Source organism: Myotis yumanensis, unplaced genomic scaffold, assembly GCF_028538775.1.
Source record: "Myotis yumanensis isolate MYYU_CA2020_CCGP unplaced genomic scaffold, mMyoYum1.0.hap1 SCAF_7, whole genome shotgun sequence".
Taxonomy (NCBI): domain Eukaryota; kingdom Metazoa; phylum Chordata; class Mammalia; order Chiroptera; family Vespertilionidae; genus Myotis; species Myotis yumanensis.
Window position 1 is genome coordinate 7982769 of NW_027223758.1, and position 72089 is coordinate 8054857.

Consider the following 72089-nt stretch of genomic DNA (forward strand, 5'->3'; position numbering starts at 1 on the left):
TCTGACTGCCGGTTTAGGCCCAATTGGGCCTAAACCGGCAGTCAGACATCCCCTGAAGGGTCCTGGATTTGAGAGGGTGCAGGCTGGGCTGAGGGGATACCCCCCACCCCCCGTGCATAAATTTCGTGCACTGGGCCTCTAGTATTCAATAATGTCAGTAATCTTTTAAATACTTTTTCAATCTTTTCAAATAATCTACAGCTTATTTTGTGGTTCTTGTGGCTATAACATCTTCACCACTGATAATTATCCTTTTTTAACAAAAAGAGGGCTAAATTCAAGTTCAGCTTATTTTATACCTATATCTTTAAATATTTAAGAACTTGCAATGGATAGCTACCATTTTTTCCCCATTTACTAGTAAGGGAAGGACCTAATTCTTGGGAAACACATTTGAGTCTCCAAAAGGAAGTTTGGGTGTGTGGTTTAGATGGCAAATTATGGCTAAAGAACTCTGCACAATGTCCTTGGCTGAAGACAGGACTCAAGATGATGAAATGAGGAAAATTATAGTTAAGCTTTTATTCAACTGATTCAGATATTGGTCCATTGGCAAGAAAGGTGGGGCCATTGTATTTTCCTGACTTTAGTTGGCCATATGAAGAACTTCGATTGCCAGAGAGACTCATGTCTACACTAGAGGTATGATTCTGGTTGAGTTCTTTGAGAGGCGATTCTTTTTTTTTTTTTTTAATATATTTTATTGATTTTCCACAGAGAGGAAGGGAGAGGGACAGAGAGTCAGAAACATCGATGAGAGAGAAACATTGGCCAGCTGCCTCCTGCACAGTCCCTACTGGGGATGTGCCCGCAACCAAGGTACATGCCCTTGACCGGAATCGAACCTGGGACCTTTCAGTCCACAGGCCGACGCTCTAGCCACTGAGCCAAACCGGTTAGGGCAAGAGGTGATTCTTATTCATATAAACTCTAAGGGGAAAAGTCCTCCCAAAGTCTAAACACAAAACTTTCACTTCTTTTAAACTTCCAGCTTAAGTAATAATTACTCAAGTCAGTCTCTACTTTTCCTGAGTTACTCACTTCTCAGCTAAGATTATTAGACCTAGCCAATAAAAATATAGGATGCTCAATGGAATCTGAATGCTAGATAAGTAGAGAGTAGTTTTGTAATATAAGAATGTTGCATGCAATATTTGTTCTATGTATAGGACATGCTTATTCTAAAAATTTATTTGTGTTGATCTGAAATTAGAATCTAATTGTGCATCTTATATTTTACCTGGCAACCCCAACCACACTGCAATAGATAAAATCACATGTAACTAAAAAATGAGCTAAATCTTATTCTGAAATGGAGTTGGGGATGTCAAAAGGAAGAAACATAAATTTCTTATTGCTTCTTGTAGCTAAGAGAGTTATAGAGACTTAGCCAGTGGCTCCTAAAACTAGTCTGCATCTCTAACAAAATTTATGCTGCTTCGTAGCAGGATGAGAAGAAAAAAGAGACCATGTGGTAAGTTACTTATGAAACTTAAGTATGCTTAATTTTCAATAATGATTGTTTACTTTGAGTTTTTTTCTTTATAATTAAAAACATTTTTCTTTCATAAAATGATAATAATAGTCTATGGTAGGATGCCATTGCTTTGGTGAATGGTTTCATGTCCTTATTGGGTCAAACATAAAGTTGGCAATATCATATCAGTCCCAATCTATTTTGTTTAAATTCATCTGAGAATCCTAAAAATCAGGAACCGCTGGATTAAATATTTTTGTTTGTTTTGTTAATTCTCACCCGAGGATATTTTTTCCATTGATTTTTGGAGACAATGGGAGGGAGGGAGGAGAGAGGGAGAGAGAGAGAGAGAGAGAGAGAGAGAGAGAGAGAGAGAGAGAGAGAGAGAAACATTGATGTGAGATAGAAACATCAATTGGTTGCTTCCCACACCCACCCTGACTGGGACAGGATTGAACCTGCAAACCAGGGATGTGCCCTGATCCGGAATCGAGCCTGAGACGCTTTGATGTGAGCCAACACTCTAACCACTGAGAACACTGGCCAGGGCCACTGGATTAAAAAAATATTACTAAAATAAGCAACATGGTTTTAGTAAATAGACCCAAATCAGGATGTCGCATATTCAGTATCTGTGAGCTGCCGGGCGAGGCAAGGCTGCCTTGAGAAGACCAGGCTCTGCTACCACATCCTGTTGAGAGATGGAAGAAAAATAAAGGTCATGTGAGAAGAGCAAAATACCATTTGACTGTGTTCCTTTCTATTCATAGTATTTTTATTCCTCTCACCCATATACCATCCTCTCAAGTTCTTACAGATTCCATTTGTCTTTGACCCACATAGAGCCCTCTCTCCTTCATGACAGAGGAAGTAGCAATGTACTGGGTTCAGCCCATGGCGTGGTCTTTTTTCCTGGGATGTTTTTGTTGTTTGGCTTTAGTAAACAAGGCTATGTTTTTCAAGGGTCTTTTAAAGGTCACTTTCTGGCTCCTTATCCATTACTGTTTAACAAATGGCCTCCATACTTAGCAGTTTAAAACAACACACACCACCTCACAGTGTTTGTGGTTCTCTGATTCAGGGTCTCTCACGAAGCTTCAATCAAGGGGTCATCCAGGCTGGGGTTTCACCTGGAGTCTCACCCGGGAAAGGATCCACTGCCAAGCTCACTCAGGGGTGGCTGGCAGAATTCACTTCCTCATGGGTTGTTGGGCGGAGCTCATCACGTCTCATCATGGCTGGTGGTCACCCTCAAAATGGTAATTCCATGAGAGGTCAAAGCCAATATATTTTTAAAAGAAGTGCCATTATAATAATGTCACTGTCTTGTGGACTTCTCCATTATGGCAGCTGGCATTGTGAGAGCCAGCAGTACACAGTCTGTTAGCAACATGAAAGTGACTGTCTTTTCTAACCTAATCACAGAAGTGATTTCCCATCACCTATGCTGTATCCTATTAAGGGAAAGTCCTGGCTCCCACGTACACTCAGGGGAAGGTGATTATACTACAGTGTCAGTACCAGAATGTGGGTGTCATTGTGGCCATTTTAGACCAAATTCCCACTCTCAATCTTATTTTTCTTACAACATCACTACTGCTCCCTTCATGATAGGTGGGTATGGAGACCACCTCATGTCAAAACGAATCCCATCTGTAAGAGATTTACCATGTCTGCTATCAACAGTGTTGTGAAAGCTTCACAACATCCAGTCAATCAGAAAATATTTTAAGACGATTAAATTTTAAAAATATATGCTGAATTGAAGTATTAGTGGAACAGTTATAAACTATCAGTCATACCTTTCACAATTGCATCCTTTCTACCATCACAGATTTAGCAGGGACTTGCTATCCAGTCATAGATGATTCTTTGGGTCTTTTATCTATTAAATCCTTTTAAAATTTTTCATTTCAAAATATGATCTTGATCTCTCCATAGTGACAGGCTAAGTAAGGGGCCATCAAGCAAGTTCCACACCAATTTGTTATAAATCATTAGGACACGATGTCAACTCTTGGGATCATAGACCTTTTAACATGGATGCCTTAATTGTATGCACATTGCTTGTGTTAGAAAGATACAGAATTTTAATGCAAGTGGTGAGCATAATCTTCCAAAGAGAACACTGTCACTGAGAGATAATTAATTAAACTTTTATATAAGGGAAAGTTTAGTAAAAGATGTTAAACAGCACTATGAGATATAATTTGTGAATTCTGGTCTCCGATAATTACATAATTAGAATGCAGGTCTCCCTGTCATAAGAGCATTTTCTTTCATTTTGCTTTGTACTTCAAATTTTTTCCTAGAGATTAATTTAGGAATGTACACATTGCAAACATTGAAAATAGAGAAAAATGTTAAATAGCCAGATACTTCATTTACCATTTCTTTGGTGGCAAAATATGTGTAGTTTAGTTTATTTTGCCCATGCATGGAAATCATTTTATTTAACAGCACAATAAACATTTACAGTAAACATTCATATTGTATTAAAGTCAAATTATTATTATTATATCACTTCTTTTAAAAATATATTGGCTTTGACCTCTCATGGAATTATCATTTTGAGAACAAAAGGAAGACTAAATCCTCAGTATATGCCTTAATCTAGAAGCAGATATCAGTCTTACTTAGAGTTTTAGGGGTAAAGCTAAAAATATAAAAAGAGGTTATTTAGAGTTTTAGAACAATTAACATACTTTTATAATGAAAGAAAATGTGCATCGATTCTGTTGATTATTTATTTCAGTCATTCAACTCAACTCACCCAAACCAGTTGCTTGAGTGAATTAAAAATGATTTTAACTGAACTGATGAATAAAGTCTACCAAATTCTGCATTGTAGCTTTTATAAATTTGGGGATAAAAAGTTTAAAATAAAAGACTCTTATGTTAGATTTTTATTAATTATTTATAATATATTTGCTCTGTACCATGATTTATCAATGTCTTATGTAGAAGGATAAACCAAAATTAATCAGAATTATTTGGAAAGTTGTCCTTGTTAACTGAAACAGTTATCTATCTCAAGACTCACCAGCAAAGACTTTTTGTTTCAAATTCTGTTATGAAAAACATGACTGCAATTAATTTATTCAAGATGTCCATGTTAAGCATCTAGCATATTCTACACACTTGTCCAGGCACTAAGGATACATGGGAAAACAAACTAGGCAAGAGTCCCTATCTTCAGTGAGCTGACACCCTGGAGAGAAGGACAGACAATAATATAACCAATTAGTCAGTTATTTTATTTTATTCTTTTTAAGATGATGATAGGTCATGGTAAAGAGAACCTTCTCTGGGCAAGCACTGGATTGCTGTATTAAATATCATGGTCAGGGTAGCAGCCTCATTGAGGAGCTGTCCTTTCACCAAAGTACTTCCTTATGGAGGTGCTAGAGGAAGCTAGGCAGATGGATATTGAGGGCAAGAACATTCTAGCAACAGAAGAAGCAAGGCCAAGACCTTCAAGTGGAAGTGTGCAAAGGGTCAGTGTGGGAGCTTATTTTTATTATATTGCATAGGATGGCCACCATGGGACTGTAACTTAATGACCAAGGGTTTTAGAGAACTTCAAGTTAATTCAAACGAATGTTTCCGATTCAGGCCTGTGCATTGGAAAGGTCGCAATGTTGGGGTTGAATTTATACCAACATCCTATACTTCCCACATGCTGGTAATTTTAAAGAATCCAAAAAAAAAATGTGGTGTTAAATATTGCCCTCCAAGTGACTAGAGTCACCTTTATGAAATAAAAACCAAGTAAATGGCATTGCTAAGGCAGTGGGGCATGAACAGATACTGTCACCATTCATAAAAGGAGGTGATTGAAAAAATACATTGGGTCATATGGGAGCTTCTTGGATAAGGAAGACATTGAGCTGGATATTAAATTAATGGTGAGACTGTGAATTCAAATGGAGGTGGTATTGTTCTTGCTCTGCACATATCACACTCATCTACTTTAGTATGAATTACTGGGTCAGGGAATGGGGTAGCCCTGATCACTCACAATGGTTCTGCTTCCTGGTATTTATACCCTTAGTGAAGTCCCTGTCCATATTATACCAGTTGCCCTGTATGACCAATAGAATTCCAGGAAAATGATGGTATGTCACATCTGAGATTAGGTTACAGAAAGCATCATGGTCTCTTTCTCTCTCTCTCTCTCTCTCTCTCTCCCTCCCTCTCATAATGTCTTTCCCTGATTGCTCCTTCAAGCCAACAGCCATGTGAGTGAACCACCTTGGTTGGAAGCTGAGTCCCCAGCCTTAGTCAAGCCTTTGGATGACTGCATCCCCAGCTAACAACTTGGCTGAAATCTCATGAGAAACCCCAACCCAGAGCCACCCAGCTATGCTGCTCCTGACACCTGACCCCCAGACATTGTGTGACTTAAGTGTTTTTTTGTTTGAAGCCACTAAGTTGGGGATAATTTTTTAATACAGTGATAAACAACCAATACCCGACCACATGCATGTTTTGACTGTAATAGATGTATCTGGCTATAAAATAACTGATCAGAAAAGTCAGAATCTCCTCTATCTAAACTTCTTAGGGCATGAGAAGAATTTGAGTAGTAACTAGAGAGACACTTCCTTTCGCTGATAAGATTTGCAGTGGAGCTAATATGATTGCTCTCCACCTAAGCCAGAATACAAAGAACACCTGTGGGAAATTGTTTTTAAACAGCGCAGATAACTGAGTAAAACTGAAGACCATTAGCAACACTTCAGGTCCCCATACTTCCCTAGACGAACAACACCAATAAAACAACTCAATAATAACTCCCATTTATTTAGAACCTAGTATGTTCTAGGCACTTCATGAATGATGCACAAATAATGCACTGTCTTATTTCATCCTCAAATCATTCCATGAAGTAAGTGCTATTGCTCTCATTATTCATAAGAGTGAGGCAAGTGAGATTTAGTGCAGTGCCTCCAAACTACACGCATCTTCCAAGCCTCCCTGAAAAGGCAAATATTACAGCCTCCATTTTGCAAGTAAAAAACCCACAGAGAATCACAAAGAATAAGTGATTTTAAATACATCTAAAATAATTTCCTCAAGGGTGCGCGGTTATTGAGTGAGCCGCTGAGCTGAGGTTGGAATCTTACTCTGTATAACTGCGACCCTCACATTCTTTCTCCCAGGTCACATAGAGCAAAAGCTACTTACCACCCATCAATAACAATGTTTGCTGAAAAAACATCCATAACCTAAAAAATAACAGTAATAATAATAATGGTGTCACGGTGACACCTGGCCTGGGCCCAGTTGGGTTTCTATGCAGGTGTGCACGATGGAGCCCCAAAGACTTGCTGTGATGAAAATATTTTGTCAATTCCTTTCCCTGCTCTCCTGTGTGGGTATTTTGGCCCCTAGAACAGGATGGGGGATGGGGATCAAGAATTTCTCTCAAAATGACAGAAAAAGGATCATTTGCATGGGAAATGCCAGCTGGGGAGAAGGGAGCATAAGCTGCATTCGCTGCATTCATTCCGGAGAAGGTCACAGGATGTAACAAGAAACCATCTGCTTTTCCTTTTTGTTCTCCTTTAAGAACAGCTTGTATTTGCAACTCACAATTTAAAACAAGGTAATAACCTGCAGGACTTTGTGAAGCATGGATCGCACTGCCTTTTTTTCCTCATTCTCATTTTTCCCCCACTTATTTTTTTCACTCTGTGTTTGCAGAAAGCAGAATGCAAAGAAGATATTTGCATGTTGCACCTTGGATAATAAAATGCTTCTGACCGTGGCCTGAGTTGCCTTTTTGTGTGTTTTCTGGGCATTCCAGGATCCTGCTGATAAATCCAGGCAATAGGAATCAAAGTAATACTCACTTCGCTGTAAGAAGCACCCTGGGCTGACGCCATGGCGTGGCCCACCTCCTGCTCACGCGAGGCAGGGGAGCATTCCTGCCACCCTGCTTTATCTGCCACAGCACCTGGTAGGGACATGGAAATAGCTTTTTTGAGGGAGGAAGATGGGAGCTGTTTTATATGTTTACTCTTCTCATTAGCATTCATCTCCAGCACTTTAATGTGTGTGCCTTCCTCCCTTGCCCAAGTTTTCTTAATGATTCAGACTCCCCTACTACCGAACTGCAAACCAGCGAGATCTTACTGCCTGTAGAAAGATGGAGGGGCTCCTGGGGTTCCCAGGGGAAAGGGCCTTAAAGATCTTTGGCAGTTGGCAATCAAATGATATTCCAGTGGTTCCGATCGCTTAGACCTGTGGTCGGCAAACTGTGGCTCGCGAGCCACATGCAGCTCTTTGGCCCCTTGAGTGTGGCTCTTCCTAAGCCTTAGGAGTACCCTAATTAAGTTAATAACAATGTACCTACCTATATAGTTTAAGTTTAAAAAATTTGGCTCTCAAAAGAAATTTCAATCATTGTACTGTTGATATTTGGCTCTGTTGACTAATGAGTTTGCCGACCACTGTCTTAGACTGTCAGGGTGAGAATCCTGAATCCTCCACTTACAAGCTCTGTGACCTTAGACCTGTTGCTAAACTTCTCTGAGCCTTAGTTCTCTTGCCTACAACATGGGTACAGAGATGTTTTATGGTATGTAAACTCAAAGATAACTACAGAAATGGTGTCTGTAAAGAAAAAACTATAAGAATAAGAAATAAGAAACATGGAAGTCAAGTAGAAATCTTAGAAATGACTTTAGTTGGCATTTTGAAAAGGACTGAATTCTAGAATGGACATTGTCAAAAAAAAGAATTTGTGTTACCAGCATAATACTGAGAATTTATCATGATCAAGAGCAAAGAGGTGTCAGCTATAAAGGACCAGTTTGAAGTCATGAAGACTGAGAGTTTCCAACTTAGGAATGTTGAAGGATAATTTAAAAAATGACAAAATCATGATTCTCATACAGATATAAAATGAACACATGTTAAAGGTTGATTTAACTTGTTATTAATTAAGAAATCTGTAAGATATTACAATTGGTTTGAAGAAACATCAAAGAAAGGAAAATTTATATTTAAGGAATGTTGAAATTAACTTACCAATAAACAATGCTGTGACAAGCTTTTTCCATGCAGACTTGGAACCTCCATGAATTGAACCTCCCATGAGTCAGCATTTTCATGACTACGGAAAGCGTTCCTTGCATTGCTGTCAGTCATTTATAGTTTGTAGAGTTTGTAAAATTGCTCAAAAACAATGAAAGACTAGAATCTCACAACCCAGAAGAATATGCTCAAAGCCAGGGGTTGACAAATGATGGTCTTGGCCAGCCTCCAGTTTCACTGGAAGCAGCCACGCCCATTGTTTGCATCGTGTCTGTGGCTGCTTTCACAGGACAGTGATAGCGTCCAGTGGTTGTCACAGAAACCAAGTGGCCCACGAAGCCTGAAACATTTACTATCAGATAAAGTTTGCCAAGTCCTATTTGAAACCGTGCAATTTTTCATGAAGCACGTTCTCTCAATATGAACAATAGAGTTCTGAAAGCAAAGGATGGGAGAATAGAACAGAAGCAATATTCAAAAAGAATGAGTGAATTGTCTTTCTAGAATTGAAGCAAGACATGAGTCTTTAAATCAATATCTTACTCTGAGAATGGATACAAAAATTAGATTCAACCTAATACATAAAAGAAAAACTGCAAATATTATCAGAGGCAGGGAAAAAAATGAAGGTAAGAAAGAGTGATAAAGGAAAACAACTATTAAATGATAGAGTTAAATTCTGAATTAGAAATATCATGGAGGAATATTTTACTTGCATTATTGGATCTAACCTTTATAATTATTTCAGGAGCAGGTACTAATATTACCATGAGTTTTTAGCAATGAAGAAATTGAAATCAAAGTCACACAGCTAATAATTGATAGAGCAAAGGTTTGAACTCAGGTCTTCTGGGTCAAGAAACACTGAGATTTGCCCATTCTGCTCCGCTACCTTGTTATTGTAATGGAATAGATTTTTTTAAGGGTGAGTAACACACCATCAATCCTCAGTTAGGATACACAGAATGAAGTCAACAGCATTTGCAAAAACTCTGGCTGGAGAGAGGCTGCCAAGACTCAAGAATTGCAAAGAGAGTGACAGCTGGAGAATGGATAGAGGGAGGATAGTGGAAGATGCAGCTGTAGGCCAGGTGAGGTCTGCAGGCTTTGTGGACTGTGCTGAGGACCTCACATTATACTAACAGCAACTAGAAGAGATTAAAGTTTTAAAAATAATGAGAGGGTGGAATTCTTGATCTGCTTTGCATTTTGAAAGAGTCTTTGGATGGCAATGTGAAGAATGGATTGAATTTGAGCCAGAATGGATGTGGGGAGACCAATTATAAAGCTGCTGATTTATAATAGCCAAGAATACCCAAAGGAAGCAGCTAAATAATGGTAAGAACTTGTCCTATTCAGACAGGAAGTGGCGCCATTATTTCTGCGTGGAATCTTGGTCCCTTTCTCTGGCTTGTCCTTTCATTTATATTCTTCAGTATTTGGCCTTATTAGCAGGAGGAATAAACTTCTATTATTGTTCTGAGTGCCTGAATCCCCAAGGTGTTGGAACATGATGCTGTAATGGAGTGTCTTTGTTCTTCTTTGATTGAGCTTTGTGCTTCTTATCTCCAGTCTAATGCTTTTCACCTTGAATCATAACGTCCAAATCACTCCCTCCTCCCACTAAAGCATGCCCTTTGAGAAGGAAGTCTTTGTCTTACATTTGCACCCCCACTGCCTTCCAAAAATAGTCATTCAATATAAGTAGGTGCCTACATGAATGGGATTCAATTATGTGAAACAGATCAGTTTCTCCTGCCAATTTTAGCAACCCTTTTTATTTACATGTTTCTAGACTAACGCTAATTCCCAGGCTCCTTAGGAATTAAAACCCTACCATAATAACCCTATTATACATTTAGATAAATAGTGTTTCTTATATAGAATAAAGAGGCATTTATAAGTGCTTTGAGTAGCACTTACAAATGCACTTAAAGCCTGCTATTGATATCACCTCAATACCTTTTGATACAGTAATAATAGCACTTATCCAGTGTCCCAACCCATGGACTCTAGAAATATGTGTTATTTATATATTTCCTCCACAACTTTCTCTTTCTGTGGCCTGGTCAACACCTCTCTGGGTCTCAATAGCCTCATCTCTAAAACAGAATTTTTATCCACTTTGACCAGTTTTACAAGGAAAAGTGAGAAAATATAAGGAATGTCCAGCACCTAATAGGTACAAGGTATTAAACCCCTTTCTATTATTTGTGTGTTTTCACCTATTTTTAAATAAAATCTTTTTGGCATAAAATATTAGTTTTTAGGTGTATATCATAGTGACTCAGCATTTATAGACCTTATGATGTAATCACCACTTTTTTTTGTCTGCATGTCCCCATCATGCCATGAATTATCTAACTGGATGGGTCTCCTTTTTAATTCCCTGAACTCGAATTATTGAATCTCTTATATTTGCTCATATTTTGCTTGTTATGGGTCTAGATTTCATTGTCTGAAAGTCTGCAGATGGTATAGAACGTCTTCCTTCCCCTTCTCTGTTGTATCAGATGCTGTGTTGTCCAGGGAATCTGGGCAGTGCCAACTTGGTGAAGAGCTGCAAACAATAAAGCCTGTTATTCTTTTATTCCAGGCTTTGCTTTGTAGGGCTGGCATGTGTGAATTTAGGATGGGCAGATGCGTTTATTATTCCCTCATCCCCTCTCCCCCACTCTGGGTTTTTTTTAATTGTCCACTTTGCCTGAGAATCCACTCTCCCCATACAATTTTATTTTGAGTCCGAGGTGAGAATTTCTCACATTCAAATTTCCAGTAGCAATTTTGTGCACCTTTGCAGCTTTCAATTGTCCCATGAACACCTTTTATGGTAAACACACATTCCAGCAGAAATTGGAACAAAAAGATGCGGAAATTCTAAGGTAGAGGGTGTGGGTCCTTCCAACTCCTTATCAGGACAGTCTGGGACCAAAATGGGCTGCCAGAGACCTGCGCACCGAGGCAAGGGCTGCTGGTGCACCGATTTCAACTTAGCATCGCCACCTGGGCAGAAAGAGTCTATTAAAATGTTTCTGATAACATTTTCTCACAGGCTCGGGCCAGACAGAGGAGCAGGAGTGTTCTACTTCCGGTTAAACACCAACGCAAGATCCAGGAGACACTCTGCCAGGGCTGCTCACTGAAATTGCCTGGGAAGGTTTCTCAAACTGGAACCTGTACGTCAGCCTCTTAGAGGCCTGTGGAAATGCCATTTCTGATTCAGTGGTCTGGGCCTCAGAGGCTCATGTCCAACATTTGTAAGAAGCCGCCTGCTGACATCCGTGCTGCTGACCTGCAGCTGTGAAGACGTCCCCTCCCTGTCCTGTCTGCCTCCCGTGACCCACCAGGTGATGCCCATGCACAGCCAGATTTGGAAAACTGTATTACAGTGAAATCTGGATATAATGGATTAATGTCAACAAGGAGGTGTCCATTAAAGCCGACAGTCTTTTATATAGTAAAGTAGGTTTTCCGACTGAATATGTTAAAAATTTGACAAGTTAGTTTACCTGTTTTTACTTATGTAGACATGTTTGTGTGATTAAACTTTAGTATGTATGAAAAGTTTAATGTCACAGAAAAGTTTTCTACATGTATTACTGTAACTTTAAATGTATGCTGAACAGTCACTGCGGGTAAACAAATGAGCATGGCTGGGGCGGGGCTTAGTGCACAGGGCAACATGCCGGCACCTTAAAACTGCTGTAGAAAGTCACCCCCATCCCACAACAGAACCAATTACCACACGTGATGCAGTGTGATCACCTGCTAATCATTCACCAAACATTCTTTATGACTCTTGGATTTAAGTATATAGACTATATATATAATATTTATTTATCTTGGTGAAATTACTACAGTGTTTTTTTTCAAACATATGGTCTATTTGATAAAATTTGTTAAAAATAACAGTGGTTTAATAACAAAAATATAACCTTTTAATTTAATTATAAACAAATCTTGGTTAAAAGTATTTTAAAATTAACAGGATTTTAATTTTCACATATGGGACTGGAAATTTTATCAGTTAAATCTGAAGTCCCTTAAATTGAGGTCTGCAAAATGGAGGGTTTGCTGTAGAGTCCTAGGGCTGCCATAATGAATTGCCACAAACTAGGTGTCCTGGAACAACAGATATGTGTTCTCTAAAAGTTTTAGAGGTCAGAGTTCAAACTTCAGAGGTCAGTAGGGCAGGGCTCCCTCCAGCGGCTCTAGGGCAGTGGTTCTCAACCTGTGGGTCGAGACACCTTGGGGGTCGAACGGCCCTTTCACAGGGGTCGCCTAAGACTATCGGAAAACACATATATAATTACATATTGTTTTTGTGATTAATCACTATGCTTTAATTATGTTCTATTTGTAACAATGAAATTGGGGGTCACCACAACATGAGGAACTGTATTAAAGGGTCGCGGCATTAGGAAGGTTGAGAACCACTGCTCTAGGGAGATTCCATTCTTTGCCTCTTCCAGCTTCCAGGGTTGTCAGCATTCCCTGGCTGTGGCTGCTCACACTCCTCTCTGCCTCTGTCTTCTCCTCTCCATGTCTTTCCCGGGCATGTTTATTTTACGGACACTTGTCATTGTGAAGGACTTAAAGCAGAATTAGGTAGACAGGGTAAGGGGTGGAAGAAGGAGGAATCATGGAGCTAGCTGAAACCCCAAAATGCTTAACAGAAAAACAGGGCTGCAGAAAAAATAGGGTATTTTGAAACAAGGATGCTTTTCTTGCAAGTGGAAAATAAAATGTTGCAAAAAGGCCAGGAACCAATCAGCGAGCAGCATAGATAGACAAAGAGTGGGCTTAGCAGATATAAGGGGAAGAGCAGAATGCTTCCGGGGCAACCAATTTGGGTTCCCTCCCTGAGCAGGGAGCCCGTGTTTGCTTGCAATAAACTTCTGCCTTGTTTGAACTCCTCTGGTCCACGGCTTCATTCTTCGATTCTGTGAGACATGACCCCAGGAAGAATTCCTGCTCACCGGTTCAGGTATCAATTGGATATAGGGCTGTAGTAGGATTCTCTAAAGAGACATAACCAATAGGGGATCTCTATCTCTATCTCTATCTCTATCTCTATCTCTATCTCTATCTCTATCTCTCTCTATCTCTAATCTCTATACTATCTATATCTATATCATCTATATCTATATCTATATCTGTATCTGTATCTATCTATCTATCTATCTATCTATCTATCTATATATCTTGGTTAAATCTTTTAACAAAGATTTGCTTATAATTATATATGCTAATGACATCAGCAAAGATACTTTTTCCATTTAAGGTCACATTCACAGGTTTTGGGAGGTTAGTATATGTACATATATTTTGGGGGCACCATTTAGCCCTCCCGTGACCTGATAACCTTCACAATGTCCCATTCAAGCTAGAAATCCTACAATTCTAAATAAGAAAACTGTGCATTTTAATATCACCCTTAATGTAGAAATGAGGATGTTTTGCCCTCTTAGAATATCTGTTATAAGGATGTCTTTAGGGGACAAGGGGAGACTGGAAAGAACTAGAACATATCAGTGCAAGTGTTAAATCAAAGAATGAAGTAAGCAAAGGAGGAAGGTGGAGATGGGGCTGAAAGCCAAAGACAGCAGAAGCCAAGGCAACCCTAAAGAAACTGAGTATGCATATGGCTTCCATCCCAAGTCAACTTGAGTCTCTACCAAAACTTCTCTTAAAGGCACATGGATCTCTGAGCATTTTGTCAAAGAGCAGTAGGTCTGGGAGAGGGTCTGAGATTCTGCATGACTGATAAGTTCCCCGGTGCTTATCCTGGGACCACGGTGTGAGTAACAAGGGCTTAGGCTGGAAGTTGGTAACGGGAAGATAGGAAAGCCCTTAGTTGCATTGGGTACATGCTGGTGGGAGCAGAGCCCTCGTGTCTGTGAAGAACTGGAGAGAATGCACTTCTTTTCAGCCTCTTTACAAAATTCCAGTTGAATATTGCCAAACATCTAATTTTTCAAAACAAATATGTATTTTTAAAGAAGAAGTCAATATCCATGTTGGCAATGCTTTTCAAAGTTCAAAAACAACAAGCAGGATAAAAACATTATATATATATATATTTAAAATGATCGCTACTGTGTAAGCTCTAACAGGTTGGTCTTTTATGCCCCATTTGTACATCAAACAGACCTACTATTTTGTATAAAATAGTAATTATTAAAAACGTTGTAATGGATAAATTGAAGGAGAAAAGATGACCGGCAGTTTACCATTGAATATCAAACTTGCCCGTAGTCTGTTCTGCACAGCACTCCAATGGGGCGCTGTTCAGAACACACCATGTCAGGGAGGAAATGAGACATTCCAAGGGCCATTAACTTCCCCACCAGAGATCTTGGAGGATCACTGCGGTGTTATTTAGTATCGATGTTTATTTAATTCTGGTGCAGGAGGGAAAATTTACCCTGCTCAATGGTCCTCAAACTCACACTGGCTTACAGGAGTGTAGCTTAACGACCCATTGACAGTCAGCTGTGGTGTTACCTTAGAAAGTAAAGAGTGACAGGAGAGGGCGGCCTCAAGTAGTTGATTTTAATGTAGTATAGATATAAAGACTTTGTGTGTGTGTGTGTGTGGGTAGAACTCAGTTACCATGGTTACATCAGCTGATTTGATTGACAGTACAAATTTAAGTTGATCCTGGTAATTGGCACTCTCCCATCTCTCTGTGGTCATAATTGGCTATGCGTTTAGATAGATTAATGAGTCTACTCTGTTGAATCTTCCAAACAATGCTAGGTAATCTGGAGGAAATGGCTAAATGGCGTGTTTGGGTTTCCCTGGAAGAATATGACTGCCTCTTTGTGTATGGATCTAAACTTGAGGTTTTAAAAGCTACAAACATTGGCGGAAATATGATCTCCAGGAGATGTGTAAGAAACGGTTGCTGAGGTGCAAGAAATATAGCACTGTGTTTGCAGCTCACCATGTGAAGTTTGAGAACCCTACCACAATATTTTCCTAGTGGCAGGCAAACCAGCATCATGATATAGTCAGATAGCTCTGTAGTAGGCAGTTAAACAGACGTGAGCAGAGCAAGGGTGATGGGAAGCCCAGGGTGCCTAGCAATGGACAATTGTAGGGTAGGACCTCGCCCCGAGGGTGACCTTTCTTTCCTTAGCATATCTATGGTCATGCAGTTTGGACTCCCTGACCTTTTCTCCCTAGAGATAACATCTAGGCCTCAGATGTATCTCAGCTCCCGGCCCAGAAAAGCAGCAAAATCAGACAAGCTAGGCCAAGGCTGACTTCAGGACCAGTTGCACTGGATAATGACCCCCTCCCCTGGTGCCTACCAATCAGTGGAGACCTAGACCCTGAAAGGACACACCTAGGAAGCTGATGAATATTCTATTGAGACCTTCCCCTGAGACTTCTAAGATCTCTACCCTTAAAAGCTTTAGGACAGAGGACCCAGTGTGCTCTCCCTCCTGGAGCATGCCCAAGTCCTTCCTTCCCTCCCCCCTCCCCCCAGGCACATCACCTTTACCTTCTTCACTTCTAAGCCCCAAGGGCCATTCCTTTGCCTCTGTAATTTGTTTCCTAAGCCCATTTCTTTTATGAATTATTTCATCCACTTCTGTGATTTTCTAAATAAATGTTCTCTTATAGTTTGAGTCTTGGCTCTGAATTCTTTCTTAGCCAGAACTGAAGTACCAAGGTTGCTGAACCCAGGTCCAACCTGACCCCACTGGTCTAACACCTGGTGCTGTTCCTGCTGCCACCAACAGCTCCTAATGTAGCTTTATTGTGTAGAGTTTAGAGCCATTCAAAATGTTCCTGGAAAACCTTGCAGAAGTACCTTCCCCATAGCAAAGAGGCTGTTTGTACTCTGCAGAGCTCAGCTGTGACTCAGCTCAGGATCTGTGGTTGAATTGAGGACTTTGTGAATGTGACAGGGATGTTGGAGTGAGGGATTGAAAAAGGTTTGGGCTTTATGTTTTACCCTAGATTGTTGTTTCCAAGACCTATTTTTTTCCTTAAGTAAAAAAGAAAAAAATCTAACTGGCAAACCCAGTTTGCAATCTGTAAAGTTTGAAGTTAGAAAAAGCAAGCAAGGAGAAAAGACAAGCCAGAGCACACACTCTGTTCACCCAAACACCTTGCTGTGAGTTGCCAATATGATATTCCACGTCTGCTATCTTTATTCGATTGATAGTGGCTTCCTGAAACTCTGACTTGGCAGAAATTCTGAGGCCATGAAAGAGTGCATGATGGATTAGCAATGTCTGGTAATAGACTAACTATGATTTATTAGCAATGTCTGGTAATAGACTAAGCAGGTTCATTGTACTGCAGTGTTTCCATCCTCAGTATTAATGACATGCTGGGCAGAGTAATCATTGGTTGTGTGAGTGCGTGTGTGGGGTAGGTCCTGGAGTCTACCCACTAGATTCCAAGAGCACTCCTGAGTTGTTACAACCAAAAGTACTCCCAGATACTGCCAAATATCCTCAGGGGGCAATATCACCCCACACTGAGAACCACTGGTCTAGTGTAAAGCCACCAGCCCTGTTGGGCTCATTTTCACTCATCTGTGGATCATGGTTTAAGTGGACCATTGCTCCCTCTTCAAGGGAGCCCATTCAAAACAGCACATTGCACACTAGGTCAGTTTCATGATAGAGGCAAACATTTGTGCTTTTTAAGGGGAAGTCCTACCTGTAGTTAGCAGATGAGGACCCAAAAAAGTCTTTTCTCCAACTTTGAAAAGCCTTATTTAACCAGCAAAATCAGCTGGAGGATTTGTAGTTGTTAGCAATCACTTCCACTTCTGTTGCACTCGCAGCCAAAAAGAACCTGAGCAAACACAGACTCACCCTGCCCACAGGACTGAGTTCTGAAAGGTTTGACATGGAGCCTCTCCTTCAAGTTTCCCAAAGTGTGGTCCCCACATGCTTTGTACACAAGATGTTCTTAGCTGGTATGATGTCAACCTTTAAATTTCATGAGGTATGTGTTCATCTTGATAATAGGTGTGCACACGTGTGTGCAGGGGGAACAATCTGCACACCAGACTCATAGTATGTCTTTTTAAAAATACATGTCATGTATACCCATGTACAAAAAGTGAGCTGATTTAATGAAAAGAATAGAGCAGAGTCTATACATATACTCTGTAAAGGTTCCTATTTGCTGCTATAACAAATTTGCATTAATGCAGTGAATGAAAATAGGACAAATTTACTGTCTTGCAATTCTGGAAGTCAGGAGTCCAAACTGGGTCGTGTGGACTAAAAGCGATGATTAGGAGAACAATGTTCCTTCTGGAGTTTCTGAGGAGGCTGTTTCCATGCCTTTCCAGCTCTGGAGGTGCCCACATATCTTGCCTGTGACCCCTTCCCCCACCTTCACAGCACCTGGCTCCAACCTCTGCTAATGGTGTCATGGCTAATTTTTCTAACTCTGATCCTCCTGTCTCCCTCTTATAAGGACCTTTGGCATTACATTGGTTCTCCTGGATCAGTGATTCCCAAAGTGGGCACTACCGCCCCCTGGTGGGCGCTGCAGCGATCCAGGGGGGCGGTGATGGCCACAGGTGCATTTAGGGGAGACGAGTAACTGCTATTAAAATTTTAAAAAAATTAATTTCCAGGGGCTGAGTAATATTTTTTCTGGAAAGGAGGCAGTAAGCCAAATAAGTTTGGGAACCACTGTCCTGGATAATCTTACTTTAATCACATCTGAAAAGTCCCTTTTGCCATAACAGGTGACATAGTCTTAAGTTCTTGAGGTTATATATAGACATCTTTGTGGGGCGGGGCATTATTTAGCATATCACAGCATGTAAGAAAAAGTCATCAAGGTGAAGTATGACTGAATGAATGATATTTGGGAAGCCTTGGTTTAGTTATGTCTTACTGTGTAGCAGATGATCCCAAAATTTAGTGGTTGAAAACAATACACACTTATCTTGTCATTTTGGTTACTTCTCTCTCCCCTTCTCTCTCTCTCTCTCTCTCTCTCTCTCTCTCTCTCTCCCTTTCTCTCGGCTGTGGTCAAGTGTCAGCTGGAGCCACAGTCATCTCAAGGTTCAGCAGGGACAGGATCTGCTTCCAAATTCACTGCATCTCTGTTTTGGATGTCCCCACTGTGAAGAGCTGTATTACCGCTGGCTCTCTTGGTTTCCCTAGGAGTCACAAGACCTCTCTGTGACCCCTTCCCTGTTTCCAAATATCCTCTTTTGTGTTCCCCCTAGATTTTAAATCATTGATTTTTAAAAAATAATTATATAATTCTGTATATTGTTTAAAAGCATCAGGTACAAGGGGGATAAAACCCAAGATTTTCCTAAGCAAAATAAAATCCAAATCTGAGCTCCTGATCTTTAGGGTGCTGGGACATTCAACCCCAGAAATGAATCTGCTTGTTAAGTATCTGTGTCTTTCTCCATGACTTTGTCTCTCTTTCCTTCAACCCCCAATTCCCTTTCTCACAACTTTTTGGGTTTCAGTCTGATGATCAAAGATATTTGAAGAATGCATGTTTTACAACTGGTTGATTCTACATTCTGACCTGTGTGGCATCTAAAATAGTCAAATAAATCTGGCTCCTTAATGAAACTCTAACAGTGGGGGATTGTAACCCATCCCACCATTCTTTTGACATTCTTTCTGTAAATGCTGACTCTGACTAAGATGAGCTTGTAGATAAACATGCATGCTTGTATAAGAATCCTAGGAATTAACTTTAGAAAATACAGACTCTGACCTTCCATCATCCCAACTCTAGGAGAATTGTAGACTAGGATGATTTAAAACCAGGATGACACATACCAGACCATCACTTGACCAGTTTCAAGGTCCTTATTGGAATGGACTGTGCTGGTCTACACATAGATAACCTTTCAACCCTTTCCACTTGATCTCTTTGTTCTGCTTTCCCTCTCCCTCCTTATAAAAATCTCTGCATTACTGAGACCTTGAGAAGGGCTTTGGACAAGGTTCCCTCATCTTCTCAGGTGGCCAACACTTGAATAAACCTCTTTCCTTTTTTACCAGCACCCCTATCACAAGTTTGGCTTTTGTGGTGGCAGGCAGCCAAACCTGGGTATTGGTTAGAAAACCAGATGGTAAAATGAATTAGAGGGTGTTCTTTACATAGTTTGAAGGTCAGTTAATTTCTCTCTCTGACTCTCCGGAGATCACCTGTATGAATTTAATTTGATGACCTTTTCCAGCTGGCTTAATAATTTTTACCTGTTTTGATATACCCCCAAATTCCTGAGGAAAGTCAACAGAAAAAACTAGTGAGTATCCATAAACCTGTGGGATCTTGAGCAATGGCTTTATGTGGGAGGAGGATATGGAGGGCTGGTCCTGCCCTATGACACCCAGATGGATTGCATTCTTGGGAGATAGAGTTTGAAACAAACAGTGCTACCCTACCTTACTTTGACTCATCCTATCCAATAAAGAGGGAATATGCTAATTAACCCTAATGCTGTCGAAAAGATGGCGGTGCCCACAGCCATTAAGGAGGGAATATGCTAATTGACTGCCCCTCCCTCAAAGATGGTGGTGCCCACAGCCAATAAGGAAGGAATATGCTAATTGACTGCCACACCCTCAAAGATGGCAGCGCCCACAGCCACAAGATGGCTGTCAGGGGAGGGCATTGTGGGTGATCAGGCCAGCAAGGGAGGACAGTTAGGGGTGACCAGGCTGGCAGGGGAGGGAAGCTGGGGGCAACCGGGCTAGCAGAAGAGGGTAGCTGGAGGCTACCAGGCCAGCAGGGGAGGGCAGCTGGGGACAACCCAGCTGGGGAGCAGTTAGGCATCAATCAGGCTGGCATAGGAGTGGTTAGGGGGTGATCAGGCTGGCAGGCAGAAGCAGTTAGGGGCAATCAGGCAGGCAGGTAGGCAAGTGGTTGGGGGCCAACAGTCCTGGATTGTGAGAGGGATGTCTGACTGCTGGTCCATGGGATCAGGCCTAAACTGGCAGTTGGGCATCCCCAAGGGGTCCCAGATTGGAGATGGTGCAGGCTGGGCTAAGGGACACCTCCCCTCCCCCCCAGTGCATGGTTTCATGCACTGGGCCTCTAGTATCGATATATAAAAGCCTAATATGCTAAGTTCCAACTGATCAGTCGACCGTTTGGTTGACCACTTGACCAGTTGCTATGATGAACACTGACCACTAGGGGGCAGACGCTCCCACCTGTAAGTTAGCTTGCTGCTGGGGTCCAGTCTATGGGGACTGGGTGAGATGGGCCAGACACACCCTGGAGCCCTCCCATGGTCACTCCCCAGCCAGCCCCCATTGTCCCTGATGAGGACTGGGTGAGATGGCCCCAAGCACCCTGATCGCCCGCTAGGCCAAGGGACCCCATCCTTGCACAAATTTGTGCACTGGGCCTCTAATTCAATAATAATAACCACTTATCCTGCAAATTCAACAAGCTTTAGAAGAAGAGTATTTCTTTTTCCTATTTATCAAAAGGGAATATGGGCTTAAAAAATAATTGGGAATCCTTTCTTGCTAGTAGTCTTTGAATCCTCCAATACTAGGCATAGAGTTGGTACCCTTAAAAATTTCAGGGACCGCAACCAAATGGCAGAACCATCTAGAACCATTCTACAACCCTCTTCATGCTTTACTGTCCCTCCCCCATTCCCTTTAGGAAGAATTTCATCTTTCAAAACTATGAATTTTCCTGGCTATTAAAATATATGTAGAAATTACTATGAGAAAGGCAACAAAAACATTGCATTTTTATTACACTCTAAATATTTTAGAGTTTTTTTTACAATCATGTAGAAGGGATCCATAGATCATTTTATAAAAATGAGTTTCCTGGCAAATTTCTAATTAAAATGGGAGACTATCCTCTTTTCAAAGTGGTTATTTGCATCTATACTACTCTGTGTTAAATAGCCCTAGTGAAAATGATATTCCTGTGTCCTACTAATAAAGGTTGTGCTTTAACTGAGTAGACACTACAGAAATGAAACTGAAAAAGGCCTGCCCTGGAGTGAGAACATAATTTCCTTTAAAAAGTGGCTTCTTCTTTTTTTTTTTTTTTTTTTGTTTGTTTGTTTTTTGCTTAACTGATTATATATCACACCTGGATCAGTGGCCAACTGCCCCTGATTAAATCATCTTGAATTTCCTCAATTTTCAGGCCAAAAAGACAAGACAAAGCAACAGTAAAACAACCTAAAAATGAATTATTTCAGAAAACAGAAAGTCAAGATCTATTGCCTTAAGGGAAACTGTGTACCACGCAGAAATTGATATTCTCAGTTCTTCAAATCATCTTGCAGGGATTTTGTGCACATGAATAATCCCCGATGGAGGTAGTCTGCAACATTCGTGGGGTAGATGGCATTTGCTTGTCTTAGGAAAGTAGATGACAATGTCGTTCATTCAGGGACAGCTACTGAAGCCAGTGAAAAAAGACCATGGAAACAGCCACGCCAGAATGTCCCCAGCTTCCATCTGATTTGTACTCTTGCTTGTCATCACTGTCTTTTTCCCTTCCCTTCCCTTCCCTTCCCTTCCCTTCCCTTCCCTTCCCTTCCCTTCCCTTCCCTTCCCTTCCCTTCTCTTCTCTTCTCTTCTCTTCTCTTCTCTTCTCTTCTCTTCGCTTCTTCTTCTTCCTCTTCTTCCTCTTCTTCTTCTTCTTCTTCTTCTTCTTCTTCTTCTTCTTCTTCTTCTTCTTCTTCTTCTTTTTCTTTTCTTTTCTTTTCTTTTCTTTTCTTTTCTTTTCTTTTCCTTTCTTATTTAACTTTATTTTCATCCCTTCCCCAACCTTCTTCAGCCTGTGAGCCTTCAATAACGTCACCAGGTTTGCAAACCCAGTTCTTTGGGATTACCATTCTGACATGTGGTTGTTGGTGTTGTTGTTTTTTGCGGGGAGGGATTGCACTATTGTTGCCTCTCATAGAGGCATAAAAATAGTCAAGATCTTCCAACTTCAAGTTCCTGTTCAAGACACCAACTGCTGCCTGTGCCTAAGCCTCAAGGGCATGTACCCAACTTTCTGGACCCTAGAAAACATGGCCCTGCAGTGATGGGGAGTCTCCTGCTCTTCACTGCTCCCCGAGGTGCAGAAGCCGAGCAAAGATTTAAACGTCAATATGAATCACTTGAGTCGATTTTTTTGATACCAGTTATTTCTCCTTTCTGTTTTCTGATCTTAGTTATAGATCTACCGTCTAATTTCTACATGGGTTAGAAGTGAATCTGACTATAAAACAACAATGACATCTTTTCTCAAATACAATGTAGTTCAATCTATTGATCTTATTCATTTAAAAATTAATTTATCAATGTCACATTTCATTCTTCACTTTGACATTTCATTTACAGCTTAGGCTTAGATGCCTCTCTCCTAACTGTTTCTGCTTCCAAGCCCTCTCTCAAATATGTGATAGTGTCCCGATTTTGATTATTTTATTTTTAAGTAAAATTTTTATTTATGTAAAAATAATTAAAATGGAGTCAGTATGACTAGTCCATTATGAATGAGTAGAATCATGTTTGAAAGCTCATTTCACCCATCAGACTTCCAATACCGCAGCAATGTTTGCCATTTATATCTGTGATTATTTATACATTCCACTCCTCTCTTCCTTCAGCTATCATACCACTCACCTTTGCAGCTTCAGCACTTAGCATCCCACAGGCACTTGGTTAGCTCCACCACCAGGAGCTCATGAAGGAAAATTTCACAATTTGAATGTGGTAACTAACAGATAACCTAAAGGCTTTCCTGACGACCGGCTTAGGGTATTTCCTAGGACACATCATTTAGACTGGGAGAATCATGCATTCATTCATTTCAGCCATTTCCTATGGTCTAGCAATAGACCTGTCTTGAAGGGGATGAGTGAACGAATTCTCCTCCTAGGATGAAGGTAAATTTAAACTTTGGTTTAAGCTTTATAAGTAGATAGTGCTAGATAAGTACTTGTTGGATTCTATGGCCTAAACGGCATAGAAAAGATGAGGATGATAGCAACCACGTAAGTGTGCTCGTCTTCTATACTTTAGAGTAGGAAAAAAATAAAGCCCAAAACAAGCCCTGGAGGACTCTTCAGACCCCTGCCACCATTTGTGATGCTTTTAAGATATGTCAAAATGTTTTCCTTTTCCATTTTTTTTTTTTCTGAAGTGATGATTTTTTTTTCTTACAATGTTGAAAAAAAACAAACAAACCCACTCCATGTTTTAAACAGCAGTGTGGAATAGAAACAAATAGCCCGAGGTGCTTAAGCACTAGCGATTTTCAATTCTACCCAGAGAAGTCTTTGCCATCCTGACTCTCTGAAAATGAATGACTCCAATGAGCACGCGAAGTGCGCCCTGGGGCTGCGGGGCTCCTTGGAACTTGTAACCAACCCAAACATTTTTATCAGCTCCCAACAACACACAAGTCGATAACAAAGGGGTGATTCAGCAGCCAATCCAAACCCAAAGGATGGTGGCCTTAAAAATAAACAGCCCAATCCAAGTGACATGGATGTGGCTTTGAAACAATAAATATTAGCTCTGTCACTGCTTAACTGCATCAGAGAGCCATATTCTCTCTGGCTATCACCTTAGAAATCCTCTGAGGGAGAGAGAAAATCTCCCCAACAGATAGCATTGTGGTTGCAGCTGTAACTTCAAGTTGCCTTGAACTTTTTGTTTATTGGTTTTTGGTTTTAAAAATTATTTTAAAATTGAACTTATTGGGGCACAATTTTCACTCACTAAAACATCATCTGCACACTGCATCATGTGCCCATCACCCCAAGCAGGGTCACTTATATGTGGAATCTAATGAACGGAATAAACTGACAAGCAAGATAGAAACAGAGGCACAGATGCATGGAACAGACTGAGAGGTCAGAGAGGAATGGGTGAAAGAAGGTGAAGGGATTAAGCAAACACACACACACACACACACACACACACACACAACAACAGTGTGGTAATAGCCAGAGGGAAAGGGAGTTGGGGGGGTGGGTAAAGGGGAGGAAAATGGGGACAGAAAGTTCCCATTTTGAACTTCAAGTCAGTCTCCTCTGTTGGCTATTTGTGGGCACTTATCATGGAGAGAATCTGAGTTTTCTCAGGTGGAAGAGGTCACACTTATCCCACATGACTGTCGTTCTCTACATCTTTAAATGTGAAGGGTGGGGTATGTCCGGAGAAACAGAAGGAAGACCTTGTTTCCTTCTGCATTCTTCTCTCATGTCACCCTACACATTTGAGGAGAAAACATTCAATTACCAACCCCCCTCCCCCACCGCCATTTTTATAACTTCCAGAAAGAACAATCGAAAATGCATGAGTAATGTTCTTAACTTTGGTCAGTCACTGAAGCGACCAAAGTAGTTTACTAACAAGAAGAGAATTAGGTAAAAATAGACACATAAGCTTAAGAATGACAAGAAACATGTTGTTATGTACATGCATATACTGTATATATTTTGCGGGGAGAGATAACTGCTATTCTACATCAATTAAGACTTCGATGGCCTTTTAGTATCTCCCAGGTTTATTTTTAACAGCGATAAAGGAAGTCATTAATCCATACATTCTCCATTCCTAGGTCATAATGGTGAAATCTGCCATAATTAAGAAATGCTAATTTCAATTTTACACACTATATTCCTTCCTCTCTGTTACCCCAAGATTCTTTCATTCACTGTTCAGACACTCATTTCTTCCTTCCCTCGTTGCTTTCAGATGGTGTTTGAATTAGTAGGGATAGGCAATGTCTAAACTATATTGTCTGCTTTAGGGTTAGTTTAAGGGTCAGATAGATACATGAATAACTGGCTATAGAACCAGACAAAATATGTTCCTACTTACTTTGGTACATTGTTGAAGAAGACAAAGTACATGGTTGAAGAAGAAGACACTAATTGTGATTGTCTTCCTAGTGGTGGAATAGTCAAGGCAGTTTTGCATCATACTCTTGGCCTCTGTGGAAATAGCCCTCATGGTTCTGGCAACTGACTCTGTTCCTCAAAGGGAGGACTTTCTATTTCCCTGATCTTGGCCACTTCGTTTAAAATAAAACAACAAGATACTTAACCTGAGTCAAGTACCTGCTTGACTTTTGAAGCTTGAATCTTCTCATCTCCTCTCAACCCAGTCACAATGGAAACGCACAGCAACAAGAACTTTACAAATAAACAAAACATGGTTATCAGAGGGTCTGGTTTGGTGATGATGTGGCTTCAAGGAGAAATGCGAATGTCGCGCAGGATGTGGGTGACTTCTGGCTCCCAGAGTCAGAGGACATGATGACAGTGCCTGGTATGGGGTCTTAGTCTCAGGAGACTCAATGTGTTTGTTATGGGATGTGTTTTCTGGACAGAGAACTTATGATGAACCGATTCTGTGAACTCATTTACTTTACTTCATAGGGTAAGGAGATGAAATATTAAGCATTGGCTTAAGATCCAATTCTCATGTATTTTAAAGCTGAAAAAAGATGAATGTATAGATGTTGACATCTGCCTCTTTGCTAAGTTTCCACTCTTCCTTGCTACTTTTTCTCTCTGTGCTTTTATCCAACAATATGGCCAGCCCTTAACCAACTGCTTAAGCAAGATTTGACTTTAGGTTGTTCTTTAAAAAAAATTGATGAGAGAGAGAGAGAGAGAGAGAGAGAGAGAGATATTTGTTGTTCCACTTATTTATGCATTCATTGATTGCTCCTTGTATGTGCCCTGACTGGGGATCAAACCCTCAACCTTGGCATATTAGGAAGACACTCTAACCAACTGAATTACCCTGCTAAGGCTAGACGGTTTTTTAAAAAAATCTTCACTATGTCTGGAGTCAGACTTGTATAAAAATAAAGATTTCAGTTCCCCAAAGAGCCTCAGGCTGTGCAACATGGAAGCTAATATTTAGCAGTAATATAAGTCCCAGAACCCAGGCTGATGGTGTGGAGTATGTCCTCTCTGATTCAGTTCCTCTTACAATCCCCTGGACTCCAAGCCATCCCTTACGTGGCACACGGTTGCAATAGGAGGGATAACCATGTTTCAAACCAACAATGTAATTACATCAAAAGCTTTTCCAATGAAAAGACCTACTGCCAATTCTAAAGAGCTTTCTAGTCTTTAAGTGATGTGTTTATTTTGAAAAATAAATAATGACTTTTGGAACAGCAGATTGTCACAAGATGAAGATGGTGGGAAATGAAAAGAAGAAATTTTGAGAAGGCCTAAATTCCTCAAGCAAATGGACAAATGCTATTCAGAGATTGTTACACATGATTCTGAGCAGACAAAGGGTTGTTCAGAATGGTTGCAAAATCATCTTCACCTGCTTGAGGCCCCATCACCCTCAGGCCACCTGATGTAAACTGAAAATGTAAGCATAATAAAACTTGCAAAATGCAGTTTCATGGCAATATGAGCAAATATAATTTAGAGGTAGCTTGTAGAAGGAAAAAAAAACAGCACTAACATGAAAAGGCAGCTCAGACAAAGGGAGAGTTGGGAGCACCTCTATGGCTCTTAACCCCAATGAAGTCAGGTCTCTTCACTATGAATGTATGTTGGTGGAAAGGACTGTCTTTAGAAGACTGGTGTTAGTGGTCAGCAATAGATGATGTAGTTAATTAAGCACTTCCTTCTTGCAAACCAATGTTGTAGTATATTTTCCTGCTTAAAAGATGAGAAAAGGGGTGTACCTCAGAGGGAATTATCTTGGAAGTGGTGCTCTTTAAGTGGAATTACCCATTACTGACTCTATCAGAAGATAGGAAATTGAAGGCATGATCAATATTAATAAGTAGCCCAAGCCATGCAATTAGTGATGAATAAAGACAGAAGTCAAACCCAGGTCTTTCCTTCCAAATCCATACTCTGTCTCACCACTAAGATCACTAAGCACCCACTATGATAGTGGAAGGGCCTTGGACAGGTAGCAAGTAAACCTCCTTAGGAAGGATCAAGAGGTCTGCCTCACTTTAAATCACTTTTCATTCTACTTACCAACCTTCCTAAACAAGATTTGGGAAGGGTCATACATAATCTGGCATTAGTCTACTCTTGGGGAAGAAACTTCCCTACATCTTGAGCCAACAATACATAAAAAGGCAGATTTCCTCTTCAAAATGGAATATACCCAAATGGACCTGTAGTGAGATCCTGGTTGTTAATATTAATGACAATGTAAAAATTGCAATGATTGTTTATCAAGTATAATGATGGAATGCCTTTAATTGCCCTTTGAACATTTAGTGGTATTCATAGTTCCTTGCTGCTCGGTATCCATTTCTACCACCCACTCCCCACTTCTTGGTGGGGTACCTTATGTGCAACTTCCTTTTGTGGAATTACTGGTGAAATTATCTATAAAGATCTCCTGGCCTTTCTTAGCCAATTGGGGAAGCCCATACCCCAACTTGGGCTCTTAGACTCTTTATTCATGTATATTGAGTCTTTGATAACAATATGTAGCAAGGCTGGAAAAAGCAATAATGGAACTAATAGTTCCCATGCCCAGATGTAATGACTGATTAACACTTGCTACTTGGACACCTGTGCTTATTCAAGCCAGGTTCTTCAGCTCTTCAATGAGTTTGACCATGTCCTACCTTCAATTTCTAATCTTCTGATGGAGGCAGCAGTGGGTACTTCAGTTCAAACAGCACAATTCCAAGAAGCCATCCTTGATTGTTCCCTCAGAGGTAGCTGTCCTACCCCAGTCAGTAGGCAATTTTAATATCCTTCCTAGCAGCCTTCACTATCTGACCTTGTCTTATTTATTGTGTATCTTCATAATATATTTGAGCAGTTTGGCCTCATAGAGTTTTCTGATTAATTATAATTAGAGTCCTCTATACTGAAACATAGTAACTAAAACACCTGCATTTATTTTTTCTCTACAATCTTTTGGTGTGAAGAGCCAGAGAAAAATGCTTTATTATTGTTTTCCCTCTCAAAAACTATGTAAATAATTATCTAAACTTCAGGTGTACCATGGAAAACACACACAATGCATTTCTTTCAGTGGTAGAGTACCAGGGATTTAAAAGTTTACCTAACTCTTTCAGAGGTTGTGACCACCAAGAAGTTGCTAAGGATCAGCGTTAATGATGTAATAACCTCAGTGTTTATTTGGCTGGGATATTTAGTTTATCATTCATTTTATTTTTTTATGACCAAATGTAATTGATTGAAGCTTTCAGGGAGTTGTGTTTAAGAGTTAGGTCCATAACTCTACCCTGGAGTAACTAATTGGTTTGAGTAGTTACACAAAACCAACATGTAGGAAGCATGGATGTGTGTTTATAACACACTACCACAGACTTGATGGATTATAAACAAAAGAAATTTATTTGTTATGGTCCTGGAGGCTGGAAAGTCCAAGATCAAGGAGTTGGCAGATGCAGGGTCTGGAGAGAGTCCACTTCCAAGATGACCATCTCTTTGCTGTAACCTCTTGTGGTGGAAGGGGCAAAGGAGATTTCTTGGACTGATTTTTCTAAGGGCTCTACTCTCATGACTTAACCACTCCAGAGGTCCCACCTCCTAATACCACCTTGGAGGTTAGTTTTCAGCACATGCATTTTGGAGGGACATAAACATTCAGATCATAGCATTGTGTGCACATATAATACATACAAATAAATGTTCTATTTTTGGTACACTTGATGGTTATATGAATGCATAATGGTGATAAAAACTTAAGTGACATTCTAAAATCCATTTCTATTTATATTTTGTGATAAAATTAATATTCATTTATGTTATTACAATTGGACACATTTCTAAGGATTTGGTGGATAGCTGAGATAGCCTATAAACTGTGAATAGCAAGGCAAGAGTGAGGAATTATAATATATACATTTACCTTTTTCATATTGGGTAGGAAATAGACTTGATACATTTCTCTTTCATTTTCATAACCTAAAGGATAGTAAACATTGGCACAGATTGACCAAGGGATGGTGATGGGGAAGTGAAGGGAAAGAGCATGATTGTTGAATTCACAATTGGTCTAGGGCCCAGCGGATGATATGACGGGTGCAACGCTGGCCTAATCTAAGCTCCTGCCCAAAGAAATGAGATTTACAAGGCAATGAATAGACAGACTGAAACTCCCTTTGGAGTAGAGATGCAAGACTAATTATAGAAAGAAGCATACTTCTGACAACTTTGGCAGCTCTAAGTGAAACAGGCCTGATGAACTCAATAAGTATCAGCTTGGTTTTCCAAATGCATTGTGTGTTGGATGGAGTGACTGAGTTCAATTACTCTTACAAGGAACTTAATCTCTTAGAGTTTTCCTTAGATATTAGACAAAAATAATCCAAACAGTTTGGAAGAATATATTGAGTGAACTGCAAGGAATTTAGCATTGTGGTAAGTAAAGTAGGTATAAGAAATTATAAAAAGTGAGCTGTATCAAGGAACGTGATTTCATGTTTTGAATCAGACTGCCGACAGGGTTTAAGCCCCACCTCTCCCTCTTCCCCATGCATCCACATTTGTACAGGCAAATAAGAAAGGGTGGTGCTCTCTCTTTTGGTACCAGAGGGACATAGAACTCATTCAAGCCCATGTCCATGAGGGAGCTCTCACCATGGCCTCAACCTTAACCTTAACAAAAACAACCCTGGTCAGCTCCTCTCTTTGTTCTGGCTGGAGCCATTTGACCTGGATGAGAGGTCTGTCCTGCTCTCCACAGACCCCAATCACACAATTAACAAATCTTTTCATACCTCTTTGTGTGTGTGTGTGTGTGTGTGTGTGTGTGTGTGTGTGTGGTGTCATCAGCCTTGACATCTGAGCCAAACCTTAGGAGGGGATCCAAACTGATTTTGAAAGGTGACCATGCTATGGTCCTTATCCTTAGGGAGTTGATTATAAAGTGGGAGATACAGCACCAGCCTAGTCAGGGCTGTGTAGAGCCACCTGCCAGCTCATGGTAGGCCTTTACTTGATGCTGTGGAGAATAATTGTGTTTGCTATTGTTAATATCCTCTGCACATATCAGCCCACAAGTAACCAAATGATTTGTTAAGAAATCTTTTATCTCCTACATAGAAGTTGTTTTCAGGGAGGTGTAAGAATGAAGGTGACCTCTGAAAATGGAATCATTATTTCCTTTATAGGGAGTAGAGACTTGACTGAAAATTGGATTTCCTTATTCTGAAGAAGAGAAAATTTGTATTTTTTGGAAAAGTTTTGAAGTCATATTCTAATGAACTATGATGGGCTCCCTAACAGGAGAGATTAAATGCAAAGGAAGAAATGAAGGCAGAATGTTCTGTAAAGCTAGAGAAGATGGGAAGACAAGTGGGACATTAACCCAGAGTATGCTAAGATTAAAAAGTGGACCTAATTTGGAGGTTGCTACCTAGCAGGTGTTAGACAAGTGAAGAAAAATAATAAGACTATTCTGAAGGATCAAGGGTGCTTTTTAAGTAGTTGGAACCTATTCTTTTCAGCCCAGCATCACACTCTTCACTGGAATGGAGGTGCTCCATTTGTTCCAAGAATCCCACTGGTTGACCCGTCCCATGAAAGTTGCCTCACAACAAAGTTAAGTATATGGTCACAGAGGACCACTGCACATGCAACATGGTCCTGAAGAGGAGACCCCAGGTCTTCACATAAGGAATTAAGGAGCATATTGTTCTACCTGAGAGAGCGCAGAGCAGACCCTGCTGGTATAGCTCTACCTTAGTCGTTAAACCGCACTTTGTGAGGCACTGATGCTTAGAGCATAAACAAAGAGAGTTAGAAAAAGGAGTTCTTCAGGAAAAAGTTTTATGACAGCCCAGAGGGATATTATGAAAAGTAGAGTGAAAAGAAAGATGAGAGGGTTTTTAGAGGCAGGACTATTGCTAGCAAAGGCAGAGGGCTGGAATGTGGTAAAAGAGGGGAGGGGGAACTGATGAACACAGACTAAAAAAATAAGCAGATTGAGAGCAGAAAGACATGTTGGTAAAGGAGAGAATGGGTCAAGGAACCAAGAAGAGAAAAAATTGGATTTAATGTTCCTGCCCCAAAGGGAAACCTAGTTGTTTATTATTCGTATTCGTATGTGTTTGTAGAATTTATGCCATTCTTTTAGGTTTCTGGATCCCACTTAGTGTATTCCATGAGCAAAAGACATATTCATGTGCTAACTGGATATAAACTCTTGATGACCATGATGTGGTGTGTGGGTCTTTAGGTTACTTGTCAGGTAATTCATGACCCTATTTGATATCTGTGTCATCGCATAAAGAGTCTGGTTTTGAATTTACAAAAAGAAGATATTTGCTTGAACTTGAAGAAGTTTTATAGAAAGCAAGTTATAGAAAATACTGAAAATTGGCCAGAAATGTGTATGTTTTGATGTCTAGCAAGTTGCCCAGGTGTAGAATCTGAAATCTTACTACCTGCAGGGCAGAAGTTGGAAGCCTGAGCAGTTAATAGGACCCTAGACCCTTCCAAGGGGTCAATGCCAACCGAAGCACACACAGAAACATTTCACATGGCTCCTTTCAAACCTAGGACACCTGGGAACCCAAGAAGAAATGTAACATGTGCCTTTATCAAATAGAAACCCACAATAAAAAGTGCATAGGATATACGATCCACCATGGAGAGTCAATAGATGCTTCTCATGGGGGATTTCAATCCCACATGACATAAGACACTAAAATAATCTAGACAAATCCAAAAAAATAGATATCACAATGATATTATTTAACTTATTTGAATTTCAAACACAGGCAAACTAACGTATGGGGTAAGACATCAGGATAAAGACTATCTTTGGGGCAGGGAGAGTGGGCTGTACTCAGAAATACATAGAGGCATCTGAGACACTGGTAAGCTCATATTTCTTTTAAATATATATATATTTCTTTATTGATTCCAGAGAGGAAGGGAGAAGAAGAGAGAGAGAGAAACATCAATGATGAGAGAGAATCATTGATCGGCTGCCTCCACACGTCCCCTACTGGGAATCCAGCCCGCAACCCAGGCATGTGCCCTTGGCCAGAATTGAACCTGTGACCCTTCAGTCCACAGGCTGACGCTCTATCCACTAAGCCAGGCCGACTAGGGCATAATATTTCTTGATATTGGTGCTTATTTTCCACTTTAAAAATATTTGTAAAAATGTGTTGAGCTACACAATTATGATTTGTGCTGTTTTTGTATGTTTGTATGTATGAATAAAGTAGTTTATTTTTTAAAAAAGGAATATAAGCAAAAAGGCATTTTCAAATATTCTCAACTTAAGAAAGTTTACTTTGAAAGAACTCCAAAATTTACTCTAAAGGAACTGTTAAACCATGTACTTTGGTGGGAAGAAATCTGAACCTATGAAGTTTGTAACTTTTTACCACCTTTTCCCATTTCCCCCATGCCTTACTCCTCACTTCTGGCAACCATAACTCTGATCTCCTTTTCTATGAGCTTGATTTTTTTTAGATTCCACATATAAGTGAGATCACATAGTACTTGTCTTTCTCTGTCCGACTTATTTCACTTAGCATAATACCCTCAAGGTCCATCCATTCTCAAAAATGGCAGGATTTCCTTTTTATGGCTGAGCAGTATGCCATTGTACATGTATATACCACTTTTTCTTTATCTAGCTATCTGTTGATGGAAGCTTAGGCTGTCTTATTTCTTATTATTGAGTCATCTCCTCCTTACCGCTCCTCATTCCTTTTTTCATGGAGTAGAGAACAAAGCCTGGATTGTGGAAACAGGCAGACATGAGTCAACCCTGATTCTGTTTTATAAATTCAACATTATCGAACACCAACTATATCCCAGACACAAAATGTAGATACTTGGGGAGCTTATTTAATGCCTGTGTCTCAGGTTTCTCATAAATTATTATGCTGGTTCCCCAGATATCTGAACAGCATTTAACACTAGTAGGTCCTAAAATTTAAGCTAACTGCAAAGGTTATATTTCCTGTGTTAGCCAAGGTTAAATAAAATAATGCAGATACAACATTTAATATAACAAAGAGACAATACTAAGAAATGCCAATTACTGTCTTATTTCCTGGGAAGATATAGTCTGAAAAATTTGATTGGCATTCTTTTTATTTTTTTCCATTATTCCCAATAGATTAAAAACAAAACAAAACAGCCCGTATAGTCATATAGATAGAGTTAATCAGATTTGAGGAAAATGATATAGACTAAAACGGATTTGAAAAAGAAAAAAGTCATCCTCACCAGGCTCACCTTTGCAAACACAAGGCTGAAACTCTCACCTGCCCCCCAGAGATCTCTGCAGTGCGAGAGGGATGGAGCAGGGGCTCCCTGCTGCCCCTGGAGGCAGAACTCTCTGCTGTAGGTATCAATTAGGTTGGGGAGAATCATCATACTTGTAAATGACATTCCAACAAAAGGTCATGGGATCTATCAGGCCCTCATTGACTTGGGGAAGTCAGACCTGCTTTATTGATGTTAGAAAGCAATACAGTGCTCCACTCTGCTTCGTAAAGAAACTGAGGGGTCAAGAAAATGTGACTGAGCTGGGTGGAGCCCAGGCAAGCCAAACAGAAGTTGGGTGATGAGCCTCTTCAGTTGCAAATTCCCATACCAGCTGGGAGGTTTTCTTCTGTCCTTTTTAAAAAACTGTAACTAAGTAACCACATCACAAAGTGATAACATAAGCAGAATCATTACAAAAAACCAGGGGACTGGATCCTACTACAGAAGGAACAGAGGAAACAACGTAAGAAAGAATTGTCAGCCGAAACCGATTTGGCTCAGTGGATAGAGCGTCGGCCTGCGGACTGAAAGGTCCCAGGTTCGATTCCGGTCAAGGGCATGTACCTGAGTTGCGGGCACATCCCCAGTGGGAGATGTGCAGGAGGCAGCTGATCGATGTTTCTCTCTCATCGATGTTTCAAACTCTCTATCTCTCTCCCTTTCTCTCTGTAAAAAATCAATAAGACATATTAAAAAAAAAAAAAAAGAATTGTCAACATGTGTTGTTACTCAGGCCAGAAGCCTTGGCTGTTGGATGCATTGACATTCCAGGGTCAGAGTGGATGGTCAGGTCAAAGACAGCCCATTTCCCATATATGGAGCTGGGACAGCAGGTTAGTGAGGGGTTGAGATCTAGTCTCTACCACATACTAACAGTATGCCCCTTGGCAAGCTACTTAACTCTGTCTAAACTTCAGTTTCACCATTGGTAAATTAGGATCATACAATAACCCACAATTGAGAGAGTTATTGGGATAGAGAAAATGTAGTGAAGAACTAAGCACAATGAGTGGCAAAGAGAAAGAAAGCAGTACTATGAGTTATCTGTAATATTATTCAGATGATTAAGTTCTAGACACTAACTTTAGTAACTTACTGGTTATAAGATTCAACCCAAAGAAATGGTCTCGGTTTGAATATCAGTCCTAACTTGTTAAAAATGATCACTAGGGATCATTTTGTATTTATGTTGCACTTTAACTCAGCTGTCTTTGGACACATCATGACTATAGTTGTGACTGTGAAGGCAGAAATGTCTCACCCGACTGAATTAAGAAAATGGATCGGGGAAGGATGGTGTGTCTACTATTGATGACTAACAAATTGTGACTTACTTAGCAGCTTAAAACAACACACATCTATTATCTCTACGTTTCTTTGTGTCAGAGTCTGGTATGTTTTAGCTGGTTCCTCTGCTCGGAGTCTCACCAAGTTGCAATCAAGGTGTCAGCCAGGCCTGGGGTCTCACCTTAGGTTGGGCTCTTCTTTTGGGCTCACTGGCTGCTGTCATACTTCAGTTCCTTGTGGTTGTAAGACTGATGTGCTCAACTGCCAATGTTCCTACCCTGTGGACCACCTAGGATGGTCATTTTCTATTGAAGGCAAAAAGGACAACAGGAAAGCATCTCCTGCTGCTTCAGATCTTGCTGACTTCTATCTCTGACTTTAGAACCTTTTTTAGAAGGGTCCACCTGTTTTCGTGAGGCACACATCTGCTGAGCATGCACACCAAGGCATGGGGATTTTTTGTTGGGGAGGGGGGGGCGTGGCATTTTAGAATTCTACCTAATGCAGAAGGCAAATGAAAATCCATTAAATTATTGCATATTTATTTAGTTTTTATTTGTTTTAATCCTCACTCGAGGATATTTTTCCATTGATTTTTAGAGAGAGTGGAAGAGAGAGGGAAAGACAGAGATAAATATCAACGTGAGAGAAACACATTGATTGGTTGCCTCCTGCACCCGCCCTGACCAGGGCAGGGAGGAGCCTGAAACCAAGGTAGGTGCCCTTGACTGAAATAGAACCCAGGACCCTTTGGTCTGCAGCCTGATGTTCTATCCACTGAGCCAAACTGGCTAAGGCTCACATTTGCTTATTTTAAAGCAATAGTGGACAGATAGAGCTTCACTGACAAGAAGTCATGTTTGGTCTCTCAACTGATTTTCTTTCATTCTCAGGATAAGATCTCTCCCTGTGCTATGGCTACATAAGGTGGGAAAAGGCACTCAGATTGCACTTGCGAGGGAATGAGGAAGCAACCACTATAGCCACATATGCCAAAATATCTTACGCAAGATCTGTTTTTCTGATTGCATGCGAATCCTTCTTTGCAGTCCTATTTCTAACACATCCAAAGAACACCATCCCAGTTCACCTAGAGCAGCGGTTCTCAACCTGTGGGTTGCGACCCCTTTGGGGGTCGAACAACCCTTTCACAGGGGTCTCCTAAGACTATCAGAAAACACATATATAATTACATATTGTTTTGTGATTAATCACTATGCTTTAATTATGTTCAATTTGTAACAATGAAATTGGGGGTCACCACAACATGAGGAATTGTATTAAAGGGTCACGGCATTAGGAAGGTTGAGAACCACTGACCCAGAGGGACAAAATGTAATTGGCCTAATTTAGTAGGCAAGTCTCCAGTTGTGTGGTCTCATTCATTATGCCTTAACTTAGAACTCTATTCCTCTTCTCACTTCTCCTCCTGCAGTCTAAAAGGTATGCATCTATGCATGGCCCCATTCTCCCCATTGATAGAGCAGCTTCAACTCAGCCCCAGTCTAAATTATTACCAAACCTCCAGTTTGACATGTTGATCTACCCAGACTCCTTGCCGAGGCTGCCTAATAGCAAACCCCATGATAACAGGGGATAAGTCATGTCACCTTCCCATTCCTGGAAACGAGGGAGTCTTAGCCAGTGTTTCCCCAGCGCTTGTCAGATTTATTGTTCAGATTCTGGGTGAAAATGCATGAATGATATGAACACAGTGAAAACTCTAAATCTATGTGAGAGCCCGGTTCGGAGCTTTAGCCAATGATCCAGGATTAATTATGTGATGGTTTGATTTTTTTCAATGCTTCTTTTGATCAGTTTTCAGCCTTTTCAGGTATTTCTAGATATTTCTTCCTAGAACTTCCTCATTTTGGAGTATTGATTTGAGGTGTTGATGCTGGTGACAACACATGAACACACACACACACACACACACACACACGGAAACTACTGTATATATATTGATTAGATAAAAGTTCAAATTTGTGGTATAAATATTGGACTCCTGCCATGAACACCCATAACACTGTCTTTCACCTTTAGTGTACCTATCATGGATTGTAATTCTTATATTTATGTGATTCTTTGATTATGTATCCTTCCCCCGACCCCTATCTCTACTATTGATGACTAACAAATTGTGACTTACTTAGCAGCTTAAAACAACACACATCTATTATACACTCAGAGCAGGACCTGAGTGTATTTTGGTCACTACTGCATCTCCATTGTTCTCCACAGTGATTATCTTAGAGTATAAGGTTAATATGCATGTGTTGAAGGGTTGAGTGATTAAATAGATGAATGGATGTTAACCTTAAATGCATTATATATTCAAGATTCCCAATATAGTGTCATTATTTAACTCCTCAATATTAGAACATATCCAAACTGCAGTCTGCCTACCTTCAAGGAGTTAGAAATGGCCCAAAATTACAAATTAAAATTTACCCATTGTGCTATTACTTAGAAATGATAACTATTACATTTGATGTATATACTTCTACCCTTTGTAGTCATTATTTCACAAAATTGAATGTGCATAATATTTATTAACTTGCTCTTTCACTGGATATATTGTGGACATTTTCTAAGAAATATTGTCCTTAACTCAATGTATCATATTGTCTGACATTCCATCATAGAAATGAACAATAACTTCTGTAACCCATCCTCTATTTTCTTGCACGTGAAATTTCTTTCTAAAATTTTAGGGTCCCTGACATATCATGATGTACTGCTGGATAGAAGGGCTCATTCCATGGTGTCCCCTTTGACCATGCCTTCTACCTCACCCTCCTATTAACATCGAGTTTCAGCATTATAAGACAATTTGTAATTTATTAGGTGAAAACAATATATCTTCTAATTTAATGTGTTTTTTTTTCCCCTTAGGTTATTAGGGTGGTTGAACACTGTGATGGTCTATTTGATTTGTGTGTCAACATGACCAGGCTATAGTCCCTAATAATTCAATCAAACACTGGTCTAAGTGATGTTGTGCAGGGTACTTGGTTGATTTTACTAAGCTACATTGTCCTGGATAACCTGAGAGGCCTGATCTCACCACGGAAAGACCTTAAGAGCAAAGCTAGGTCTCCCTGTGAAGAGGAAATCCCCCTTGTGGACATCAGCTTCTCCAGGCGCCCCAGTTCCAGCCTTTCTCAATGTCCTGCCCAGTGGGTTCTAGACTCGCCTAACCAGCTGCCACAGTCACCTAGCCAACGCCTTGCAATAAATCCCTCCCTATATACCTCCTCTGTTTGGACTCTGACTCATATCAATGGTTTTTCATGTTTTAATTTTGTGAGTTGCCCATTTTTTCACTTGCCCATATTCTTATTGGTGGATGTTTTAATTTATTATTAGTGGGACAATCTCCTTAATAGGTAAGTTAATTCTTCCCCTGTTTTCATATTTGGCAGCACCGGTTCTTTTTCAGAAATTGACTAATCCATGTGTAGTATTTCATTAATGTCAGAAATATCTCAAAAGGAAATTTATTGGAAGGAAAGTAGATTTATAAAAAGTCTGGGAGCTCTCATATCTTTATAATATTGTTTCTCCATCCAACAAGAAGAATGTAGTAGAGAGAATAATGCCTCTCCCCCTCCAATGTGTCCACCCTTTAGTCTCTGAAATCTATGGCTATTATGACCTTGCATAGTAAGAAGTGTGCAGCCCTGGCAGGTAGCTCAGTGGTTAGAGCTATGTACCCAAAGGTCATTGGTTCATTTTCCAATCAAGGGCATGTAGCTGGATTGCAAGATCCATCCCCCAGCCTGGGTTGAGGATGCTTGCAGGAGGTAATCAGTCGAGGTGTCTCATATCAATCTCTCTCTCTCTCGATCTCTCTCTCTCCCCCTCCCTTCCACTCTCTCTAAAAATCAATGGAAAAAATCCTATCTTTGGGTGAGGATTGACAAAGAAGAAAAGAAGTGTGCATATGCGAGTAAGTGAAGGCTCTTGAGATGGGAGATTACCCTGGATTATCCAGGTGGACCCAATGTAACCACAGAGATCCTTGTAAGAAAAAAAAATCAATCTTTAATTGGATTTTCCATGACTTGAAATTAAATGATTCCCCATGGGCACAGTTCTTAATGTGGATTTATGTAGCGTCTCAATTTTAGCTGAATAATATTTTTTTTAAATGACTCATCAAATGCTCTAAGTTGATTGTCAGCTTTACCATTTATCTCTTCTTTATCTGAAAACTACACAATTCAATGTACTTTCTTCTGAAAACAAAATATTGGGTTCTTAATTCAGGTATCATGACACACCAGGAAGCCAGATATCCAACAGCCAAAATATCTGGAGGAAAATAAATATTCACAAAGACCAGAAGAGAAAAGAGTCACTCCAAGGAAGTCAGGGATTTTGTCACTTGGCCTGACAATCTTTTTTTCTGTAAAGAAGCCATAAGCAAAAACACATATGTCATAAGCATTGCACAGCAGTCAGGAGCAGTGGGAGAAATTTGAAAATAATGTCTTCATGTCTGGCCAAGATAAGCAGAACTGTTGAAATAAAATACTAGGAACTGACAGAGGAAGGTAGAAGGCTGCTGTTTCATGCAATAATTAAGAACAGGAGTGCATAGAATCAAGGAAACAAGTGTCTGTCATTCTACAACAGCGACCTGGCCTTCTTCACAGATGTTTCTCTTTGAAAGTGGAAAGATAACATTCTAAAGATAGGAATCAGTGGGAAGCATGTGTAACTGTATTTATGGTTAAATGGCAATTTATTATATTTAGGAGGCATTCTAGGTCACCTCTCCTCCCCTCGGTTTTAAATAGCATAGACTCTATGCGGGGGGGGGGGGGGGGGGGGGCGGGGGATGGACATTATAGAAATTAAACAAAACAAAACAAGGAAATAGAAAACCAACCACTTGATCACTTAGAATCTTACAACCTCAATAAATAAACTACTTTCATCCTATTGATTAGCATGTCTGGTTTTGCCATATACTTTTAACAAAATTGATAATAATAGTAATAATAATAGCTAACATTTATTGGAAGCTTCAATACACAAAGTGTTACCAGTTGAGTATCCCCTAAATTCATATGTTGGTGTCCTAAACCTCAATAGGACTTATTTGGAGATAGGGTCTTTACAGAGGTCATTAGGTAGACCTAATCCAGTGTGACCAGTATCCTTAAAAAAAGCAAAAGTTTGGGGACAGTCATACACACAGGAAGAGTATCATGCGAATGCAGATGAAGTTTGAGATCTGGGTGATGCTTCTAGCAGGCAAGGAGCACCAAGGATCGCCAGCAACCCCTAGAAGCCACAAGAGAGGCACAGAAATGATTCTTTCTCACAGCCCTCAGAGGAATCAACTCTCCAGCACATGATCTCAAACTCTAGCTTCCAGAACTGTGAGCCAATAAATGTCTGTTGCTGAAGCAACTCACTTTGTGGTACTTAGTTGGAGTGCTCTAGCACTGAGCACTGTGTTCAATAAAGTGCATGCAACAATTCATTAGATACAAAAAAAACCCTGTGTGAGGTAGTTACTCATCTTATCCCCATTTCACAGGTGAGAAAGACATGGACTGAAAGAGATGAAATATCTGGAAAAGGTGCACACGACTAGTAGGTGGGAAGCTGGGGATGTCTCTCCAGGTGGGTCAGATTCAGAGGGCCGGGATCGTATCTTGTTTGGCTTCACACGACAGTTTATGTCTGCTCCTCTCAACCCAGCATCTGCCACATTCTCACCATATTCTTATTGGATAACTAGAGTTCAATCATTCTCATGTAAATTGAATGATAGCATAGATAACACTAAACATTTTATTACAGGAATGTTCCACATTCCTACATAGTTTTTATAATTTTTGTTTTTAAAGGCTGTACAAAATTCTACGAATTCATGTTACTATCATTCTCCTATTGTTAGATTTACGTTGATTCCAATGTTTTACTGTTATAAATAACATCATGGTGGGCAGCTTCATGCCCAGATATTTTCCAGTTTTTTTTAGACAGAGTGTTCCTTATTTCCTTATGGTAAGTCATCAAGTTTATGAACATTTCTATAGTTACTATAAGGTGCATTATTAAAGTACCTTCTAAAAGACTTCTATAAATGAACTGTATGGATAGACATTCATAAATGTAGAGATTTCTCAACATTCACATCAGTATTGGGTTAAAATTCACAATAATCTTTAAACCCAGTTAGGTCTTAATTGTTTTGAATTTGATCTTTTTTATTTAAAATCTACTTTAACAAGTATAATTGTGCTCATTCTTATTCTTTATTAAAAATGTAAATTAATTTTGAACTGCCAATGACAAAACTAGTTTTAAATCCTGAGGTTAGTTACATAAAAAAATGAAAACGCCAATTAAATGAGGTTAGCAGCTGATAAAATGTATGAAACTAAGGTCATATGGATCATACGGAAGTAGCATACCAATACAGTTAAAATGCGATTAATGAAAATGGATACAACTAAAAAATACATCACACATTGACCAAATGACAGTATGTAGTGGCCAGTTGGAATTTCATAAAACTAACAAAGATAAGTTGCAATGTGTCTCAGAATTGTAATATGAAAAACACATACACACAGCCCTACTGAGAATTAGGTCTAAAGGAAATTAAATACTTGAAATGTGAACCAAGATTAACTGGAAAAGAAAGAGTAGTCTAGAGATGTCATTTCCCGCTCCCCTCCCGTCCCCCTCCCAACCTTAAGATGTAGAATTCAGTTTACATTTGGAAGTTAAAAGTTAGGTTTTGGCCACACCAGATTTCCTGTCTGTGACCTATTACAGTCAGCTCAACCAAAAAGCATAAATTACACAAGCTGGGCCTATGCTATGTATTATCTGAGCAAATGCACTGAAGAAAGTAAGATTTTCCTCTTCACACTTACTAAGTGGCCATTGAAGGCTATGGAGTCGGGGGTGGAGAGAAGGGAGGGGGAGGCAGAAGGCAGGAGAGGACATATGGAAAGAAAGAAAAATCAAGAGAAAGAGAAGGAAGGAAGGGGACAGAGGAGGAGAGGAGGAAAGAAAAAGGGGATTAAATGGAGAGAGAGGGAACAGAAAGGTGGTCTGGACAAAGGAGGGATATGGGAAATAGGGAAGGAAAGGCGGGGGAGGAAAGAAGGAAGAAAGCAATTTATGACATATAAGACAGACACATAAATATTGTTGGCACAAAATAAAAACCCTTCACTTCAGTACAAATTATTCAATTATTTTTAACAGCCCAGTATTTTAATTGAATTAATTGATGGTGTGCTATGAATGGAAATGAACTAAAACAATAGTTGCTTTCAAATCAGATATTAATTTTTCTTTAATTAAAAATGCAACAAGGAGTCTTTAAGCAATAAGTTCATTTGTGTAGGTTCGAAGCCCTGGATTTCTCTGCACTGGGGACCAGTGTTGGCCTGTGAAGGCCTTGGTGCCTTTGCAACCGCTGCGCGGCCTGCAGACTTCATGAGCTAAAGGCAGAAACCAGAGCAGCACCTCATCCATTTCAAAACATTTCAAATGTTCCTAATATTCCTTAGACTGAGCTAGTTCTTGTCCACACTTTAAGAAAGATTATCCTTAAAAACGAAATGCTTTCCTCTCCTGCTGTGATAATGGAAACACTAAACTGAGCTTGGCCAAAGTTTCCAAGATTTATTTTCTCCCCTTGGCATCACAATAAACGATTAGGCAGAAACCAAACAGTGGGATCTCCAACCAGTGAAAACCAGTCTTGGCTCTCCATGGCAATGGCTTCGGCTAACACCGCAGAGCTCATCTGGGCTGTAGTATTTATAGACTCTGCCCAGAGAGACCGTAGATATAAATATTTGAATATCTTTTATTTAGCAGTAATGTCTTTTCTAATGTTGGTTTTTGTCTTTTCCAGTAATTGGTGTGGATGCCCATAAGAACTGGATTAATTGCATGAGCAAACTTATTAGATTGTTTGCTCCTTGTAGCCCAAGTTGGGGAAATGAAATGAGGCTAGTGGATAAAAAAGGTGTTTATCAGTCCATTTCTTTATTCTTCCAACCATTTACCTAATTCTTTCCTTTATCAAAATACTGTTCTATGTATCAAGCACCACTTAAATCGAGTGGTAAATCTATTCATCGCCACAAGGATGCTGGGAGTCATCAGCAATAACAGAAAGTTGTCTCAAGCAATAAGTATTGTTATGGCTCAAGAGCTACAGGCCACCTGGGCTGCTTGCTGCTCCCACTGGGGCCCATTCACACACCTGCCATCAGCCACAGATTGGTGAGCAGCTTAGCTACTCTCTACGGGGCTCCCTCCCACATTTGGGGATGGTGGGCTGTCGGCTAGTCTTGGGTAGCCTCACCTGGGACAGCTGGGATCAGACCCTTTGCATGTGGTCTTTCATACTCAGTCCCTGGGGACACCTTTCCATGCCTCTGGGCCCAGGTGTTTAGTTGTAGATGAGATTACCTGATTTGGGCCTCGCCAATCACAGTATCACATTTCCGTGGGATTATTTTATGGGTCATTTCCCCAAAACCTATGAAAAATTAAAGGATACATGTATCAACCATGACTGTTGCAGGTATGTCTGGTTGTCTGAGTTTAAGAGAATCCGTCTGCCTCTGTATCTATCTTTATGTTTATTATACATAAACTAGAGGCCCGGTGCACAAAAATTTGTGCACTCAGGGGGGAAAAGGGGTCCCTCAGCCCGGCCTGTGCCCTCTCGCAGTCTGGGACCCCTCGGGAGATAACAACCTACTGGCTTAGGCCTGCTCCTGGGTGGCAGAGGGCAGGCCCAATCCCTAGGTGCAGCCCCTGGTCAGGCTCAGAGCAGGGCCGATTGGGGAGTTGGGGCACCGCCCCCTGTCACACTCAAGGCAGGGTCGATGGGGAGGTTGCGGCACCACCCCATGTCACGCACAGAGCAGGGCCGATCAGGGGGTTGGGGCGCTGCCCCGTGTCATGCACAGAGCAGGGCCCATCAGGGTTGTTTGGGCTCTGTACCCTGTCATACACAGAGCCGCAGGGCGATCAGGGGGTTGGGGAGCTCCCCCCTGTCATGCACAGAGTAGGGCGGATCAGGGGGTTGGGGCGCCGCCCCCTGTCACACTCAGGGCAGGGCCGGACAGGGGGTTGGGGAACTCCCCCCTATCAGGCACAGAGCAGGGCTGATCAGGGGGTTGGGGCACCTTCCCCTGTCACGAACAGAGCAGGGTAGATAGGGAGGTTGTGGCCCCGCCCCCTGTCACACACAGAGCCGTAGGGCGATCAGGGGGTTTGGGTGCTGCCCCCTGTCATGTTGCTCCAGGGGCCAGGAGGCCTCGCAGCTCCGCTGATCCCAGTGCTGGGAGGCCTCTCGGCGCCTCTTGACACAGGGGCAGTGAGGACTCGCTGCTCTGTTGATCCCGGTGCTAGGAGGTCTTGCTGCTCCGCTGATCCCGGGGTTGAGAGGCTCCGCTGATCCCAGTGTTGGGAGGCATATTACCCTTTTACTATATAGAATAGAGGCCTGGTGCACGGGTGGGGGCCGGCTGGTTTGCCCTGACGGGTGTCCTGGATCAGGGTGGGGGTCTCGCTTGGGTGCCTGGCCAGCCTGGATGAGGGGATGATGGCTGTTTGCAGCTGGTCCCACCCCCTTCAGGGTGAGGGTCCCCACTGGGGTGCCTGGCCAGCCTGGGTGAGGGGCTGAGGGCGATTTTCAGGCTGGTGGGTGACTGAAGCTCCCAACCTCTCCTTTTGTTCTTTTTTTTTATTATTATTATTCTGGGATTTATTTACCTTCTATGGCTGTCACTAGAGCTGAGAGCCGGCTTTAGCTCTAAGGCTCGGCTCCAGCTCTGAGACCTCCGCTGCTGAAAGCAGGTTTCTGGGCTTTGTTTACCTTCTGTATTTGAAACTTTGTTGAGACTCCAGCTCTGAGATCCTGGGTGACTGAAAGCAGGTTTCTGGGGTTTTGTTTAGCTTCTATATTTGAAACATTGTTTCTTAGAGAGCAGCTCAGAGCTGGGCTGCGGCAGGCGGGGAACGTTGGCTTCCTCCGTCACTGGAGCAAGCAAGCCTCATGTTCACTTCAGTTGCCTGGCTGCCGGCCGCCATCTTGGCTGGCAGTTAATTTGCATATCTTGCTGATTAGCCAATTGAAAGGGTAGCGAAGTTATGGCTAATTACCATGTTCTCTTTTATTAGACAGGATGAGTGAGATCATGTGGTGTTTTTCTTTCACTTCCTGGCTTATTTCACTTAGCATAATGCTCTCCAGTTTCATTCATTCTGTTGCAAATGGTAAGAATTCCTTCTTTTTTATAGCAACGTAGTATTCCATTGTGTAGATGTACCATAGTTTTCTAATCCACTAATCTGTTGATGGGCATTTAGGCTGTTTCCAAATCTTGGCTATTATAAATTGTGCTGCTATGAACATAGGGGTGCATATATCCTTTCTGATTTGTATTTCTGCTTTCTTGGGATATATTCCTAGAAGTGGTATTACTGGGTCAATTGGCAGTTTCATTTTTAAATTTTTGAGGAAATGCCATACTGTTTTCCACAGTGGCTGCACCAGTCTGCATTCCCACCAGCAGTGAAGGAGGGTTCCTTTTTCTCCGCATCCTCTCCAGCATTTGTTATTTGTTGATTTGTTGATGAGAGCCATTCTAACAGGTGTGAGGTGATACCTCATTGTTATTTTGATTTGCATCTCTCAGATGATTAGTGACTTTGAGCATGTATTCATGTGTCTCTTGGCTTTCTGAGTGTCCTCTTTCGAAAAGATTCTATTTAGGTCCTTTGCCCATTTTTTGATTGGATTGTTTATTTTCCTTTTGTTGAGTTGTATGTGTTCCCTGTAAATGTTGGAGTTTAAACCCTTATCGGAGATAACATTGACAAATATGTTCTCCCATGCAGTGGGCTTTCTTGTTTTGTTGATGGTTTTCTTTTGCTGTGCAGAAGCTTTTTATTTTGATGTAGTCCCATTTGTTTATTTTCTCCTTAGTCTCTCTTGCCCTAGGATCTGTGTCTGTAAAGATATTGCTATGACATATGTCTGCAATTTTACTGCCTATGGAGTCTTGTAGGATTTTTATGGTTTCCCATCTTACATTCAAGTCCTTCAGCCATTTTGAGTGTGTTATTGTGTATGGTGTAAGTTGGTGATCTAGTTTCATTTTTTTGCATGCATCTGACCAAATTTCCCAGCACCACTTATTAAAGAGGTTGTTTTGACTCCATTGTATGCTCTTGCCTCCTTTCAATATTAATTGAGTATAATGGCTTGGGTCAATTTCTGGGTCCTGTATTCTGTTCCATTGGTCTATATGTCTGTTCTTGTGCCAGTACCAGGCAGTTCTGAGAACTGTGGCTTGGGAATATAGTTTGATGTCTGGTATTGTGATCCCTGCAACTTTGTTCTTCTTTCTCAGGATAGCTGTGGCTATTTGGGGCCTTTTTTTATTCCAGATGAATTTTTGGAGAGTTTGTTTTAAATCTTTGAAATATGCCATTGGTATTTTAATAGGTATTGCATTGAATCTATAGATTGCTTTAGGTAGTATAAACATTTTAATGATGTTGATTCTACCAATCCATGAACATGGTATGTTCTTCCATCTGTTTATGTATGTCTTCCTCTATCTCTTTTTCAATGTCCCGTAGTTTTCCGAGTACAGGTCTTTTACATCCTTGATTAAGTTTATTCCTAGGTATCTTAATTTCTTGGTGCAATGATAAATGGGATTGTTTTTTTCATTTCTCTTTCTGTGAGTTCATTATTGGTGTATAAAAAGGCCATAGATTTCTGGGTGTTAATTTTGTATCCTGCTAAATTGCCAAATTCATTTATTAGGTCTAGTAGTTTTTTGATGGAGTCTTTGGGGTTTTTTATGTATAATATCATGTCATCTGCAAATAAGGACAGTTTTACTTCTTCTCCTCCAGTTTGGATGCCTTTTATTTCTTCTTCTTGTCTGATGGCTATGGCTAGTACTTCTATTACTATGTCGAACAGGAGTGGTGAAAGTGGGCATCCTTGTCTTGTTCCTGTTCTTAGGGGAAATGGATTTGGTTTTTGCCCATTGAGTATGATGTTAGCTGTAGGTTTGTCATATAGGGCTTTTATTATGTTGAGATATGATCCCTCTATTCCTACTTTGCTGAGAGTTTTTATCAAGAAAAGCTGTTGGATTTTGTCAATGCTTTTTTTGCATCGATTGATATGATTATGTGATTTTTGTCTCTCAGTTTGTTTATGTGATGTATCACATTTATTGATTTGTGGATATTGTACCATCCTTGCATCCCTGGAATAAATCCCACTTGGTCATGGTGTATGATCTTTCTAATGTATTGCTGAATCTGATTTGCTAGGATTTTGTTGAGGATTTTAGCATCTATGTTCATCAAGGATATTGATACAGAGGCAGAGAAGCATCGAACAGACTGTCAAATTACAGTGGGAAGGATGGGGAGTGTTGGGGTCTGGGGAGGTAAGAGATCAACCGAAGGACTTGTATGCATGCATATAAGCATAACCAAGGGACACAAGACACTGAGGGGGTGGGGTGAGGGCATGTACGGGGGGATAGGGGAGGCCGGGGGAAGGTCAATGGGGGGAGGGGAAAGGAGACATATGTACTACTATATATAATACTTTAAACAATAAAATGAAATTTAAAAAAAGAGAATCTGTCTGGAGTGAGGGATTTGCACGAGTATCCTGTTTTCCAGGCAACAAAGACGTCTTTCGACATTGGATTGTGTCTCCATTGGAAACAATGGCACTAGATCAATGAGCATCCATAGCACATCTAGATGCCTCTGTCATCCCCACTTTATAGTTCTCCTGTGCTTTGACAGTGTAATTGACTCACAATTATAAAATAAAAGTTTATGGGCCCTTTTTATGCTTTTCCAGTTGAAGGGGGAGGGAATTAGGTTTAAGTGAGGTTGGTTCTCCAAATGATACCCCCAGATCCAGCAGAGAGCAAACACACATCTTATTATCTTCTTGTAGAAAACATATGCATAAAATCATTTAATAAAAGAAGCTGCACATCGAAAGCTTTCAAAACAAAGTTGATAAAAATAGGACGTGACAGATCCCCGCCTTTGTTTCTTAGATCTGCAGTTGTGTCTGATTCTCAGGACATGGGCTAATAAATAAGTTTTTTTACAGGGGTTGAAGCAGGCAGGGGGAGCAAGGAGAAAACATCTGACAACTTTAATCTTTCTCAACATTTTCCCAAGAGATAATGCGACAGGCCTGGGAAGAACTTGTATAACTTGAATGTACAAAGTTGCATACTGTACCAGTTTCTAAAGATTGATCTGTAGGTGTCCTCCATCCCCACCAATTATGTTGGTTATTAGAGAAATAACAAAGGACAAACATTAGAATGATGCTTTTAAAATTACCTGCTCTTTGTAAAATGTGTTTCCCAAATTAGCTTGGAAAATGTGGCTTGCAACAGCTTTAAGAACATATTAATGGGAGGAAATTAGGCAGCTAAACAAGGACAATAATGGGCTTTTTAGACAATAATCTTGCATTTAATTGCAGACAACTTTAACCGCAGTCAACATAAAAAGCTTGAAAGGCAAAAGCCTTGAGGTATTATCCGACTCTTGAGGTTTTCACAGCCCAGTGGGAATGGGAATGCTGGCAATGATGTGATTGATTCATCAGTGTGGACACTTCCATATACAATTCAAGGTTCAAAGATAATTAATTTGTGTTATTTGCTGTTGAGGAACTCAACTGTTGAGTCACTTACAATGATGAAATTAACAGAAAAATTGTCTAAAGTTCCCTTCACTTTTTGTAAGATTGACAATAATAAAACTTTTCCCCATGGCACCCTCTTCCAACTGGTTTGTTGGTAAACACAGTGAAAGAGATTTCACTGATTCAGCCAAAAATGTCTTGAAACATTTCCACACAGGACCAATGATACGGGCTTATAAATATGGACAGAGTGTTGTATGTAGTATATGATTGATCAGATCAAAGACACTGCCAGTTATGATGTTGCAAACTGGATGGGTAACTGTAAAATTACATATGAGTTGAAATTTTCAAATTAAGGACTTTTCCATTAAAGACTTTAAGGTTCTGCTTTAAAAATTTATTTACAGGGTACGATTCCAAGTAGTACCTCAAGGTTAAAAGGATATATGTCAAAATGTAAAGATGCTTATGAGAAAGAATGATGTGAAACTTTAATTCTATATTGTGTATTTCACTTCCCCCCAATTTTTCCCAATGAGCAAGAATTATTTTATCATGGGAAAACATTTTAACTTATGTTTTCTCCTTAAATAGAGGCAGTGGAATGGGTGGAGGTCTTTTAAGAAAATACTCTGTGTAAAGTCAGATTCAAGTTGTGCAGATTATTAGCACCACAGCTTGCCACAAGAATACTGACAAGAGCCATTATTAAACACCTAGGGAGTACTCTGCACACGCTCTTTATAATCCTCAAAACGACCTGGCAAGATGACATGGATTGACTCCTGTCACTTTTAATAAAATGCCAGGACTTGGACAGATTATGGAATTGGTCATGATCGCCTTGCTCATACCTGGAGGAACACTTTTTGCACCTGTGTTTGTCAATTTCTGAAGCCCACATGCTCCTAGTCAGGCTTCTATTTTTCTTCCGGAAGTGACTTCTGTCAAAATTGAAGTCTGTTGGAATGGATATAAACCAACATGATACATTCATTTAGTAATTGAACTAGAATTTGATTTATTTGTGTCCTGTTAGTGGTTTGACAATGGGCAAATCCATGTCCCCACAGTTCCAAGGTACCTGTCCACTTCTTCCCAGCCCCTCTCTACTGGCTAAAATTTTAAAAATAAAATACACCTGTTATATTTTATATCTACTTTTTAATAAATGACATATTATGCTATATTTTATATTAATGAATACAGACTTGGCTGCTGAATTCTTTCAGATAATGTTTTGGATCCTTATTGATATAATAATATTATTTTATTACTTTATTTTCTGCCTATTTATATGCTGAATTAAAATGATATTTTTTCTACTATTGGGTTATTCTCAAATATTTGAACTAAAACTCACTTGGTTCAGTGTATTATTTTGATATGTAAGGGGGAATCTTATTTGTTGGCACTTGGTGATTTTCAAATCAATATTCACAAGTTTGGTTTATAGGTTCTGTTTTCAGTGCTTAGGTATTTGTCCTAGTGGTTTTGTAAAAAAAAAAATTAGAAAGCATTAATTCTAACTTTACACTTTAGGACAATTTAAAAAGCCCCTGAATTATCTGTTTCTTGAAGTTTTGGATGAACTCATGCATGAAATTGTCTGGAACTTTATTGAGAAATAGATCTTTGACATCTTTCTCAATTTCTTGCTTGGTTTTGGGTCTATTCAAATATTCTATCTTTTGTTGAGTCAGTTTGCAGTACAGTACTTTCATAGTTATAGAAAATTCTCTATTCACAGTCTCAAAGTTATTAGCACATTTTGTAGAAATATTCTTTTACAATCCTTTCAATCAGTTCCACTTTTCACACTCGTAAGTTTGTATGTTAATATATTCTTTTTGTTAACAAAGTACTTTATCTTTATTCAAAGAACTAATTATTTTATATATTTATCAATTCTCCTTTTTCTATTTTCATACATTAATGTATGCTTTTATACGTATTAACTCAATTTCTCTTTTCAATTGTTTCATATACTTATTTTTTCTACTTCTCCTTTCCTATAAATAAGTGTATGTTCTTGTATTTATCAATTCTATTGTTCTGTTTTCTTAACTGTTTTTGAGTTCTTTTTCTTATATTTTTACATTGAACATGGTATTCATTTTCACTCTTTCTATTTGGGGGGGTGAGGAACATGTTTATAATTCTGCTTCTTTTTTTTTTTTTTTTTTTTAGCAAATCTTTAGCCTCAGGCCACACTTAATGAGAATGCCCTCTGTATCATTGTGTTCTAATGACCCAGGCATTGTACTTTTGTCTCCATGGCCTAAGAGTTATTCCGCATTTAAAAGAAAGTATTTAAAAAACACCCATTGGTTGAGAGATTTGATTTCCTCCATTGTTTTGTGTTTCTGGGTTGTATTGCATTGTTGTTGGGAATAATGGGCGCCTGTGTATGTATTATTTCTACTCTGTGGACTTTTGAATTTGCACCAAGGCTGACTTATGGTCAATAGGTGTAAACAAACTGTGTCTGCTTTTTCTATCTGTCTGTAGGAATGTTGATATTCTATACGTATGGACGATGTTGTTCAGAGGTGTCTGTATTTAACTGCTATTTTATATCTTTGTGATTTGTCAAGGACGGGATGTTATGATGATGCTTCCGACAATGGTATATTTCAATGATATTTTATTCTTGCTATATCTGGAAGGTTTTCTTACATATTCCAAAGTGTAGGAGAGGTGATAATAAGGTGGTTTAAATGGTACCGGGTGTAGAATAAACAATTTTGAATAACACGGCGAGGAAGTCATTTCCTTTCTTTTGCCAACAGGTTTTGGGGATGATGGAAGACACCTCAGTTTGGTGCTGTTAGCACATTTCCATACCTTTGCCGATTCTGCTCATTCCATGTGATAACAGAGAAGAGCAGCTGAGGTCAGAATATTTGACAGAATAGAAGGTTGTGTGGAGAATCTTCTGTTGGTCCTGGCATGCACATCCCACCTCTCTTCCTCTGCCCTCTGCCCTGGGAGGTGACTGGTTTGTCTGTGTCATGATCTGTGGATGCTGTGAAGGTATAAAATGTGGACTTCTGCTCTTAGTTCTACAGGGCCAAGGGGAGGATCCTATATAATAAAAGCCTAGGTGGCATCATGTGCCACATCATCACAAGATGGCCACCACAAGATGGGTGATCAGGCCATCAGGGGAGAGCAGTTAGGGGCGACCAGGCTGGCAGGGGAGGGCAGTTGGGACAAGATCAGGCTGGCAGGAGAGCAGTTAAGGGGGTGATCAGGCTGGCAGGCAAGCAAGCAGTTAGGAGCCAGCAGTCCTGGATTATGAGAGGGTTTAGGACAGATCCCTGTGGGTCTCAGATTGGAGAGGTTGCAGGCTGAGCTGAGGGATGCCCCCCCACCCTCCGTGCATGCATTTTGTGCACCGGGTCTCTTTGAGGATTTCACTGTGAGACAGCAGGTGTTGAGTCCTGTTTCAGGTCACAGAAAATGGCACCCTGAGCAGCCCGCTGGGACGGGGCACACTGGGTGAGTACATGGGGGTGGGGGTGAGGGGGTACAGGTTAGTTGGAGTGTTGGCGTGTCTCTCAGACAGTTTATGAGACATACATGGTGGTCAGAACTGAGTAGCCAGGTCAGGATGAATCACCAGAGAAGCCTGAAAATAAGAAAGGTTCATCCTTTGCTTGAAGGGACAAGCAAAGTCTTCATTTTCTTTTCTTTGTAATGTTATGATGATGTTTTAAGCACATCAAAAATATAGTGAATGACATAATACATATGGAAACATATTGTTTTTAGAGGGAGCAAGTGTTTTGTTAGCTCCCATTTCCATCTTGAAACTCAAACAATGTGCTTACATATATTCTTCCTAGTTCATCTACATAAATTTTTTGCATTTGCTGTATTTTTAAACAGGTGGCTGTGCGCAAAAATTGTCACCTTCCTTTTCACACATACGTACATTCGTATATCATATAATGAACTCATAATTCACTGCATTTGCACCAGCAGCTCTCTCCTTTTACTCCACATCTTCGTGCAAGGGCTCTGTGATGCCTTGTCCTGTTAGTAGTGCTTTCTGGAAAATACTGCTGATAGGAAATGTGCTGAAATGCATTTGCTGACTCTGATTCCTCATTTGAGCAATTCCAACGTAACCCTGGTAAATGGTCTCTCGGTCGCAGCTGGGTGGACACAGGAATGACATCTCCTGGACTTGTTAATCAGAAGTAACTATTCCCTATCCCCACCCGGTGCCCTGAGCACTCGTCTATGAGCTCAGGCATTGTTTCAGAATTTCATACCCAGTGTTCTCAAACCTCCCTTCTTCTGTGCTTTTCCTTTCCATCAACATCTCCAGAGACTTCCTGTGTGTAATGTAACTTTTGAAGTCATAATGCTGTATTTTTGAATCTAAGTATAATTCACTTAGTTAAAAAATTGTATTTACATAGGACAAGGCAAGCTCACTGTTTATATCTCAGATAAAATCAGAAGAGCAAGTGAAAAGCACATTTTCCATCTATCTTCGGTTAAAAGGCCTTTGAAGTAAAGATAGTTTTGCCAAATTAAAAAGAAAAAGAAATAACCAACACATCAGACTACCCAGGTGTGCGTATGTATTAAATAAAATTCATGGGCCAGCATGCAATCTACCAGAAGTCCTTTCAGGCCTGTTTCCAAAAATCCTGTGATTTGCTGAGATCAAACCCAGACTCCTTAAGTCAGTGGGCTGCCGCATATATTATTTATCAGCTCCTTCCCAGGAATGATCAGAGAAGGCTGCTCTCAGTCCTCCCGCCCCTGCCTGGTTCCTACTGGCTTCCAAGCCAGTCCTGCTCCAGGACTAAGCTGCAGTTGATTACGACAGATAGCGCTCTCCGCCCTGTTCCGGCCGAGGAGAGGACGGAAGCTCCGCAATGCCAGGCACCTTTGCCTTCCTTTCATGCTCCAATGTCAAGGTGTCTGGTCGATGTTGCCAATTTCACAAATCTGACTTCTCTTTTCCTTTCTTTTTGTTTTCCCATTTAGATGGAATGAGCAGACTGAGTGGAGTCTTCGAACCTGAGGTTCCTTGGGTATGCAGGACAGTGGATAAGGTAGGATTTCTATGTCAATGATGCCTATGCTTAAACCGTCTTATGCAAACATAAGGACACCTAAATGTGGAGTCTTTTAATTGGCTTTCTTGATGAAGGATGTGACAAGACATAATTGGTTTTTGTTGCTGTTGTCGCTAAAAGGCAATAAAGAAAATCACGCTGAATCCTTAAGCACCAACTTATTAGAATAAACACAACTCCAAGCTTCAGTTCTCCATGAGTTGTTTTTTTTTTTTTGTGGTTTTTTTTTTGAGTGCTTGTGTGAAAAAGCTGGTGGCCAAGGTTCTTTGAGAAACAGTTGTTTAGACACCTGTTCAAGAGAAGAACAAGTAGATAGTAGGATTTGAAACATTAAAAATGTGAAGTATCTCAAAGATATTTGCAGAACATCTTGAATAAAACAAATACTGTTTGGACTGGATTGTGAAGTAAACTGCAGTTTTCTGAGGCCCTCCTGTTTCCTCCTTGATGGGCCTTCTCTCTGTGGCTTTCCTGTATGTGTAGTGTGGGCAGGAACGCAGCCCCAAGAGGTCATGGGTGGACTATGACCCCAGGCCCATCTATACCCTCTGTAGACATGTTGCTGGTATCCTGGCCTATTTTTTGAATTGATTTTCAGAGTATCAGGTACTGTGTGAGATACAGGTGATGCACAAGTGACTATGCCTTCCGACAACTTCAGAATTGATTGAAGGAAGCAGACGTGTGACACATAAAGGCGGTGCAATGGAATAGCATGAATAACACATGGGTATTGACAAAGGAGAATAGGGATATACTGATAGCATGGGAGTTAGAACATGGAGGAAAAAGTAGTATGTGACACATGTTGGAATTTTGCTGGAAAACTGTTTCCCTGCCAAGTTGTGTTGCTGCTAAACATTTCTCTGCAAAAACTTTTCACTGTCTTATTTTCACCTCGCCTAGCAGTAATGCTCTTCCCTGTCCCCAACTATGTACTCAGAGGTTCTATATGAATTGTTTCTTAAACTTCCAAGTCTTCCAAGCGCATGTAGTTCCTAACTGAAAACCACCGAGACTGTAGACAGGCTCTGTGAGAACTGTTTCCCCAGCTCTGCTCAGCTCAGTTCCACAGCCAAGGGGCTCATGGGAGTGTTTAGAGAACACCAGGGTGCCCATCAATTTATCCTGGAATATTATGCAGCACTTAAAAAGCGTGGGGAAGAGATCTAACATTGCATATTAACACGTTGCCTAGTGGAAACACTGGGGCAGAAGTATACATACAGCAGGTTGAATAATTTATGCAAAAATATTAACCAAATATGTGTTACACACACACACACACACACTCAAACTCATGGACTTGAATCTAATCCTATGCTTTAAACCACTTTGCAGTATCATATTTTTTTTGGAAGTTGCGGCACTTTTTCTACTACCTTTCTTGGGGGCACTGCCTAGCATAATTACGTGTATCCTTATTTTACTTCATGAAACTGTAAATTCTTCTGTTCCTATCTGCTGGACATTGAAACTATGGAAAAATCCAGTTTGGGCTTCTAAAATGCCAACTTTTGAAGTCCAACTTAGTCTGACCCTGGTGCTACCCGCCCTTATTAGAACTGGGCAAGTAGCTAAATCCCTTCCAACGACAGCCTGTTCACATGTCTGTGTCTGTGTCTAGCAATAGACGTTGACCTCTATGGTTTCAAATTTATATGGAACGGTGGTTTTGAAAGGAGTACTTCTCATCTGAAACAGTGAGGACTTTCCTGGAATAAGTCAGAGACAAGATATCTGCTACAGTTTATCTTCTGCCAAGTTTCTTCCAGGACATCCATTCATATGTGAGCACCTGCTCCGTGAGAGATAGTTGGCTAGGCCTGGGTGAGCCAGGATGAATGAATAAACCTGATCCGTATGGCATGGCATTCCATCTCAGGGCTGGTAACACAAATAGCATGAAAACACATACAATCACCAGGTCAAGGAACCTGTACCACTTAGCTGGGTGATCAGTGGAGACCCCGGGGGAAATGACATTTGACCTATGTCAGCACAGGGAGATATAGGGAAGGTGACTCAGGCATGGGAAGAGCATGTGGGAGGATTAAGGCACAAGAAAGAACTGGCTTGATTAGGTGCCTAGAGCAGGGAAGGGCCAGGTAATGAATGTTCTGATCTTGAGAGCTATGCTGTAATCTTGTATTTCTCAATTACTCAACCCTGTAGTGGTAGAACAAAAGCAACCATACATGGTGTGTAAATGAATGAGGTGGCTGTGTGTCAATAAAACTTTATTTGCAAGAACAGGCATTGGGCTGAATTAGGCCTTAGTTTGCCAATGTCTGGACGAGAATGTGAGGAGTAAGTGGTAGTGTGGCTCCACACAGGGGCATGGAGGAAGAAGATGGCCGGAACATGCAAAATCTTGGTGCCTCCATGATAGAGTGGGCAGGTTAAGTCCTGGTCAGGTCTATATGGGATGGAATGTTCTCTGACACTTACCAGCTTCATGACCTTGGGACAGTAGCTTAACTTCTCCCAATTTCCATATCATCAAGGACATAATCATACTTGCCTGATAGGGCAGTTATGAGAATTAAGTGAGACAACACATATCTGTTAGGTAGTGGACACAGTCAACATATTCAATACATCTCATTTCCTCTAACCCATGTGACATCTGGGGCATAGAAAGAGGATATGATGCAGTCAGTGTGGCATGGCCAAACCGCTTCAGGCAGTGCCACCCTCTGGGGCTCAGAGGGCTCCTGAGCCAGCCTTTGGAGAATGGCTCCATAACTCCCGGGAGCTTCTCTAGAGATCAGGGAGGGTCCTGGCTGCACATTTTGCCTTTCATTAACTCCAGAGAAATGAGAGTTGTCCTTAATTGCACAGCATGGCTTTAATGTAATTTCTCTTCCTAGGTTCATTTAGTGATTTTAAAAAATAAATTTCATTTTTAAATGAGTGAGAGCAAAGGGCATTTTATATTCTGTGTCAGAATGGGTCAAACATCATTGCTTCTAATAAGTAAGAACGAGGAAAAAACATCCGACCCATTAATGTCATTAAAAGATTATTCTATTTGTATTCCCCTTTGGGGCATTCCTGCGGAATAGCTGGATAAAGTATGAAGAAATTTTAAAATACTTGATTGGCCCAGCTCGTGTGGCTCAGTGGTTGAGTATCGACCTATGAACCGGGAGGTCATGGTTTGATTCCTGGTAGGGACACATGCCCAGGTTGCAGGCTTGATCCCAAGTAGGGGGCATGCAGGAGGCAACCAGTGAATGATTCTTTGTCATCATTGATGTTTCTACATCTCTCTCCTTCTCCCTTACACTCTGAAATAAATAAAAACATATTTTAAAAATACTAGATGAAGGAAAATTATCTTTTTTCATATACATATAAAAATTAATTATCCTATATAATCTTATATAATAAAAGGCTAATATGCAAATCGACCGAACAGCAGAATGAACAGTCGCTATGATACACACTGACCACCAGTGGGCAGATGCTCAACGCAGGAGCTGCCCCCTGGTGGTCAGTGTGCTCCTACAAGGGGAGCGCTGCTCAGTCAAAAGCCAGGCTCATGGTTGGCGAGTGCAGCAGCAGTGGCGGGAGCCTCTCCCGCTTCTGTGGCAGCACTAAAGATGTCCAACTGACATCCCCCAAGGGCTCCCGGACTGCAAGAGGGCACAGGAATTTTGTGCACCGGGCCTCTAGTCTATAATAATAAAAGGGTAATATGCTAATTAGACCAGATGTCCTTCCAGACAAAGCTGGCAGCTGGAGGGAAGCCACCCAGGTCCCGGGTGCCAGAGGGAAGCTGATGCCAGCAGCTGGGGGAAGGAAGGACTACTCTTGCACAATTTTTCATGCATCAGGCCTCTAGTAATACATAATATATAATTATATAAAATAATATGCAATTATATTAGTAATTATAATATGTAAGTAATGATATAACATATTAATATATAGTTATTCTTAGTTATATTAAAACATGCACTCATGAGCCTGCACACACACACACACACAACTTTGAAATGTATTATCACAAAATTTAGAAATATAGTATATATATATGTTAATATATTAACATATATATACTATATTTATATAGTATTTATATAGTATTTATAGTGTGTGTGTGTGTGTGTGTGTGTGCAGGCTCATGAGTGCATGTTTTAATATAACTAAGAATAACTACACTGCTAAAATGAGAAATGGAGAAAGATTTTACCATGCTTGCTTAGTAACTTAAATAATTACAAGCACACTGAGCACACTGTAGTTTTATTTCTAATCTCATTCTTTGAATGACTGAGGGGAGGATCATGAACATAAGAAGAATCAGAGGAGAAAGTCTACTAAATGGGGAGAAATAACTTTTCTAACTCAGCTGGTCCTGGACAGGTTAGAGGGAGGCAGCCCTGGCTTCAGTTCTCCATGGTGCACATGGGGTTTCAGTCTGAGAATTTCTCCTTTGAGAGCCAGTGTGGGGATGAAACCGGGACTGTGCATGTGTGTGCGGAGAAGGGAGCAGCTCAGAAAGGCTCTGAGCAATTCCGAACTGAAACCCAACCAACACGGACATTGAAATGGAATAATCAGCAAAGATCTGCCTGTGTGCACACACATGGTCACCCATTCAGCTTTGATTTTGTGCTTCAAAGCCAGCAAGTGTCATTGAATGTGTCTAAGTATCACTTGGGGTTCTTTTCAGAGATGAGAACTTCAGGGTCCTGTGCCCTGAGATTCATTTAGGATGTTGGAGACAAGACCCTGGAATCTGAATTGATGTTAAGTGCCTTGGGTGTTTTCATAAAGATGAGCTATGTGCCATATTTGATAAACAACCCTGTAAGTAATGAGATGACTGTTAAAAAATGGCCGGCTTTTAAATGCCAATTTATCTATGGTATTTCTCTCTCTCTCTCTCTCTCTCTCTCTCTCTCTCTCTCTCTCGTCCAGCTCCTAACCTAATGATCAGAACATTTCAATATGGACCCATGTATGTCAATCTATGAATTTTCAAGAGTTACAGCCAAATCTTTTTCCCCACAAATTCAAAGGATGGATTATTCAACATTTAAAAGATTTTTTTTCCAAGTCAATAATTTAAGAGGTTCCACACGCATTTCTTTGGCTGTTTTGAACGTGCATTTTTAGAGTTAAGTGGCCGAGAAGGAGGAAGCGCCCACATGTCTGATGTGGGGTAATTGCTGCCCACGGTTGGTTTGTTCCACCTCAGAACAGGTGCAGAGGTCGTGAATCATCCCTCCTGATTGACATTTTGCAACTGATGGTTTCAGAGGCCAAACTCTGTTGTGAAAAACTTAACTTGTCGGAGAGCTTTCAGGAGGATATTTGACATTTAAAAGATTTTTTCCAAGTCAATAATCTAGGAGGCTCCACATGCATTTCTTTGACTATTTTGAACATGCACTTCCTGAAAGGAAATTTTTTTTCCAATGGAGCTTAAGTAACAATCTCCACCTATCACCCCAGAAAACCTGGTCTCCAATGCAGTAGTTACGTGAGTGCAACAGATTTTCCCTGTCATTTGTCTATTATCATGAACTAATTTAACAGGCTCTATTTTTTTGCTGGAGAAATAAGAAAGATGGTTTGGATTTCTCTATAGAAAATGCTCATGCCAGGGACTACACACCTGCTGTTGGCTGCGGAAAAAATGCATTGCACAAAAATTCTGGAGTGAGAATGAAAATAATAACTGATAACAAAGGCTACTGCTTATTGCAGTGCTTTTACAGTTATCACTATTGGGAACTAGGCACAGGGATCAATGCCCTACACATACTAACTTTATTGAATCCTTGGCAGGCCTCCTTTTAATCATTAATGGAGATGGAAACCGGGGCTTACAATGTTAAGTAACATTCTCCAGACCACACTGGTGGAGTCCAGCTCCCAACCTCATCCCATGAACCATGAGACTAAACTGACTCCATATTTGCGTTTGCCTGGCTTCCTTACTTCTTAGAAGCCAAGCAAACTTATATAATTCAACCTCACTGAATTACTATTTCCATCTCCAAGAAAATGAACACAGAAAATGACTTTAATGGGTTATTTTAAAGAGTGAATCACCTGGTCAAATTTAATTCTTTCTTGAAGTTCTATGTACATGTCAACTCTAGTATTAAGAACAATACTAAAATAATTGTGATATTGTCACATTAGTATGGGAGCATGCAGTATCAATTCCTGCTTTCAGTCTGTTTATCCACTTGACATTCAACTACAGCTACACAAAACCTGGCTTAATTGGAGGTGCCTGGTGGTATAGTCAATGGGGATTTTCAAAGGTCAATGATATGATCCCAAGCTGGTCATCAATATGACTTACTTAGACAGCCAGAGTCAACTTCCTTGCCTCTTCTCCCCCGTGGGGCATTTATTAAACACTAGAGACCCGATGCACGAAATTGGTGCAAGGGGCTCGGCCCTCGCAGCTGCAGTGGCTTGCCTCGGCTTAGTTTGGAAGGTCGTCTGGAAGGTTGTTTGGCTGTCCGGTCTAATTAGCTTATTAAGCTTTTATTATTATAGATTTGTATCTAAGTATTTATGACTAAATTTACAGTTGCTAGTAAGAGCAGGGACAAGGATCACATTCACACACGTATCAGGAAACGTAATTCTGGCTGTAACTTAAATTTTTCTTAAGAACAAAGCAGATGAAGCTGATCTTTAGAGTGAATAGGATATTAAATTAAAAGAGGCTATCTTTCTAATTTCCCAGTGATCCAGCAATGGCATACCTGTACCTGAGTTCCTGTGTTTTCTGTTGCTGTTGTTTATATGTTTGTTTTCATTCTGAACATTGTTCTTTATATTGGCGCGAGCTCAGCCATTCAGAATACAAGATCGGTTTTTCTTTATGACAAGTTCAAAGTTTGTTTGAAAGAAAGTAATTATTTTCTAAAAGCATTATAGTGATCAATTAGAACTGTGATCAAATAGCCATATATGTGGGCTTCACTCACACCAACCTATAGAGACTTCATTTCACGCTTATTGACCTGAATGCCATGTAAAAGAGAATATTTGAATCTCTCCATTTTAGGTCTTGGGAGAATGCTAGGTAAAAAGAAGTCTGGGGGAGGGGGAAAAACAAAGAAATTCATTGGTCATTAATTTATTGATGCTTTACTAAGTGCCAGGATCTGTGCCAGTCAGCTAGGCATATTGATAACAATAATAATTATACAACATCAGAATAACCACATCAACTATTTATTGAGCAGGTACACATGCCAATTGCTATGCATTCTCTGTAATTCTTCCAACAATTCCATGAAGTGAGTATTCTTTTTCATCTCCACTTTACAGATGAAAGAAAGGAACTATGGCTTAGAGAAGTTGAGTAATTTGTCAAAGTCAAGGAAAGTGGCAGAGCTGTGATTTGAACCCAAATCAGCTGCTTCCCTTCCAGAAGCCTGCTAGAGAGAAGGAAACAGTAAAGCACCACCAATGAATGGCATTTAATCAGAAATAGTACAGATTTATTAACTGATTGATCAATTATAAATTTTTATGTTGCAACTTAATCGCTGCTTAACCATGTGTTTTAGTTAAAAAAATGAAAGAAAAGACCTTCTGGGAGATCAAGCAAGATTGTCTCAGTATCACAACTTTGTAGTAGATAATCTCCTGTTTTTTGGATCTATTATTCATCATCCTTCTCTTCGTAAGGGCACCCTAAACCTTTTGGGGAAACCTCTTCTCCATTTTTAATTCACATGGTTTGGATGGAGACATAGATTTAACTAGTAAGTATAATTTTACCTCTCTGTCCAATATGATTGGTCCAGGGGTGGGCACATGATCCAAGTCATCCAATCACAATCAGTCCTGGCCTTTATGCTAATATTTGGGAAGTGTGTTCTCTCTTTGGCCCTGTAATGGTGAGGTGTCTCCACTTGGAACCTGAAACTAAAGTTGACAATGTAGAAGACAAATCTGAGATGGAGAGAAATAGATAGCATTTCTGCCTCTTGATCAAGTCCGGTCTTAGGGCAATGTCACCTGTGGATCTACCATTACTTAAGTGAGTGATTCTCATTTGGGCTTAAGCCAGGTTTGAGTTTGTGGTTTTTTTTTCTGTTGTTTGTAATTAGAGGAGTCTGGTTTATTATCGCAACTACCCAGTTAAAGTGGGAGACTCAGTGCTGGAACAAAATTGACTTTCTACAGGCTCACTTTTAACTTTTCAAACATTTATAAAAATATTGTAAATTAAACATTTTTAGATTTAATTGAATCAGCATACCCACATTCAACTCTCTTAGCTGTGTGACCTTGAGCCTGCCCCTTACTCACTCAGAATGTCAGTTTCTACTTCTATAAATCATGGATATAAAAAACACTTTTTCTGGTTTTGAAGGTGATGTAAGGCCCAAATGAGGTAAGGACTTTGAGATCTGCAAAGAATGGTACAGATTGGAAAATTCTCATCTACAATCTAGGCCAGTTAGAATTGTAAAATATTTATCCTGCCTCTTCTCAATCCAACATTTTCTTTGTCACTATGCTTTTCAGGGAAATAGGAGAACAATGATAATATTTATCTTATTTGGAGATAAACCAACCTCTCCCATTTCCATTATTCAGTGATAGAAAGCATAACATTTATTTCCAAATGCCATTAGGAAGCTTAAAAACCAAGCCTCAAAATTGTGCTGTACTAAAATGAATGTCAACCTTTATGTAGAGGAAGGAAGACTAAGAAAAGTTTTCTTAGTCATTGATGAGTAATTAATTATGTTCCAACTCATTTTGAGAAATGGCACCTGTGTGGTTTTGAAACAATTTTAAAATAACACACAATCTGGATTGAAATTAAGGTGTGGTAGGCAAATCAACCTAAGTGTTTTTCACACATAAACAAGTCCTCTGCCACTCATTAAATTGTTCTCCTTTGAAGGGAGAATAGCATGCATTTCCTGGATAGGCAACTATTCAGCTTACTAACAAGAGAATGCTGTAGATGGTGCTTGTCAGAGTTCATCTAAAATTTATCACCACTCAACAATATGTATAGATTATGAAACGCACGTCCCAATAAAATGATATTGTCAGTCAAGTAGATATATATATGTGTAGTTGTTAACCGGTATGTTTCAAAGTAGATTTACATATTTCAGCCCAGGTTCACCTATTCCCCAAAGCAGACTTGCCATCTGAAGTTCATTTGGGGGTGTACTAACTGTACATACAGATGCACAATGTCTTCCATTACCCATTTTCATCAGAAATCTGTATAGAGCTTGACTTCCCCCTCTTACCTCCTGCTAGGTACTGAATGTTTGTGTTTCCTCAAAATTCATATGTTGTAAACTGAACCCCAATGTGATGGTATTTTGACATGGAGCCAATGGGAGGTAATTAGAACATGAAGATGGAGCCCTCATGAATGGGATTAGTGTCCTTATAAGAAGAGCTTGCTTTTGCTTTCTGCATTCGGCCAGGTGAAGATACAATGAAAAGATAGCCATCTACAAGCCAGGAAATGGGCTTTCACAAAACACTGGTTCTGAAGGTGCCTTGACCTTAGACTTCCCAGCCTCTGTGTAAAATCAGAGTCATCCAGAGCAACAGAACCAATAGGATATCTGTCAATATATAAAAGGAGATTTTTTTTATTTTATAGGAGATGGCTCACTCAGTTATGGAGGCTGAGAAGTCCCATAATCTGCCATCTGTAAACTGGATGACCAGGTAGGCCAGTGGTGTAATTCCATCTGAGTCCAAAGGCCTGAGAATCAGGGAACAGTCCTAGTCTGGGTCTGAAAGCCCAAGAACCAGGAGTTCCAATGGCCAAGGGCAAGAGGAGCTGAATTTCTCCGCTCAAGTGGAGAGAGTGAATTCCCCCTTCCTCTACCTTTTAATTCTATTCAGGCTCTCAGTAGATTGAGTGATGCCCATTGCACTCAGTCTACTGATTCAAATGCTAATCTTTGCTAGAAACACCATTGTAGACAACCCAGAACAATGCTTTGCAGTGGTTCTCAACCTTCCTAATGCCGCGACCCTTTAATACAGCTCCTCATGTTGTGGTGAACCCCAATTTCATTGTTACAAATTGAACATAATTAAAGCATAGTGGTTAATCACAAAAACAATATGTAATTATATATGTGTTTTCCGATGGTCTTAGGCGACCCCTGTGAAAGGGTCGTTCGACCCCCAAAGGGGTCACGACCCACAGGTTGAGAACCGCTGCTTTATAGCCATCTGGGCAACCCTTAGACCAGTGAAATGATAAATAGATGATAGATAGATAGATAGATGATAGATAGATACATAGATAGATAGATAGATACTATTAATCTTTCTCTCAGCCTTCCCCAAAGAGACCAAGAGCCTTCAAGCAGGGTAGCAGCGCCCAGGACAAAGGAAACAATCAGACATTTGGGGGATTATTGAGACTTCAGCTCTTCAGAGTCAATGAAATTTCAGCTCAGATCCAGCTCAGTGTGGAACCAGTGGGTCCCTTAGTCCATCCTGTGTTGATTACCTCAGTTCCAGAATGCATAATTGGAATAGAAATAGCAGCTGGAAGATGCCCACATTGGTTTCCTGCCTATGGAGTAAGGGCAACAATGGTGGGAAAGCCCATGTGGAAGCCACCAAAACTGTCTCTACTCTAGGAAAACAGTAAATCAAAAGTAATACTGCATTCCTGGAGGCATTAGCAATACAATCAGGAACTTGAAGTATTCCCAACACAGCCCTATTCAAGTCTCTTATTTGGCCCATGCAGAAGCCAAATGGATCTTGGAGAATGGCAGTGGATTATCATAAGCTTAACCAGGTGGTGACTCCAGTTGCAGCTGCTAGATTAGATGTTATTTCATTGCTCAATCAAATGAACACATCCCCTGCTACCTGGCATACAGCTATTGATCTGGTCAACACTGTTTCCTGCAGACCTGTCCAGAAGGCCCACCGGATACAGTTTGCTTTCAGCTGGCAAGGCCAGCAATATACCTTCACCCTCCTACCTGAGAGGTCTGTCAGCTCTTCAGCCCTGTGTCATAATTGAATTTGCAGGAATCTTGACTGACATTTTCCCTTCCACTAGAAATCACACTGGTCTGTTGCATTGATGACAACGTGCTGATTGGACCCAGTGAGCAAAAAGTAGCACCCACTCTAGAACTATTGGTAGACATTTGAGTGTCAAAGGATGGGAATAAATCTAATACCCAGGAGGCCTCCACCTGTGTGAAATTTCTAGGGATCCAGTGTGTGGGATGTGTCAAGATATCCCTTCTAGGGTAGAGGTTAAGTTGTTGCATCTGGCTCCTCCTGTGACCCAGAAAATGGCACAATGCCAATTTGGATTTTGGAGGCAACTTATACCTCATTTAGGTAGGTTATTGCAGCAACAGGTTGCAAATTAGAATGAACACTCTAATCACATTTTTCTAATTCCGGAAAATTAGAAAACTATCAGAGAGCATGAGAAAAATAAAAATCACTCTGAATTCCATATTCAGAGATTTCCACCACATAATATTTTGCTTTAGTAATATTTACAACACTGCTTATTTTTAATTACCAAAACTGGTATCACCATGAAGTGCATATTTATAACATTTCCCCATTTTATGAAATATTTTGTTGACCCATGCTTCTAATGGCTATGTGCATTTCCATACTGCAACATACAAAATAAAATGATTGAAAGGAAAAAGTATAACTGGATTTCCAATGCAAATTCATGTTTTTATAAAGTAAACAAAGCTCTTTAAAAGATAATACTCCAATTCTTCATTCATAAATAATCATTATTCACTTTTCTATAGAGGTTAATTTTTTTCTGAGTATACACACATTTGCATTTTTTAAGGAAAATGTGATCATAGTATATGTTCTATGTTGCAACCTGTTTCTTTTTCAAAGATTATATCTTGTGTCTCTGTTCATATAACTAATCATACTTCTGTAACACCGCTTTTTTAAAAATATATTTTATTGAATTTTTACAGAGAGGAAGGGAGAGGGATAGAGAGTTAGAAACATCAATGAAAGAGAAACATAGATCAGCTGCCTCCTGCACACCTCCTACTGGGGATGTGCCCGCAACCAAGGTACATGCCCTTGACTGGAATCGAACCTGGGACCCTTCAAGTCCACAGGCTAATGCTCTATCCACTGAAATCAAACCGGTTAGGGCTGTAACACCACTTTTTTTAACTGTGCAGTCCTTGTGTAGATATATTATAAATTACTTTAAAAAAAATGATCTGCAATTGAAGATTTAGGCAATGGAGCATAGAGATTAAAAATAGAATATTTGGAATCAGAGGAACCAGTCTTCACAGCTCAGATCTGCTACTTGCCTTTTGGCACACTGCCCAAGAATCAGTTTTCTTTGTTGTAAAAAGTTAGACCCTGGACTAATGATTTCTCCCCCTGAGACTGAAAATTAAGACAGAAGCTCTATGAAAACACCAAACATAGTGAATAACATATGCAGTGCAGTTTGCATGTGCTGCTGTTATTAATTCATTAGTGTTAGCACTATCATTGTTTTCATTTAGAGTGTGGATGGGAGAGAATACAGAACAGCGCACCTGGGAAAGGAAGCACTTCCCCACAGGGGACGCTGGCTGACCTGATCAAGCGTCAGCCATGTCTCGGATCCCGTTCGCAGTTCTCCACACTCATTCAGTCTTGACGAAAGCTCTACGATGACTGACCTCATTTTACAGGTGAGAAAATGGAGGCATGGTGACCTTAGGTAACTTTCTCCCACCTGGTCTGTCTTTGAAGCCCATGCTCTCAATGACTATGTTCTGTGGCTTCTTGAACACAACTGATTCATTATTTCCCAAACCTGAACCCAGTCTGGCTTTGAAGGTTGAAAATGCCATTTTAGCCTCCAATTTTTGCCAGTATTGTTGCATAATTACACTATACCAAAAAAGAAGAGTGGATTTACAAAAACATATTTTTTACTCTGTAGGTTTATATAGGTATTTTTATTGCTATAGATTTGCATATCTTGTTACACACACACACACCCCTACACACACACAAACACACAGGAAACTAGGCACTAAAATAGCATTGAAGAGCTCGTTGTCCCACACTTATATCATCCATGAGGCATCGAGGGTCTGTCTGTCTGTGACCATGGGCAGTTTTGCCCTGACAGGAGCATGGCTGAGTGACCATGTTTTTCTGGTTATCTTTTCACCTTAGATCACACCTCACATACTTGCTGACCAACCTGGCTGTCAACCAGAGGGGAGAGGCAAAGGCAGACATGGCTGTAGTGCAACGGGAGGGAGGTCAGTGATGGAGCGATGGGATCATTTTCCTAAAGTCAGGTGAGGTACAGAGGCGAAGCCAAGGGTCTAACCTCCACTGCTTTTTTCCTACTCAATTAGAAAACCAGTTGGGATTGAGTCTCCAATCCATGGAATCTTGCCTCCTGTGTCAGTTATTAAGTTATTAAGGATTCATTCTCAGCTCCACACACACCCTTCAATGTTTTGTGACTATTATCAAAAGAGCTTTACAGGTGAAATGGGTATATAATAAGACTCTTTCTGCTTTAGTTTTATCTAAGTTGTCAGTAGAGTAGATATCAGATACTATAATGAGTGTGAGCTGCTTACGGAGATTTTGAAAGGAAAGGGTCAAGAACCTGCTTCACACCCCTTCTCCAACATAGAAATTAAGGTGATTACAGAGATAATTTTGTGAAGAGAATGATGGCGAGGTACCCCCTGCCCAAGCTCAGTGAGGGGTGCTCAGTGAGGACACAGGAGCAAATGCTGGGATGGATTCCTCGCAGTTGGGAGGCAGAAGCTGGTTCTGCTATCCTTCCCTCCAGCCTCATATCTCTTTCTCGGCATAAACTCTGATTGTCTTGAAGACTGGGACTGACTTTCCTCTTTTAATAAGGAGCAAGGGAAGATTATTCCCAGAGAGTAAATTCTAAAGGGCAACAGGAAACAAAATAACATGGGATTCTGATTATGACCACGTTCACATCTGTTCAACATAGTAGTTGTACATGTGTGAATACATTCAATCCTCTCAAGAACCAAGTTTTTCTACAATTTTCTCTAACAGATGAAGAAAGTGAGGATGAGAGATGCTGCATAACTTTCTTAAACCAGCACAGCTCGGGAAGTGGAGCTGTGATTTGAACCACGACACCCCACTGACCCTTACTGTTCCCATAGAGTAGGCCCAAGCACACGGTGGCTGCGGGATTGGCTAGCTAGGATGTGCAATGCCCTGAACATCCACCAAAGAGCTAAAACACAGTCAGTGACTCATCACGTGGCTAAGAAGCTTTCTCAACAGGCTAAGCCAACTGCAGAATGGACGTGGAGGAGTGTAGCCAACTCTCATTTACTTATCCAAAGAATATTTTTGAGTATCTGCAATGCACAAAATACTGGGCATCGAATGAAGAAAACAGTCAGGGTCCCTGAAGACAGGTGGCTTGCATTCCAGGAAGGGAAGCTTCACCAGATAATGTAGCTCAACCAGGTGCCACCAGTGGAATTTAACACACTGCGTTCGGAGCGCATTCGCTTTATTTTAGGAAGCGTGAACACAGCTGTGAACCCCAAAGGTGAGGGCTGACGCCAGTGGCCGACAGATTCTCACAGATGAGCTGACGTGTTAGAGGGGAGAGAGCCATTCTGTCTGTGTTTGAAATACTCCCTCCCTATCCAGTTCCTGCTGCTACACCTCCAATGCCATGCATGATAAAAAAAAAAAAAAAAAAAGGAAGAACTGAACACAGTGTGAGCTCTGAGAGGCATCGGGGTGTCCTGTTGCCCAGCAGCCGTGCTGCCCAGAGCTGGGTGGGCAGGAAGCCTCCGGCACCTTGTCAGGGTGTGTCTGTGGGTTACATCCCCACCAAAGAATTCGCTCGGGGAAGGAAGGGGGATTTTAACTCTAAAACATACTTTATGGGTAACTCCCAAACACCATCAAAACACAAAGGCATCCTGGCCAGTTTCAGTCCCTGTTTATTTTATTTTTAATAGACGCCCTCCTAGAATGATAAAATCATGCCAAGTTTGTGGGTTTTCATGTCAGAAACTTCCAGAATGTCTCTCACTGGGGCACTATTAGCAAACAGAACGAATTTATGAGAATGGGGGCAGGTCATTGGAAGGTCATGCCTATTAATGTAAGTTCTGCAAAAGCAGCACATTCTAAACACAGGTCCTGAGCCTGGGGGAAACTGGAAGAATTTATCTGCCTTGTTCTAAGGCTGTGCATTCTGCATATGAAAAATGAGTTGCATGTGGACTTCCCCGCACATCTTAGCTGACGTGTTCACCATTTAGAAGATCCCTGGGCACTCACTGGCGACTAGACACTGCTGTATGGACAGCATTTGCTTCCAGGAAAGGTCCTCAAAGAAAGAAGAAGGAATGCACTCACTTCTCTGCACCAGTTTAATATTTTCTATATTATATTGGAGTCAGTAATGATTTGAATTTGAGAGTGATGTCAGTGCTTTTGATGTTAGGCAAGAAAAAAATGCCCTAAAGCACAGAAGGAAGAATGTCCACAAAAGAGGAGAAAACAGGACACCTGGGTCATTCTTAGCCTAGACTGCATGAGTATGGAGTTCCACACTCAGTCTCCAGAGTGGACGCACAAGAGAATGGGCAGAAACGGTAGTGAAGGTGGTTGGTCGAAGGAATGGCCCTGCTCCCTCTCCCCCAGGCACCTGCTACCTTGCCGTTGTTCTCACCCTTGACTTGGCGTCTACTTGCTTTGGCCAATGTCCCTTGGGAAGAGTCCTGGCAGGTCTGAGGCTTGCACGTCTCTGGTGTGTCTGTCCCTGCCACAGACCATTGTTCCAGGAAGGCTGGGCAGTACATGGAAAGAGTCACCCAGACCTCAGTAAATCCTGGTCCCCTCTGGCGGTGGCAGCCTGCCACAGAGCTGCGCAGTCCAGCCCAGCCTAAAATGCTTATGGATGTTATTTATTTTTCTACCAAAAAAAATGTTTCTTTCCAAAGTCTATGATCTCATTCTCTCAACTGTGGCTGAATGAAAGAAAGCCAAGATGTCCTGAAGGTATTGCCAGGTGATGTTTTCCTAATCATTTTTCCAGTGATTGACAAAAGTATGAGGGCCCCGTCCCTGCTCCCCTCCAGATGAATTGTAGATGCACTGACATATGTGCTCCTATGGGCAGCGACTGCATGCTGTGACTCGAAGGTTTCTCATCTCATTTTCGGCAGCTGAATAAAGGATGCCAGAGTGTGAATGAATATTTTATAAAGGAGACATGGTGGCTGCGGGACATGAATAGCTGCTTGACTTTGACTGTAGGGAGTGGTGTAATGTCACCTGGTTGTAGCTGACAAGTTCAGTGCCGAAGGGGGGAAAATGGGTCTGATTGTCTAACAGGGAAATAGGAGTTTTTATTACAATCTGAAGGCATCTGACTCACTAAGGTGAGTAAGGAATGAAGAGATTCGACTTAAAAAGTAATTAAGAAATGACTGCCCTAATTACTCTCTTAAAAGGGGGAGGGTAATCTGACTTCCTTGCATTAACTCAAATGATATGTTGCAGGTTCTGACGGAAGAAATCTGTTCCATTCAATAGAAGGAAAACAATTGTTTGGAGCTGATGTAAATTATATTTGTTTTTGAGGATCTGTGGTTTTAAAAGTGGTTTTAGCCCTTGCCAGTGTGGGTAAGTGGTTAGAACATTGGCCTGTGCACTGAAGGGTCACAGGTTCAATTACCAGTCAAGGGCATGTACCTGGGTTGCAGGTTCAATCTCACATCAATGTTTCTCTCTCTCTCTTTCTCTCTCTCTCTCTCTCTCTCTCTCTCTTTCTCTCTCTCTCTCTCTCTCTCTCTCTCTCTCTCTCTCTCTCTCTCTCTTTCTCTCTCCCTCCCCCTTCCACTTTCTCTAAAAATCTATGGAGATGAGCTGAGGACTAAAAAAAGTGTTTTTAAAATTTTCCTGCTTGAGCATCAGTGGGAAAATACAGGAGTCCCATGAGTTTCTTCAGATAAATTAGTGATGGCTATTTTGCATCAGTATTAGCATATGAGTTAGCCTTATATGCAATGAATATTACACCAGAGGGCAAGTAACCAGGGTTCAACTCTCTCCTCCTCTCATTGTCCTCACCTATTGGACACTTTGGACAATAGCTCTTGGACCCTCAGTCTTCCAAAGTTGGGTCCACAGACCAGTGACATGGCATACCTGGGAGCTAGTTAAACATGCAGAACCTTGGCCCACCCCACACCTACTGGGTCAGGCTTTGTATTTTAACAAGTTTTTAGGTGAATATAATGCATATTAAATTTTGGGAAGTCTAGAGCCCTGGTTCTCAAACTTCTATTTTTTGCCTATCACTTGCATGATCTCTAGATAACCAGGTACTATTACTTAATTGATGTTCTTTTAATCAATTCATTTTAAACCTAAATATATTTATTGAAAACTAAATAGAAGTATCATCTGCTATATGTAGACTGTGACCACACAAAAATTTACAATGCAATAGAACAGTTTTACATTTGTATGGGTTATTGGACACGGTTGTGAAGATTATAAACATGTTAAATAAGGTAAAACATTGGGAACAATGCCAAACATATAATACTTTGTTTTGTTGGTTTTAACTATTTTCTTACTATTCAAAATTAATAATTATTAATAATAAGCCCTCTCTTTTTAATCAAAAGGGAGCTTATTGGCATTAGAAAAGACTGAAAGTTAGCACGACAGAAATTGAAAGGGAATTTAAAGGGGCCAAACTTCTCACTATTTGATTTAACTTTATATGAATGACACAGTCACCTTGTAGCACCAGAAACCATCTCAGGACCACCAGGGGTGTATCTACCCTGCACTTCGAGAAACACTTGTTTACATCGTAATTGACATGACAGTAAAATGGGGTAAAGCTCTTGGGCATGCCTACCTCAGATGTGTCAGGAGAACATTATATTGCTTGAATATCCCACAATTAATAGAATTAATTTCTTACTGTCCAATATGTAGAGGGTTTGGCTTGTCTGATTTTTGCTGTTGTAACTAATGCTTTGATGAACCATTTTTTCTCTCCCATTGGCAGAGATGAATATAATGTTCAGTGTTAATGCCATTCCAGAGCATGAGACACTTTCAAACTCCTGGTGGTAGGAACTCAATATTATAACTGTTGTAGAGAGTGATGTTAGTGTTTTTTTAAAAGAAACCTTCGTGTAATCTTTGATCCAG